Source organism: Lolium rigidum, chromosome 3, assembly GCF_022539505.1.
Source record: "Lolium rigidum isolate FL_2022 chromosome 3, APGP_CSIRO_Lrig_0.1, whole genome shotgun sequence".
Lineage (NCBI taxonomy): Eukaryota > Viridiplantae > Streptophyta > Magnoliopsida > Poales > Poaceae > Lolium > Lolium rigidum.
The window spans coordinates 67623357-67695445 of record NC_061510.1 but is presented as its reverse complement, the minus strand read 5'-3'; the positions used below and the strand labels follow the sequence as shown (position 1 = coordinate 67695445).

The 72089-nt window shown below is 45.2% G+C and overlaps 2 protein-coding genes across 2 annotated transcripts; both read right to left on the bottom strand.

Moving 5' to 3' along the window:
- Window positions 1–28233: 28233 nt before the first annotated feature.
- Window positions 28234–30258, bottom strand: LOC124696591 (B3 domain-containing protein Os03g0212300-like). Its single transcript, XM_047229299.1, has 4 exons — window positions 30152–30258; window positions 29461–29534; window positions 28802–29362; window positions 28234–28678 (listed from the first exon to the last, which is right to left on the bottom strand). Exons 2-4 carry the CDS (start codon window positions 29521–29523, stop codon window positions 28391–28393), a joined length of 912 nt encoding a protein of 303 aa, XP_047085255.1. The 5' UTR covers window positions 29524–29534; window positions 30152–30258; the 3' UTR covers window positions 28234–28390.
- Window positions 30259–53966: 23708 nt separating this feature from the next.
- LOC124694964 (B3 domain-containing protein Os03g0212300-like) lies at window positions 53967–55254 on the bottom strand. Its single transcript, XM_047227883.1, has 4 exons — window positions 55129–55254; window positions 54708–54987; window positions 54358–54602; window positions 53967–54251 (listed from the first exon to the last, which is right to left on the bottom strand). Exons 1-4 carry the CDS (start codon window positions 55252–55254, stop codon window positions 53967–53969), a joined length of 936 nt encoding a protein of 311 aa, XP_047083839.1.
- Window positions 55255–72089: the final 16835 nt, after the last annotated feature.

The following is a 72089-nucleotide window of genomic DNA, read 5'->3' as shown; positions in this document are numbered from 1 at the left end:
CGGAGATCACATAAGTAAAACTCACTTGACTAGCATAATGACATCTAGATTACAAGCATCATCATATGAATCTCAATCATGTAGGGCAGCTCATGAGATTATTGTATTGAAGCACATAGGAGAGAGATGAACCACATAGCTACCGGTACAGCCCCGAGCCTCGATGGAGAACTACTCCCTCCTCATGGGAGCAGCAGCGGTGATGAAGATGGCGGTGGAGATGGCAGCGGTGTCGATGGAGAAGCCTTCCGGGGGCACTTCCCCGCTCCGGCAGGGTGCCGGAACGGAGACTCCTGTCCCCGGATCTTGGCTTCGCGATGGCGGCGGCTCTGGAAGGTTTTCGTGGTTGTCGTCCAACGCCTCGAGGTTTTCAGGTCGGGGGCTTTATATAGGCGAAGAGGCGGCGCAGGAGGGCTTACGGGGGCCCACACCCTAGGGGGCGCGCCCCCCTTGGCCGCGCCGGGTGTGGTGTGGTGGCCCGTGGCCCCCTTCTCGGCGGTTCTCGTGTGTTCTGGATGCTTCCGGGTAAACTAGGAACTTGGGCGTTGATTTCGTCCGATTCCGAGAATATTTCGTTACTAGGATTTACGAAACCAAAAACAGCAGAAAACGAGAACTGGCACTTCGGCATCTTGTTAATAGGTTAGTTCCGGAAAATGCACGAATATGACATAAAGTGTGCATATAACATGTAGATAACATCAATAATGTGGCATGGAACACAAGAAATTATCGATACGTTGGAGACGTATCAGCATCCCCAAGCTTAGTTCTGCTCGTCCCGAGCAGGTAAAACGATAACAAAGATAATTTCGGGAGTGACATGCCATCATAAACTTGATCATACTATTTGTAAAGCATATGTAGTGAATGCAGCGATCAAAACAATATGTATGACATGAGTAAACAAGTGAATCATAAAGCAAAGACTTTTCATGAATAGCACTTCAAGACAAGCATCAATAAGTCTTGCATAAGAGTTAACTCATAAAGCAATAATTCAAAGTAAAGGTATTGAAACAACACAAAAGAAGATTAAGTTTCAGCGGTTGCTTTCAACTTATAACATGTATATCTCATGGATAATTGTCAATGCAAAGCAATATAACAAATGCAATATGCAAATATGTAAGAATCAATGCACAGTTCACACAAGTGTTTGCTTCTTGAGATGGAGAGAAATAGGTGAACTGACTCAACAATGAAAGTAAAAGAATGGTCCTTCAAAGAGGACAAGCATCGATTGCTATATTTGTGCTAGAGCTTTGATTTTGAAAACATAAAGAGAGCATAAAAATAAAGTTTTGAGAGGTGTATGTTGTTGTCAACGAATGGTAGCGGGTACTCTAACCCCCTTGCCAGACAAACCTTCAAAGAGCGGCTCCCATTTTATTTTATTTTTGGATGGCACTCCTACCAACCTTTCTTTCACAAACCATGGCTAACCGAACCTCGGGTGCACCGCCAACAATCTCATACCATGAAGGAGTGCCTTTTTATTTTAGTTTTATTATGATGACACTCCTCCCAACCTTTGCTTACACAAGCCATGGCTAACCGAATCCTTCGGGTGCCGTCCAACAATCACATACCATGGAGGAGTGTCTATTTTTGTTAATTAATTTGGGACTGGGAATCCCATTGCCGACTCTTTTTGCAAAATTATTGGATAAGCGGATGAAGCCACTAGTCCATTGGTGAAAGTTGCCCAACAAGATTGAAAGATAAACACCACATACTTCCTCATGAGCTATAAAACATTGACACAAATCAGAGGTGATAAATTTTGAATTGTTTAAAGGTAGCACTCAAGCAATTTACTTTGGAATGGAAGGAAATACCATGTAGTAGGTAGGTATGGTGGACACAAATGGCATAGTGGTTGGCTCAAGTATTTGGATGCATGAGAAGTATTCCCTCTCGATACAAGGTTTAGGTTAGCAAGGCTTATTTGAAACAAACACAAGGATGAACCGGTGCAGCAAAACTCACATAAAAGACATATTGAAAACATTATAAGACTCTACACCGTCTTCCTTGTTGTTCAAACTCAATACTAGAAATTATCTAGACCTTAGAGAAACCAAATATGCAAACCAAATTTTAGCATGCTCTATGTATTTCTTCACTAATAGGTGCAAAGTATATGATGCAAGAGCTTAAACATGAGCACAACAATTGCCAAGTATCACATTTCCCAAGACATTATAGCAAATTACTACACGTATCATTTTCCAATTCCAACCATATAACAATTTAACGAAGAGGAAACTTCGCCATGAATATTATGAGCTAAGAACACATGTGTTCATATGAACCAGCGGAGCGTGTCTCTCTCCCACACAAGCATGATGTAATCCAATTTATTCAAACACAAACAAAAATAGAAACAAACAAACAGACGCTCCAAGTAAAGTACATAAGATGTGGCCGAATAAAAATATAGTTTCAAGAGAACGAACCTGATAATTTGTCGATGAAGAAGGGGATGCCTTGGGCATCCCCAAGCTTAGACGCTTGAGTCTTCTTGATATATGCAGGGATGAACCACCGGGGCATCCCCAAGCTTAGACTTTTCACTCTTCTTGATCGTAGTATATCATCCTCCTCTCTTGACCCTTGAAAACTTCCTCCACACCAAACTCGAAACAACTCATTAGAGGGTTAGTGGACAATCAAAAACTCACATGTTCAGAGGTGACACAATCATTCTTAACACTTCTGGACATTGCATCAAAGCTACTTGGACAGGTAATGGAACAAAGAAATCCACCCAACACAGCAAAAGAAGCAATGCGAAATAAAAGGCAGAATCTGTCAAAACAGAACGATCCGTAAAGACGAATTTTAAAAGGCGCCAGACTTGCTCAAATGAAAATGCCCAAATTGAATGAAAGTTGCGTACATATCTGAGGATCACTCACGTAAATTGGCATAATTTTCTGAGTTACCTACGAAGAATTAGACCCAGATTCGTGACAGCAAAGAAATCTGGATACTGCGCAGTAATCCAAATCTAGTATTTACTTTACTATCAAAGACTTTACTTGGCACAACAAAACTCAAAACTAAGATAAGGAGAGGTTGCTACAGTAGTAAACAACTTCCAAGACACAAATATAAAACAAAGTACTGTAGCAAAATAACACATGGGTTATCTCCCAAGAAGTTCTTTCTTTTTAGCCATTAAGATGGGCTCAGCAGTTTTAATGATGCACTCGCAAGAAATAGTATGTGAAGCAAAAGAGAGCATCAAGAGGCAAATTCAAAACACATTTTAAGTCTAACATGCTTCCTATGCATAGGAATATTGTAAATAAACAAGTTCATGAAGAGCAAAGTAACAAGCATAGGAAGATAAAACAAGTGTAGCTTCAAAAATTTCAGCACATAGAGAGGCATTTTAGTAACATGAAAATTTCTACAACCATATTTTCCTCTCTCATAATAACTTTCAGTAGCATCATGAGCAAACTCAACAATATAACTGTCACATAAAGCATTCTTATCATGAGTCTCATGCATAAAATTATTACTCTCCACATAGGCATAATCAATTTTATTAGTTGTAGTGGGAGCAAATTCAACAAAGTAGCTATCATTATTATTCTCATCAAGTGTAGGAGGCATAGTATAATCACAATAAAATTTACTCTCCATAGTAGGTTGTACCAAAAGACCACTATCATTATAATCATCAGAAATAGGAGGCAAAGTGTCATCAAAGAAAATTTTCTCCTCAATGCTTGGGGGACTAAAAAGATCATGAAAACCAGCTTCCCCAAGCTTAGAACTTTCTATATTATTGTCAACAATGGTGTTCAAAGCGTTCATACTAATATTACTACCAAGCATGCAAAGAAGATTTCATAGGTTTTTTAATTTTCGCATCAAACAATCCATGTTTTAAATCAGGAAATAGAATAAGAAGCTCACTCTTGTACATTATGCCAAACTAGTGTAGACAAGAAACAACAAGATGCAATTGCAGGATCTAAAGGAAATAGCTTCGAGCACACACACGACGGCGCCAGAAAAATACTTTACCTGGGACCGTAGTATGAGTGCCTTTTACCTTTCCTCCCCGGCAACGGCGCCAGAAAATAGCTTGATGTCTACGTTCCCCCTCCTTTCCTGTAGACAGTGTTGGGCCCCCAAGAGCAGAGGTTTGTAGGACAGCAGCAAGTTTTCCCTTAAGTGGATCACCCAAGGTTTATCGAACTCAGGGAGGAAGAGGTCAAAGATATCCCTCTCATGCAACCACCGCAACCACAAAGCAAGAAGTCTCTTGTGTCCCCAACACACCTAATAGGTGCACTAGTTCGGCGAAGAGATAGTGAAATACAGGTGGTATAAATAAGTATGAGCAGTAGCAACGGTGCCGGAAAATAGCTTGCCGGCGTGTAGTTGATGGTGGTAGTATTGCAGCGAGTAGTAACACGGTAGAAACGAGTAAACAAGCAATAGTAACTCAGCAGTATTTAGGAACAAGGCCTAGGGATTACACTTCCACTAGTGGACACTCTCAACATTGATCACATAACAGAATAGATAAATGCATACTCTACACTTTGTTGGATGATGAACACATTGTGTAGGATTACACGAACCCTCAATGCCGGAGTTAACAAGCTCCACAATAATGCTCATATTTTAGTAACCTTTAGTGTAAGATAGATCAACACGACTAAACCAAGTACTAACATAGCATGCACACTGTCACCTTCATGCATATGTAGGAGGGATAGATCACATCAATATTATCATAGCAATAGTTAACTTCACAATCTACAAGAGATCATGATCATAGCATAAACCAAGTACTAACACGGTGCACCCACTGTCACCTTTACACACGTGCAGGAGGAATAAACTACTTTAATAACAAATCACTAGAGTAGCACATAGATAAATTGTGATACAAAACATGTTGCAATCATAAAGAGATATAAATAAGCACTTCACTACGCCATTCAACAGTGAATAAGTATTCCGTGAAATATGGCCTAAGAGACCCACACGGTGCACACACCTGTCACCTTTACACACGTGGGACAAGGAGTCTCCGGAGATCACATAAGTAAAACTCACTTGACTAGCATAATGACATCTAGATTACAAGCATCATCATATGAATCTCAATCATGTAGGGCAGCTCATGAGATTATTGTATTGAAGCACATAGGAGAGAGATGAACCACATAGCTACCGAGTACGGCCCCGAGCCTCGATGGAGAACTACTCCCTCCTCATGGGAGCAGCAGCGGTGATGAAGATGGCGGTGGAGATGGCAGCGGTGTCGATGGAGAAGCCTTCCGGGGGCACTTCCCCGCTCCGGCAGGGTGCCGGAACAGAGACTCCTGTCCCCCAGATCTTGGCTTCGCGATGGCGGCGACTCTGGAAGGTTTTCGTGGTTTTCGTCCAACGCCCCGAGGTTTTTAGGTCAGGGGCTTTATATAGGCGGAGAGGCGGCGCTGGAGGGCTTCGGGGGGCCCACACCCTAGGGGCGCGCCCCCCTGGCCGCGCCGGGGTGTGGTGTGGTGGCCCCGCCCCCTCTCTGCGGCGGTTCTCGTGTGTTCTGGATGCTTCGGGTAAAATAGGAACCCGGGCGTTGATTTCGTCCGATTCGAGAATATTTCGTTACTAGGATTTACGAAACCAAAAACAGACAGAAAACGAGAACCGGCACTTCGGCATCTTGTTAATAGGTTAGTTCCAGAAAATGCACGAATATGACATAAAGTGTGCATATAACATGTAGATAACATCAATAATGTGGCATGGAACACAAGAAATTATCGATACGTTGGAGACGTATCACCCACTATCTTGTTGGGCCGGCCCACTTGCTATATGGTGGACCCCACATACTAAATGGGCCGACCCTTTAACTGGAAAGTGGGACCCACCTGTGTTTTTGGCCCGGCCCACTTGCTACACGGTGGACCCCACACACTAAATGGGCCGGCCCTTTAACAGGAAAGTGGGACCCACCTGTGTTTCGGCCCGGCCCACTTGCTTCTTGGGCCGGCCCAGTAGCTGTAAGGTGGACCCCACATGTTAAATGGGCCGGCCCATTTAAGTTTTGACCAGTCAACCTTAGAGGTTAGGCCCGGCCCACGTAACTAATGGACCAGCCCAGCTATATAGTTGACCGGTCAAACTATGTCAGCTGGCCCGACCCGCTAAGACGTGGCAGGCCTCGTGTGGGCCTACCATCTACCACGGGGTTTCGGCCGGTTAACGCCGTTAGCCGCCGGTACCCGCGTCTGCCACGTGTCGCTTGCATGACGTCGGCAGTCAACGGGCTCCCGGAAACACTTGCGCAACGGTCCGATTTTCCGTGGCGGAAGGGCGCCCAAGCGCGACGGACCAAAAAACGTCGTTGGACTTTGCCTGACGCAGTTTCCACAACAGAACCCATATCGTCGGGTTAGGCCCATGGGCGACGAAAAATACCCCTTAGCGGACGATTTTGAGACGTTGTCTATCAGAACTTTTCTTGTAGTGTTTGTATCACTATTAATCTATGTGCTACTCTAGTGATGTTATTAAAGTAGTCTATTCCTCCTCCATGATGTAAAGTTGACAGTGTGTGCATCATGTAGTACTTGGCGTAGGTTATGATTGTAATCTCTTGTAGATTATGAAGTTAACAATTACTATGATAGTATTGATGTGATCTATTCCCCCTTTCATAGCTATTGGTGACAGTGTGTATGCTATGTTAGTATCGGGTCTAAATTGCAACGGTCTATTATGCACTCTAGAGGTTACTTTAATATGAACTCCGGATTCACTCTCCACGGTGTGACGGTGACAGGTGTGCGCATCGTGTGTGATTCCTTTATGAAGTTGTGGAGCTTGTTTACTCCGGCTTGAGGTGTGCTTTGTAGCCCTACACAATGAATGGTGTTTGTTATCCAACAAGAGAGTGTTTAAGAGTAGCATTTATTTATTCAGTTATGTGATCATTGTTGAGAGTGTCCACTAGTGAAAGTATGATCCCTAGGCCTTGTTTCTAAGCATTGAAACACCGTTTCCAACAAGTTCTGTTACATGTTCGCTTGCTGCCATTTTTATTTCAGATTGCAATTACTACTTATAATCATCCATATTACTTGTATTTCACTATTTCTTTTCCGAACTAGTGCACCTATACATCTGACAAGTGTATTAGCTAGGTGTGTTGGGGACACAAGAGACTTCTTGTATCTTAATTGCAGGGTTGCTTGAGAGGGATATCTTTGACCTCTACCTCCCTGAGTTCGATAAACCTTGGGTGATTCACTTAAGGGAAACTTGCTGCTGTTCTACAAACCTCTGCTCTTGGAGGCCCAACACTGTCTACAGGAATAGAAGCGTGCATAGACATCACCAGGGTGGAGCCCGCGCCGGCCTATGGGGGGCCATGGCAGCCCTCCTCGGCCTCCCTTTTTGGCTGGCTCCGTCTTTTGGAATAATAAGAGCTTCTGTATATTTTCTGTCAATTGTTGATCTTCAGAAATACTGTATCCTGACGGTGTTTTTTCCAGCAGAATCCTGACTCCGGTGAGTAATTCTCCAATAATCATGAAACATGCAAAATAGGTGAAATAACATAAGTATCATCTCTAAATATGAAATATATCAAGGAATAACAGTAAATTATGATACAAAATAGTGATGCAAAATGGACGTATCAACGATCAGATAGCAGCAGAGACAGGGATCAAGCACCATCACCTTAACGGCGAGGATCAGCATAAGGGCCCTCGCGATGCCTCTTGCAACTGAAGATGCTGGAGCATGAAGTCTGAAGGCGTCGACCTTGAAGCCGTCGTCCTTAGGGTTGAAGACGATCGTTTCATCGACGTGGAGGCCAAGCCTGGCGGCAAACTCACTCCAGGACTTGATGAAGGCGACGCGCTTGGCCGTCCACTAGAGCTGCACCTTCCACTTGCAGCGTTCACCAATGTACAAGCACACCTTCACCAGCGGGCCATTGTTCTTCAGTTTGTACTTGCTGATCAGGTGCTACTCCATGTAGGGCGGCACGGCGAGAGCAAGGAGGTCCGAGCTCTCCACCTACACGAAGAACCCAGGCACCCACTGCCTGGGAGCATGCCCCGGGTCAGCAGGATGGCCTGCGAGAACCCTTGGCGTGGTGATATGCCGGTGCGCTTCCATGAACCCTTCATTGGGGTCACGAAGCTTCACCCGGACGGCCATGTCCCTTGCGTCCAGTATGGGCCCTTCCGGGAAGGTTTCCAGGAAGAGTCAATTCTGCAGATGCAATGACAATGCAAAGTGTTAGTCAAACTTGCGTTCTCAGCAACAGAGACATGGATCAACTCCATGATGGCCTTGACAATCACAAGATCGTCATGCCAATGCCAATGTAAAGCAATGTCAAGTCTCATGGATTTGACATTGTCAAGTCCCTCATGGAGCATGCCAATGTCAAGCAATGTCATGGGGCATGCCAATGACAATTCCATGATGTTTGGCATGCCAATGTCAAGCACTGTCATGGACTTGACATTGTCAAGTCCATCATGGAGCTTGCTAATGTCAAGCAATGTCATGGACTTGATATTGTCATGTCCATGACATGCAGCACTTAACACTTCACATGCACCGCACATTGACATGAATCCTATCTACATCCACATCAATCGGAGCAGCTGGACAACTACCTGATCTACAATGTCCTCGAATCGATCTACACTAGCATCTATCAGATGAGAGAGCGATTGAGAGTACTTACGATGGGGTGGAGTGAAAGCGTCCACGTCGGAGAAGGAGGAGGACGCGCACTAGCGCCGGCATGTCCTCGAGGAGGTCGCACTCCAAATTCGAGTGGAGGAGGAGGCGGAGCCGGAGCAGAGGTCGTCTGGTAGGGCGCCAGTGCCACGGTTAGGAAGCGGGGCACCGATGGAGTTGTCGGCTGCCGATGAGCACGTGGTCGGCGAACGGCAGTGGCGCGATGCGCAGCACGCCATTCGGAATAGCCGGGCGCGGCATGCCCCATGACATCGGCGCGTGCATCGGGGTCGACGCGAACCCCTGCGGGGGCTCCATCTCCCTGCTGGAGCCCGATGCACCTGCCTCCATTGCCTCTTTGCCGAAGAATATGGTGATTACCATGGAGATTACGAGTACACCGTACCACCTAGTTAGTCTCTGTCCTTAGTGTAGCTTTATCAATTATCTGTTAGTCTCTATTCATCATTTCCTCTCTGTATCTTTCAATATTTGTCTCTTTCAAGCTTTTTCTTCATTCTTTAGTCTTGTTTTTTATACAATCACCTCAGTTCTTACTCTTTCTTCATTCTTACTTGCTATCTTTCTCAATTTTATTTTAGTGATATCAGCTAAATTTTTTCAGTCACTCTTTGCTTGGCCTTCTCATTCTTCATTCATCATTTTCCAGTTACATTTCAGTAACTTGTTGTCTCCAGCCAGGTTGTTATCATTTTCCCATTCTAATCGGGAGTGCCAGCTGATTGAAGGGTTATCTAGTTTTGATCATTCTCTCAGTCCCTCTATTTCTATCAGTTTAATTCTCTCAGTCAAGTCTTCACATTGTTTATTCTTTAATTTCTCAGCCTTTAAATATTTCTTAGTATAAAGCTCTCATTCTATTTCTATCAGTCAAATTCTCCCAATACATGTTTCTTAATTTTTATATTTGTCTCGGTCTTCACATTGGCTTCTTCATTTTGGGTTATTCTTTAATTTCTCAGCCTTTCATTTATATTTTCTTAGTCTAATGCTCTCATTCTCATTCTCCCATTCATGTTTCATTGCCTTTTTCTCAGTTTCATTATCATTATTCCTATTTCTGTTTCTTCAGTTTATCTTGATTTGTCTCAATTATCAAGTATCAGTTATCAGTATTCATTCTTCAATTTTTAGTCCTCGTTCTTTATTTTTATTTTATCTCCACCCTCCCTTCTCTTATTTACTAAATCATGCTTTTTATGGTGTTCATTGTTAGTGTTCATTTTAGATCAGTTTATGTTGATTCTCTAAGTCCTTAGTCTATGTTTCTTTTTTTCCTTAGTCTTGTTCATTATCTCAGTTGTCAATATTTCTGTTATTTATTTTCTTAATTTTTCATTCTTCGCCCAAATTGGGAACTCGGCGATAGACATTCATTCCCTTAGTTTGATCAGTATCTCATTTTTGTAGCTTAGTATTATCAGTAGTTTGATATGAGAGTTTCTCGGTCCTCTTTCAATCCTTTTTTTTATAAGTAGCCGCCACAGGGGGTCCTCAGTCTGATCATATATTTTCCCAGAGACATACTTGGTCCTGGTCCTGGACCTGATCATATTGTAACCATGTGATGCTTGCAGACTGAGAATGTATCAATCATTCATGCTTTTGATGGTGAATCATTTCAGAGGCATTACATAGAATATGACCGGGGCAAGAGGTTAGTCACTATCTCACTGTGTCTGCATTCTGCAGTTGCTACGCTAGAGACCGGTTCTAAACTCAAACTTGTTGTACAGATAAGTGTATTGATCTCACTTTTTTATGATGCAGGTATCTTTCAGACGCACAGGAGATTATATCCTAGTTTTACAACACAAGAGGTATGTGTGAATTTGGAGTTTTATTCATTTATGTAGCCCAGATTTGCACTTTCACATTTCAGTTCTACGAGTAAGTCAACCTAGCTTGTTTAAAAAAGGAAGTGCATATGAAGCATCGTGCTAGTGTTGGGACGTTTGAGCATTCTTTGCTAGTGTTGGGACGTTTGAGCATTCTTGTACGTAATTTCTGTGTATCTTGTAAGGACTTCTCTTCTTATCTGTAATGCATGTACTATGCAGTTTCTCATTCTGTCCTCAAAAGGACAGAAAAGTCTAGCTGATCTGCACATGCCAGATTACTGTTATGTTGGCATTTTTCAGCTATTCATTGTAACTTACTTTAAATTATATTTTTTTTGTATTTCTTATTTTCTCAGTCTCTTATCGCTGGGATCGTGAGCTGTATCTGCTAAGAAAGCCACAGGTGGAGCAGCTGCTATAGCAGGTAACTCAATTTAGTCATCTTTTTTTTACTCATCAGTGCTAAGATTCCTGGCTAGAGGCTTTTCCTTCTCTTAAGCATGAGGGTTTTTGTATTGTTTCATAATACCATTGACTATTTCTATGGAGATAAAGACAATTAAGAGGGTGCTACATTTCTTGATCAAGAATGATGCAGGTACTGGAAAGGAGAAGGTGTGCCTGGGTGAAGAACCTGAGCAGAGAGTGGATGATATCCAGAAATTTGCCCATCTGGATCTGCCTTCTTCAGTTTGTTGTAGATTCTCTCATTCGCCTTCATCGTGGATGTCTCTCTCTCTCTCTCTCTCTCTCTCTCTCTCTCTCTTTGTTCCTGTGGAACTCTTTTTTTTCCGATTTCGGATGATCCTCGTCTCGTTTCCTATGTGGTGCCCGTCGGAAGCGGGTGCTTTGCGTGTGGAGGAAGAAGGTGACGATGTGGTAGTTGGTAGAGTTACCAAGAATAGGACGCCCATCCTTTTAATGTTCGTGTGTAAGACCCAAAAACATCCAGATGTAGCAACATTGTACTTTCCCTTGTTAGTCCAGGTCATTAACAGAGGCGTGAATTAAATGAGCCAGGTGTTGTATGGATTGAAAAAACCAGAGAAGAAAACCGAACTCTACTGAAATAAATAAATTGGGTTTTCTCTTGCGCTTTACTGATTTCAATGAGGATGGAAGAGAGGGGGATGAAATGAGTAGCACCTAAGTCAAAATCTAACTTATACCGAATTGCATTTTCAGCTAGCTGATGTTTAGACACTCCCAAAAAAAAGATTGAGTACCCACTTGATTTTACCGCACAAGAGCTATCTCAGATGTAATTTTTCCTGTAAAACACTTCAACATCCCCGCGCTGGGGTGTGCGGTGGTCCGTCCGTGGAACCAGGTGGGTGGACAGGACCTCCCCCTATCCTACCTATCCGGTAATGCTACACCTACGTAATTTTTTTACGGGAAAACCTTACGGGATGACGTGGAGAGGCCACGATCTGCTCGCGCGAAGGGAAAAAATAGTGGGCAGAAAAAATAGTCACGCTCCCGTTAGACTAGCCACAATGAAAGTATCATAAGTAGTATCATGCATGCCATGTTGGCAAAAATCTGATGTGACACATCAATTAATGAGGTAAGAGATGAGTGGTGATACCGTATCATAGCACGTAAAATTAGAAAATTTAATGACAAACACATCATGTACACATATTTGCATTGGGATTCTACAAAATATTAAATATGATGATACTATGATATTATCTTATGATACTATGCATTGTGGAGTTAGTATCGTAAATTAGTATCATGTGCAAGATGATAGTATATGATACTTTCCATTGTGACTCATCTTAGAAATCTCCCAATCCCCATCCCTTCATCCTGAGGCTATGGAACGACGGCGGTCTTAAATCGGCGCCCGAGCGGCAAGGTCTAGTCCTCCGAGGCGGCGAAAGTGGATCGATGCCCTTTCTAGGCGCATCGAGGCGAGCTCCCCAGTAGTTTGTTCAGAGGCGCGGCAGCAGGCTCCTTCGTCGGTAGCGGCGACGCCCCTGCGGTGCAGCGGCGGGCTCCTTCATCTGTAGCATCTGCGCGCGTTGAGCACCCCATCCCCGGAAGCGGCGCTGTCAGACAGCCACCAGTGATGTGAACTGCCGGAAGACGTGAGGGCGTCATGGACTCTGCAAGATCACTGCAGACTCTCCCAGGTCGGAGGCCTCCGGCAAGGCGTGGTGCGTTGAGCACTCTTGCGGCGCGGCGGTGCTCACGGCCGGGCAGACCTGGCCTCGAAATAATTCTGCTTCATAGCCGGGGCTACGGCAATCCACGCATTACCTGAGATGCTTCACGATGCTTCAGACAAGTTCAAGCTATGCACAAGCTTTACATTTGGTAGAAGGCATGGCATGTGTGAGATGCGCAGTCATGTACCTTTACTTGTTCAGTATCAATACATATATAAGAACTATCAGTTTCCTTTATTATGTAAGATTGTAAAGCTTGCTCATTGTGATTTGTTCTGACCATAGGTTGTAAAGTTCAGTTAAGTCTGAGATGTAGCTAAAATACCATTCCAGTTACACAAAAAATAATTGCACTCAAGCTCCAGCACTGAATTTTGTTCAAACTAAGTGATGAAGCAATCAAAACAAAGGTATAAATTGTCTCCTGGTACTTGTGCTGGCCTAAGACGTGATCCATCAGAGCATGTCTTCTTTAGATGCAGTGGCTGCTGTATCATTTCTTTTGCAAAATTCAGTTACAAGCAGGCCACAGAAATCAAGTGACCAACAATAGCATAAATGCTAATAGCTCACATGCTCTATCCACGAGAGATAACAGGATCTGGGAGCAAAGATGATTTTCCAAAATATTGAAAAACAAAATCTTTTTAGCTGGATAAATCCAGTATAGCTGTCAGCTTTAGATTCAGATAAACATGGTTTACTACAAAGTGCAAACATTCACTGCTAATCACAAATTTGGAATACAAAAGGGTGGTTACCAAGCCAGGAGTTACAATCACCTTCAGTTCAACATCTGTAATGAAAGACTTCACTTTTAGGCTGATGGCTGCTGAGTAGAAGGTGCCTAAACCTCTAATAAAGAATTAGATTAAACTTGTAAGCGCAAAAGAGAAAGGCTGTATTCTCTAACTCTAATTAATCCTATTGCTTCACATTCCATCTCCATCAAATTCCATGTCTGTAGAACTTGCCACTCCAGCAGAGTTTTGTTGAACTTCAAACAACAAGCTTGTATATGCTCCTAGAATTGGTGGCATGGCCATTGTGTATACACCTCCTGGTGGTACTGGAGTTGTGATCGTTGGATTTATGTTTACACTACTAATGCCCAGGTCAAGCGATTCTTGTTCCAAAAATAGGCATGGAGTGACTTGAAACAATCGAGATTTCAGTGGACTTATTGTATGATTGTGATCCAAAATGACCTTTGAAACTTGAAACTTCCCATCATGACGACGTGTAATATTAATTTTGGCTTTGCATCCTAACCCAGCTGATGGATTTGGTCTGAACAATTTTTTTGAGTTAGACTGAGTCTTACCATAGCGAGAGCAACAAAGTGTAAGGTACTTTAGCTCTCCATCATCATTAGTATGCGAGCTTCTTTTCGTGACGCTGAATCCTTTAGATTTAGCATATTCTTTGTAGTATTCTCGCACATCATTCTCACTATCAAAGGTCATACCAACCCAACTCGGGATCTTCATGTAAGGCATCTGGTTGAGCCTCATTGGGATCATGTGCAGGTTCTGCGTTGGCTTCCGTCTCTTGCTCAAAGCCATCATTGTTTCTTGAAACAGATATGTCACTTGAATCTTGAACATTACTAGTCTGATTATCCCTTCTACAAAATCATCACATTAGAAATTTTAGGTGAATGGAAATATTCATAAATTCATACTGTAGTAAGTCGTATCAATTTTGGCATGAAGTTTACTGAACCACGATGGTATAATTATGTTCACCCTTTAGAAAGATGTTATGTGCAATCAGAATTCAGAAACAATTAATTTGCCATCACTAGAACACATGAATATGATTTTTCTGCATGAACTTCAATGAACCGTAATGCTAAACTTATGTTCAACCCGTAGAGATATGTCATATGCGATCAGATTTCAGAAACGTTGAATAGGCCATCACCAGAACGCATGAATATACTAGGTTCACATGGTAATCATGATTGCAAGAAAATACTAGCTTTCCAATGGATATGTTTACCTGCTAATTCTAATCAATCTTATGCTGCTGTACAAAGATTGTTCAGAAAATTAAGGAACAGGCCTAGGAAGCAGTGTCCCAGTCGACTTGGCTTCCTTTGCCTATTTTCAATCTCAATCGCTGTCCCTTCCCTTGTCGGTCCTTTCCTTGACGAGTTGCCGTCTCTCTTTCTCTCGTTCCTTCCCCTCTCAAACTTGGATAGATTCACTTGTATCAAAAAAAAAGCTTGGATAGATTCACACTTCGCCAAATCAACTCCATCCTTGTCCTTGTCCTTCCTCGACCTGAATCGCCGTCGCTGGTGACCCTCCCGCCCTCTTTTCTCGACGCAACCCTAGCTGCCATGGTCCCTGCTTGGGTCTTGCTCAAGCGCGAGATTCTCTTCGAGCACGACGCGTCAGCTTTCGGCGGCGCCAGCCAAGCAGCACAAGACTCGATGGGCGGCCCGAGCGACTCGATGCGCCGCCCTAGATCCAGCGAAGAAGGAGAAACAGTAAAGGTACCAAGCCGCCAAGACATCAAAGATGCCATCCTCGTCTACCTGCAGAGTGTCAAACCAGATGCACACTTCGCCAGTCCACCACAACTATCCTCCCTGCGCTTACTGCGGCCGACGAAATCCATCCCGCAGCTATGCGAAGACATCTTCTCTGTTGTCATCGCAAGCGCAGACAAGAATCTGGTCGCCTTGTACGCTGGCCCTTACCGCCCCGGCAACAATTTGAAAGGAGGCTATCTGATCTATGACACCAGCAAGAACTCCCTCTCGGCGGTCCCCCAGCCCCCTTATGACTACTCCCGTGCAGACATTGGGCTTGGATCTGTCATCCTTTCCCTCAAGGAGGGCAAGGAGGACACCTACCTTCTTGCTGAACTCACCAAGAAAAGAGGCTGCACCCCCCCTACAGCTGCACTCTCCATTTGGCGGCCGTCCGCCGCAGAGTGGGTCATGTATCCCATCAGCTTCCCTCCTGAGCTTTGTCTGCCTAACTGTGTCTTCCAGGCCGACATGTGCTTCTCGTATCGAGGCTCAGTCCTCTGCTGGGTGGATTTGTTCAAAGGCATGTTGATTTGTGATTTGATGCTTCACATTGATGGCCATCCAAAGTTCCGCTACATTCCGTTGCCTCAGCAGTCTATGGCCTATGACCGGTTTGAACATCCATTGCGGGCAGAGGAGTTCCGTTCTGTTGCCTGTGTTGATGGCAGCATCAAATTCGTCACCATGGATGGCTATGGTCACCGGCCGGGCAATGAATTATCATTGACCGCCTGGACACTGTCGGCAGACCTCTGTCATTGGAATAAAGTCAATGAGTGCTTTGTGAGGGACATCTGGGAAAGCAACAACTACCTCCAGTCGGGCTTGCCAAAGATCTTGCCCTTGTTCCCAGTGCTGAGCATGAACGAAGATGATGTTGTCTACCTAGTCGTCACTCGTCGGAAAGTGGTTGCTTGTCAAGTGGAGTACATGGGCCAGTATTTGCTTAGGGTTGACATGCAGCATCACAAAGTCTCCTTCTGCCCACAAAATGCAGAACAGATACGTTCCCAACCCTTCGCCAGCCAGTGCAGTGCATACGTAAGCGCTTACCACAAGGTAATACTACTAACTACCGATAACCATGTATGTCTTGTCTGCTTAGTACTGTCATTATACATCTGTAGCGTAAATTCATTCATTGGCATATGTTGCATGTTTGCCACATCCAGTTAACTTGATTGTTTGTGAAAATTAACATATTTGTTTGACTCCAGAAACTGGCACTCATTAGCAGTCATGATTTTGGAATTAATGCCAAATTACTATAACCCGGTGTAGCACTAGTACTCAAATTCGTCCATCTCAGGGACACATATTTTACATGTTTCACTGCATTTTTGTATATATATGAAAAAATGTAATAGTTCTACTTCTCCACTTTTAAGCTTTTGGAGAACATGCCATATTCAGTGAATATATAGCAGGATGCATGTTGAACTTCAGTAGTTAAATTCTGAATCGGTAGCATAGATTCATTGACATATGTCACTTGCGGAAGGATAAATTCAGTCTAAAACTGGGCGCGGCAAAGGTTTGAAGTGAAACACGTGAAAATTACAAGCATTATCCTTGCCACATGTCGCTATTTAAATTCAGTGCCTTTTTGAACTGACCCGAGGCAGCATGCCATTGTATATTTCATTATTGGTGGTGCTCATTAATCAATTTGGAAACTACAGTGACGGATCAAACAGACTAGATAGGCATAACCATATTCCTTGCAGCTGTACACTGTCCCTCCATTTTTTCTTATTCAGAAAACGTTTTAAGCCATTTTCTCCTTGTATTTTTTTTGTATCAGCATTTCGAATCTGCTTGATTATTTTGAAACTATTATGTTTTTCATATATTCTATGAATATTCCTTGCCTCATTTTGACATGTCTTGTGATTATTATGAAACTGTCATGTTCTGACATACATTTTATGAATGTTGTATGAGTAATTCAAACATGCCTGCTTACTTTGAAACTATCATGTTTGACATACATTATGTTTGTTTTGCTAGGGAAAGGTGAAAGCAAGAAAGGTGGAGGCATGCAAGGATAAAGAGTTGATCTGGTGCACCTAATCGTAGACTAGCCGTAACTAGTTGACATCCAAGTGGAAAGTTGGTGATGTGTTGAGATCTTTGCTACATGTTATGTCGAAATTTGGACTAAGCGTCCCCTGTTTCTGCTTATGCAAATGAATGTTAGAAGTTAGACTGAATGAGCTTCAAGATCTCTGAGTTGGTGATTTAGCTGCAAGTTTGATCCTTATATGTTAGTAGTTAGACTGAATGAGCTTCAAGATCTCTGACTATGTCATGTGGAAATTATACTCTAGTCGTGATTTAAATTAAATGGTGACTAGTATGGGTATCAATGGAGTACATTTATCGTTGCTACGTGGCTACTTTTGGATTTGAATGCTGACATATTTGCTTCTTTGTTTTAAAACTTTGCGTTTTTGTTTTGAGGCTTTATCTTTTGAGTTTTTATGATAGTTTTATAGTTGACCAGAAATTTGAGAACTCAACTTCAAATCTACCCTAGCTTTTCATATGTAGGTGGAATGTTACATGTCTGGAAATGTTATTACTCTTGATATTTTAACACATTCGTTAGTAATCTCCTTGTGATGATTCTTGTTGCATCATTGCCAGGTTGATCTTTTCTTAGTTTAGTATTGAGAAGAAACATTCCTCCAGGAAATTACAGCTTCCCAGGCCACATGTGGACCGTCTGTTGCGTGCAATCAATTCCTAGGTAAAATCGAAAAAAATGACCATACAATGAAACAGATTTGAAAATTAAACTTTTGAAGAAACAATTTCACAAAACTAAGCTTTTTAGCCACGCCGGTGTCAAGGACACCGCAGGCAGCATGGACCGGTAGGCCCCAAGGTCACAAGTGTGGCGTCCTTTTTTTTGCGTCCTTGTGCTCGTGTTACATCTGTGATGCGCCACGCCGTACTCTTAGGCGTGGCACATCTTCTTCCTCTAGTCCCTGCTACAGTCTCTAGTCTATTCCCTGCTGGTGCAACCACATTTGCTCTCCCTCTTCCTCATATAGCAATCAAACCACCAACGACCAGCTCCACTCCCTCCCCTACTCCCCCTTCCAACTCCTCCAGCTTCATGTCCCGCTGCTTCCCATGTCGGCGCCTCTCGAGCTCGACTACATAGGCCTCTCAACTGCCGCAGGTGGCCGCGCAGATGACGACCTGAAGGGCACCAAGCCCCGTCTCGGACTTCCTGGCTGCGAGTCGCTTGACCGTTGTCCAACCGCCGCCGCCGCCACCGCCACCGCCCTGGAGTTGCTGCCTGCCAAGGGCGCCAAGCACGGGTTCTCCAACGAGGTCGTGCCGCCTGCACCGGCAGGAAGGGCAATAACATCAACATTAATACTTCCGGAGGGACAACTGCAATAATCCTATTGCCTCGTCGGGTGTTGGATTGATGCCCAATGGAGATGATAAAATTGCATTCTCAATAGACTTCATTGTCTGTACAACGGTAAATTAGAATCAGTGCTAGAACTTTCAGCGATCAATAGTAAGGTACTCAATAATTAAGGTTGGGCACATCTGTTGCCGAAACTCTACTTATCCTATAGAGGGCGTGCAGATCTAGAGTGTCCGAGGTCACCAATACCACTGATGTAGGTGCTGCAAAAAAATCCTTCGCTGATGTCCGCTAAGCACCACCAGACGAAACCGCCTCATAGAACTACAAACACATCATAGGCATGCTGCATATACAGTAGCTAAGGGCCTCATTGGTTGGTCACATCTCTTTGATGCATCGGGCGAGATTTTCTCCCTAAAGCCATGTTTAACTGGGCCAAAGCCATATACCTGAAGAGTTTGATTGGTTGCCAATAAAGTTTTTCAGCCCAATTGTGCGACTTATTTGGTTAGCAAGAAAACTGCAATTTGCGTCTCAAGTACACATTTTGCATGTTTGGTTATGTACGGGACATAGTTCTAGTTACCATTTCTCCTAAATGGTGACATTACCCCTCATCAGCGTTCAATCCTAGCTACTTACAAATGCAGAACAAGTTAGACCCTAGCTAATCACAAATGGTAGTGAAGAGCGCACAAGTAGTTCATGACATACAACATGGAGTAGTTCATGGGACAACACACATCACGGGAATGCTTCTCTTCTTCTTTTTCAGATCCTGGTGTGACCTCTCGTCAGCCCACTCCTGCCTCTTGCTCTTTCAAGCCGTGTTATCTGTCGCAGCAACACCACGTCAAACATCAACCTCATCAGGCGGTGAGGCTACTTTGCGTGCCTAAACGGGGAGCTTCCCCCTTTTCCGCCGTGTTTCCCTCGAGCACGAATCTGACCGATTCGCGCATGCCAGCTTGTGTCCCCGGAAAAACACGACAGAATCAAGGGTTCCTCGCGGGTTAACCTTTGGGCTGCTTTAAAGTTCGTGCGATGCAGTTTTTTCATGCGATCCAGCCAACCAATCGACCGATTTTGGGCCCAATGAACGCGAGAAACGACGTTCCGAGCAATCAAACATGCCTTAACGATCCACCGAGTGCTAGTATCATAAGCACAAGCACAGTGAGAACATAATTATTGTAACCAAATAAATATAAAATAATAGCAATGTAATTCCTATATCAATAAATTAGCCAATTAGTGAGCATTTTTGTTTCAACTCATGGGTGTGGCGCAAAATTATTTTTCAAAAACAGGAGAACCCACCCTCTGCATTGGAACGACTAGCACTTTTTTAAGAAGATATTTTGTTATGACTAACATCGGCTCTCGTGTCATAGGCTTGATTGGATGGACCAGTTTGGAATGCATATATCAAGAATGTGAGGAAGGATGAAGTAGGCAAGCAGGAGGGACCACACATATGTGAGTGAAGTTGGAGGAGAGACTTTCTTTTTTGATAGAGAAAATATATTAATATTAGAAAGATACCAATTACACCTAGTCTAAGGGATGCATACAACCAATACAAAAGGTGAAAAGAAAACCAAGACCCCGTCACAGTGTTGAATCACTCACAACAGTAGCACTCTAACCACAACGGAAGACAACACCTGTACTACAAATGAGATTCTTCAAAAGCAACATCTCCAAGCAAACAATGCACAATTGTTGCCATCGTCCTAGCGAAGATCTTGGGTTTTTCATCCAGGAGAAAGTCCGAGTTTCTTAAACAATGCATTCAACAAGACCGTTTTTAGGTACAACCAATAAAGACCAGATCTTAGGTTCCACCCGAAAATCGTGGTTCGGTACTCGAGGAACACCACCAAGAATGCAATCCACTTGTGCTACGACCCCGTCGCGGGACGTACAAGAGCGATTTCGGGAGGTTTTCCGAAAACGAGCGGCAGAGATCCAATGCCAGATATACTCTACCTTAACTAAATTCCACGAGACCTAGTCATGTGGGAATAGTTTTTAGAACGGCTTATTTTATTTTTCCGAAGTCAGCTGCTGACGGTGTTAGGCCCAACAGACTTGATAGTTTTAGACAAAGAAATTCAGATTTTACTCTGGTCTGATGCAAACAATGGAGCACTCTTCCTTTAAAATGTCATGTCGAGGAACTGCAAAGAAAGGAGTACCAGCCGTGGAATGGTTATCGCACTATCCTAAGAATCCTTCCACAACGATGACATGTTCACGCAAGAAAGTAAGAGAGATGAAGAAGAATTTCATTGCACACAATTGAGCAATCCCTAAAGAGCACTAAGGGCATCTCCAACGGGGCGACCCATCCCGCGCCCGCGCGTCCGGATGGGTCCAGCCGGACAAAAACCCGGTCCAACGCGGGGACGCACCGCAAAAGCGGACGGCCGCGGCGTCCGGAACGACGCAAACCCGGCCCAAATCTGGGCCGGGTTTGCGTGGCCGCGGATGGCACGCGGCGTCCTCGCGTGTCCGCCCTGTCCGCGTGGCTGGCCCACTGTCGGTGCCCCAGTCCTATTAAATGTGGACTGGGGAAGGGGACTGTCCCTATCCAGTCCCCACTTTCCACTCCGGCCGCACGCGCAAGCTCGAAGCTTCCGCGCCGCCATGGCCCCGAAGCGCGAGTTCTCGCCATCCGCCAACGGCCACGAGGCCGGCAGCAGCCGGCCGGCCGCGCCGGCGCCGTTCGCCATGGGGCCGCCGGCGACGCCCGGACGCGACCGGATCTACGTCACCGTAGCGGTGGCGCGGATGTTCCGGGACGCCGGCGTCCCAATGCCGTGGGGGACGTGCACCTTCCCCACGGCCGGCACCCGAGCCCGGATCGGGTTCCGGTGCCGCCCATCCCGGCGTCGAGCCGCGCCCGCTACGCCGAGATCCGGAGGCGCCGCGCTCAGCTGCCGGCGGACCTCCGGCAGGACCCCGCGTACGGAGACGCAAGTCCCAACTGGGACTTGTGGTTCGAGGTGGAGCACGATGCGCGGCGGCGCACGTGCTTCACATCCGCGACGGTGCGGCCTCGCGCGCGGCCGAGCACGCCTGCTAGGCGGGCTGGCCGCCGCCCGGCGGCCTCTACATCAACGAGCCCGCGCCCCGGCCCCGGCCCCGGCCCGCGGCCGCAGCCCCGGGAGGAGGAGAACGACCCGGAGCCGCGGGCGGCGCTCGCGGCGTCCCGCGAGCAGCGGGACCTCGACGAGCCGGCCAAATGGCCGCTCCTCGCCGAGACGCCGCGCACCTCCGCGGCCGGAGGAGGCGGCCGGGAAGGCCCGGGAGGACGCCCGGGCGGACGCGTGGGCCTTCCTCGAGCCGGCGCGCCGTCGGGAGGAGGCTACGCGTCGGGCGGCGCTCCGGGAGGAGGAGCGCCGGGCCGCGCGCCGGCGGAGGAGGAGCGCCCGGCCACGCGAGACGGAGGAGCAGCTCCGACGGGCGCGGAGGGAACGGCTGCGCGAGCCGGCGAGCCCGCCGAACGCGCACTCCGCCCGGGAAAGGGCGCAGGTGGGACCCCCGGCCGGAGTCCCCGGTGCCCTCCGGCGTGTCGAGCCGAACAGCCGCGTCGCCGCCGGGCGGCGTCGTCGTCATCGACGCCGACGATGACGAGTACTACCGGGGGTAGTATCGCTGGCGGCCACCGCGTGCTCGCAAACCCCGGCTAGGGTTTGCTTTTTTTAGTTTAAAGCCATATATGGCTTTCTTTTGTGTAAAATTTGCCCAAAATAGGGCTAAGTTTAATGACCAACTAGTTTAAATTTATGTTTTGTTCTTTTCCTTTTTATTTTCATTTCTGTTTTATTTTATTACCAATGCGCTGCGTCCGCGCGTTGGGCGCAGCGTGCGACCCAAACGGACACGCGGACGCAGGCCGCTGTCCGGGTGTCCGTTCGGCCACGCAAACGGCCCAAACGGACGGCCCAGCGCGTCCGCTTGGGTCGCGCGGTTGGAGATGCCCTAAGCTCCCAGGGTTGCGAGCGTCTGTGTTCCAGGGATCGCTGTCGTGGGTCCCACTCTTGGAACCGTCGTCTGAGGTGTTTGGTCAACTGAACCCGTACGACCCAACCCGCTCGTTTCTCTCCCTCTCCCCACCTTCTTCTTAGGCAGGCGGTGGCGGCGGCAGGTTCCAGGCTAGGTGGCGGCAGCGGGAACCAGGGGAGGCAGCGGCTCTCAGGCGAGCAGGTGCGGCAGAGGCGCCGGGAACCATGGGCGGGGCGTCTGCTTGCAGATGCGGCGGTGCTGGGAATCAGGCACGGCGGCACTGCGAATCAAGCGCGGCGGCGACGGGAATCAAGAAGCCGATCCCTATCCATTTCGACCTTGTCTTCCCCGATTCCGATTTTGCCTTTTTCAGCTCCGATTTTGCAAATTGAGAAGAACATGGTGCCCTTCTCTGATATGCTCATGTGCACTTCGATTTTGAGACAAAAAAATCAACTATGTGCTCAACTCCATGGATTGTTTAGCAATATTTGGTCCTTCGATAGCTTTTATTGTTGTATGGATTTAAATGTATGTTATGGTTTGATGTCATATACTTCCTCTTGATTGAACTGATTGTTTGCACATGAGTGTTGAGGAGCAGCCTGGGCGGCGCCATGTGTCCCGGCACCGACGAGGACATGCTGTGGCTCTGCTGGACGGGAGGACTTCCTCTGCCTCCAGGGATGGGTTCCCTATCTCTGACCTGTCATGGCCGGCAAGGTCTCTCTCTCATACAGCTTTAATTTGAACTCCCTTGCTATGGGCCTGAACCCTACGAGCTCTGAAAACTAGATCGTGATCTCTCTCAATCATATTTCTATTCATTACTGCTTCATCCGTGCACTATCATTCCCCAATTTTGACTCATGGAGGAATTAGCTGCGCTACAGGTCTCACAGAGATACTTACTATTGCGTTTCTGGTTATTTTGCTCTTATTAGTTTTCTTGGAATTTCCATAGCAGTTCAGTACTCCGTTGAGACTGCAAGCGCCGTCAAGCTGAAAAGAATATACCCAATGTTCCCTAGATCAATGGCCTACAACATTTTTGAGTCTATTGTTGCTTACTGTGCATCCTCGCTAGTGCTGGACATGGGATAGCCTTACGCCGCTAGTGTGTTGTACCTACTTCGTTGGGTAATTTCCTCTATGCTCAAGATTCACAAGAATCGTCCCCAACATTCAGCATTTGGGGTGTTCAACCTGCCGACCTAGACTGTGCATCTTGATTCTGTATGGTAGTAAGCTTGGGTTTGAAACTTAAGAGGAATAGTAGCAGCGCTACTTAAAAATGTCTTGCTAATGTAGTACACTGCCTGGTGCCAACTTCGGTGGAATTTGTAAATATGTTAAAAGGTAAACTATCGTTATTTACTGTTCATGATTGCAATGGTGAATCTGTCAAATTATTTTTGGAATGGTTATACACATCAGCATATAGATTATATCCTTTGTTTTGGCATTATCCAATAAATAATTTCCATTTTCCATTTTCCTTTATAACCATTTCTACACATAATATTTGATTTTTCCTTTACCACCTTTTCGAAAAGTATTTGATTTCTCTATGAATTTTATTTGCAGGTGCATTTCATTCTGTTTTTAAACTATACCTGGAATCCTAGGCGTTAGACACTTAGACTGGTCATGACTAGGAGTCACTGATACAATGTGAGAATTATATGCTTGTCGAAATGATATTGAGCTCAAAATATTGATATTAGGCTCAAATACCGATGTGTGCTGGTGTGTGACAGGTTGATGTGTTGCATGATTCAGTTTTCTCTATGCAGTGCATAGCTGCAGATTTCGAGTCAGTTTGTTTTTTAACGTAGATTTAGCCTTGCTGTGATAAGACAGTTCGACGACAAGCGCTCATTGAAATAAGTATCTCAGAAAATTATTGTGTGTATACCTTGCTTGAAGGCTTTTGTGCCAGCTCAAGGCCCTTTCCATAGCTATTCAGATGTAGGTGTTGCTTACTTCCTCTGTCCAGAAATGTTCTATATGGACTATACAACTAATGTACTAACTGAATTTGCTGCACAGTCCTTTGATTCAGTAGTTACAATACATTTTTCTGCTATATTAGAGCTGCGTTCTCACTTGGCCTTATTTTTGAATTGTTAACAATACTTATTTGTACTATGTGGCATATGGTGTTTTCTTAGCTTATGCTTTCGAAGTGAGAGCATGTTGTATTACCTATGCAGTTGATGTTTCTATGCAATCTAGATATGTCCTTGTTGTTGTGTACAATGGTTAGGTTGAGGCTCTTGACTATAGGGGAAAGTTGCAAGAATTCTTCTTTTAGTTCTCGCCTGAATTCCTGATAGATGTTTCACTTTATGTGTATGAGGGCTCTGATCTATTATCTGTGTATGGAGCAATCTAAATGATGGATTCCTAATCTAAAAGGAAAACTTCCTAATTGAGATCCCGGGTTTGCTTTCCCTAACTTAATGCATGTTGGGCCATGTGCTACATACGCATAACACATGTATATTTTTGGTCTACTGCAAAGCATGCTATGTTTGTCCTTTAGTTTGTTGCAGCATTGAAAAGGGGAATGTCCTTCTATGTCAGGTTAGGATTGATAAACTTTTTCTCTTGGTCAGAGATATACTTTTTCCTGCTTAATTTGCGTTGCGTTTGAAGTATCATGGGAACGAGGGTCTGCCATACATAGGGGATGCGTTTTGGCGTTTCACATTTTTTCGGTTTTCAGTTTGATGGTTCTATAGGTTTTGGTGGTTGCAGTCTGCATGTTTAAGATGATTATGTGTATCTTAGTTGTTTAGTTTCTTTGTGGATTACAGATGATGCAGGTGTACTGATTGTGGTAGTTTCTTCAATGGTAGTTTCCTTGCTGACCGGGAGTTTCGTGGTGTGTTTTTCTCTTTCGGTTACTTCAAATGTATGTCTGTTCTATCGGTCCACAATCAGAGATGATTTGAGCAGACAGGTACCTGGTTGCATGGAGGCAGCCATCAATCTTTTGATGGAGTTTTTTCGTCACTATTGAGTAGGATCGGTTTTACATTTTGTTCTGGATTTCAGTTTGGTCCGTTCTACTGCATACCATAGCCTTGCATTTTGTTAATTTTTTTGGTTTGAGTTTTAGTTGTTTTGTTCCCTCTGTTATTTGTGGTTCGTTCTTTCGTCATTGTGGAACATAGTGTCCAGTTCCATAGATTTACGCGAGTGCGTCTCGGTTTTCCCCTGAATAGCAGTGTGTGCTGTGTTCCTGCTGTTTCAGGTTTGAATTTTTTTGTTGGTGCTCCATTCCATGGGCGACAGGCAGACAACACGAGTCTGGCGGTTTCTATTTCGTTTTACGCACATTAGCACATTAGTTTCTAACAGTTTTAAGGTGTTACTTCCTCAGTTGTTTTTCCAATGTAAGTGTGCCTAAGTATGTTTTAGTTTTGTTAATCTGACCCCAAGCTACGGTTCGAGGATTTGTGTTAATTATGCGGATCCACATGTCTTTTCCTTTCGAAACAGGTGGTTGTTATGTAGTAGTTTTTTAGAATGTTTGTAACCTGTGTTGTTATGCCTGATTGTTGTATTCTGAAATGTTCTAGCTGATGCTTGAAGGATTATTGGGCTTGATTACACCGTCGAATGATTCAGGGAGAAGGGCCGTCGTCTTGCTGCACTTAGTGCTGAAAACTTTTTCGTGGCCTATCTTGCAGATCTCATTCCAATCAAGGTTATGTTATATGTTGTTTCCTTTGTCCTTCGTGACAGTTGCATTTTAGGTTGATCATTGTCTCACAGGATGTGTGGCCCAAAATGCAGGATAGGATGTTCAGGTGCAGGATGAAAGTGCACGCCATCGCAGACAATCAGAACTGTTGGTTCCGGTCATGTGATCGGTGTAGCTGTGGAGCTGTTGAGGATGGCGATGTGTTCCGTTGCTCACGAAAGGCATGTAGCAACCAGAGTGCCAGTCCTAGGTATCGTCAGCTGTTCGAGGACTTTTTCCATGTCCGTTGTCTATGGTTTGCGCTCCTCATTATTGGGTGGTTTTAAGGTACAAGCTTTGCGTGAAGGCGGAAGATGGTGACACGGTGGTTGACATGGTTTTTTTTTTTTTTTTTTGGAGACGTTGCCATGGATTTAATTGGCAAGCCCGCTGATGTGCTTATCAATGAGTTCTTGCGAGTAATGAGATTCTTCCTTCTGATATGTCAAGGCTGGCTGGAAGGAGCTATGTTGTGGATGTGGTGGTGTCTCAGATTCTCTTCTCTGAGAATCCATAGATTTCCAGTATAGAGACTGATGTACAATATGTACGCACTGAGATTCTGATCTATGCTTTTCGTTCTTCAATTTTTTGTCTGCTCTTTCGTCTTCGATTTTCATATGTGGCATTTGTGCTTTATTAGTCTGTGCATGATGTGCTTCTTTTGTATAAGGATCACCTTTTGGCCGCTTTACCCTCTGGACTACTGCTGCTGGAGTGTTGTTCTTGTTGACGTGTGCGTTGATGCTCTGGCCATGGGGCTTTTTTTTTTGGGATGTTTGGTTTGTATTTGTGTGCAAATATGGAAACCGACTGCCTTCCCAATTTTCGTTTCGTGCTCCGGATCAAGTGGACAAAGACGTCCCCCGCAAAAAAAAGATGAACAAAGATGTGGAGGATGTCAACACGGAGGGCAGCGGCAAGGCAGTCGAAACAATGAAGAAGAAAAGGGGGCGTCCTACAGTGGCTAAGAAGTTCTATGCCCAGGGGATAGAGGCGTCGCATACTGGGTACCCAACGTTTACCATCCGGATGCTTTCTTTTCCGAGTGCATTATTTTTCAAAAAGCGTTCTGAGTGTTTTGAGAATAGTATATTTTCAGGTCATGGCAGAAGTAGACGAGGGAGGTTGCCGATCGCATTTGGATTGCCAGCGAGTTAATTCACAGTTAATACGTGGCTTCTGCGGCTAGCAGTTTATATTCACGCACCCGAGAGTCCTAGACAAGCTGGTTAGAGTATTAAAAGCCAAGCCCACATGCAAAACGATAAAAGAAAATCGCACGCTAAATAATAGAAACATCGGAAGTCCTAGACAAGCTGGTTGGAATATTAAGGGCATGAGCAATGGTGACATACACAACTAGCCCTCCATATAAAAAAAGTTGTCAGAAGCAACATGATAAATTTTATCTCTCCAATAAAAACTATAACTTTAATAAATAAAGAAAAAGAACCCCATAAATATGATACTATGTATCTCTTTCTCTCTCAAAAAATCATGCTTTTAAAGATTAAGATCCCACTTCTTAAAGAGGAGGCTGCCTCCTCATCTAAATCTACTTTGAACCACCTTAACCTAGCTAAAGTTATGAAGTAGTATCTCTAGAGCAGTGCATTGGGCATGCCCTAAAAGCCAAGCCCACATGCAAAACGATAAAGGAAAATCACACTCTAAATAACAGAAACATCGGAAGTCGGCGCGACAAGACGCGCATGGACCATCTAGTCATGTTGATTCCCCAGCTACTCTGCTATTAGCATCAGCAGTAACCTACCATAATTAAAGCACAGTTTAACTGAAAGCCTAGTCATTAGTGTCAAAGAACTGAAGACAGGAAACTCCATTTTCCTGATCATTCTGGGATGCCGGCGATGGCCACGCCAACACGGCTTATCAGTACACGAAGGTGCCGTCTCGCTTGCGCACCTCCACCTTGAGCACGTGGTCCTCGCCGCGGCCGGCGTCGCCCCCGCGGAGCGCCCGGAAGAAGCAGGTGTCGCCGACGTCGAGGCGGTTGTCGACGCAGAACTGGTGCCACCCGTATCTGAGGGACGTGCGGGGATTGCCGACCGACCGGTTGTTGTGCTTGAGGTTCACGGGCCACGACTTGCCGCGCATCCGCAGAACCACCCTGCTCCTCTTGTGGTACTCGTGCGCGATCTGGAATTCCACCGGTACGTTCTGCGTCACGATCCGGCCACCGGCGGAAGGAATCAGTCAGTAACTAGATAGCACGAGCGGACATGTACATCAATCGAAGCAGAGAGCTAGCCATGGACCATGGTCGAGCATGAACGCACTCACCAGGTACTGCTTCTGCTTCGCGCCCAAGTGGCACTGCCTCAGCATGACGGTGAACTGCGACGTCGGCGCGTCGTCGACGTCCATCTCCGGCGAGCTGCTGTTCTTGCTGCCACTGTCGGTGCTGTTCTTGCTGCCAGTGTAGATGCTGTAGTTGCCGCCACTGTCGATGCTGTTCTTGCTGCCAGTGTAGATGCTGTTGTTGCCGCTACTGTCGATGCTGTTGTTGCTGCCACTTTCGCAGCTACTTGGATCTTCTTCTTTAATCGTCACGCTGTCATAATCGTCGTCGTCGTCGTGCTTGTAGTGCCTGCGGCACATGGTTCCGTCGAACACCTTCACGGCGAGCACCGCGTCGCCGTCGTAGCTGAAAACGAGGAAGTGCCCACGCTGGACGTCGTACTCGCGGGCGAACTGGTCCCAGCCTCGCCCGAGATACATGTGACCCTCGCCGTCGAAAACCACCTCCACGTCCCACAGCAGACGCCCCCCGCCGGCCTCCCGCAGCTTCACTTCCCGGGGCTCGCGGCCGTCGAGCACGCTTGCAAACTTGTCAGGGAGCCTCTGCAGCAATGGTCAAGCAGTGATTGAACCTATCAAACAATAAGAAGCAGAGTGATAAACAGATGGGTGAAACGCAAAGAGGGAGATGTATTGTATACCAGCTTCCGCGAGCCGTCTTCAAGTATGATCTTGAAGAACTCGAAATCTGCCAAGTCGTCCATTCCGCCTATCTCTGCATATTCAGATAGCGAAGATGGCGAGGATTCAAATCGAATTTACATATGTTCCTAGCTGGAGTATGTGTTCTGCAACAAATATCTAGGACATGGAATGCATCAAAGGCCGGTACACCATATCTCTTTCTTTTTTCTTGACAATATATTCTTCATCATTTACTCGGTTTAAAAGAAGGCGCTTCTGCATGTTACTGTTTGATTTGACGAATCCAAGAGTTTGTACTACCTTGGATAGCATTTGGCTAGTCTGGCAGGATGTAAAAGGGTGAGATTTGGGGAAGAACGGATATGGTGGTTGGTGTAGAAGTTTTGAGTGCTGCTAAAAAATAGCCAAGGTTCTTAGGAGTTCTTTCAGCGAAGTAGGAGATTCAACAGTAGAACTAGTCTTGATCGATATAGATCATGCCTAGTAGCAGCCAAGAACAAGGGGAAGATCAGAAGACCGTAAACTCAGCCTTTTTTTTTTTTTGAAGCGATGCTTGCCATGAATTAGATAATACCTTGATGCAAGATCCAATACCAAAACAATATGGAAAACCCACTCCAAATTCACAACGAGAAAGATCAACAGATGGCAAGCCCACATCGTCGCTCTGTTTTGTGCCGAGCATACCTTCCCTGACGGAAGCGGCCAGCGGATCACCGGCGCGACTGAGGAGGACGTGAGCGGAGCCGGCGACTTTGGCCTCCTCACTCTCGACGGAAGCCAGCAAGGAGCGATCGAGGAGCAGGTAGGCAGCAGGGGTTGATAGTGCCCACTGCCCAGGGGCGTTTTGGCTTGGTGTCCGGGCAGGTGAGCAGAGAGGAGGTACAAGAATATCCTTCCGGTGTGAGGATGAAGAAAGGGACTGCGCCATGATCATTCTGCCATGTTCCATTTTTGGCTTCTTGGATTACTTCACTTCGGGGATAGCAGCCTCGCAGTGGTGCATGTGAAGCGTGTTGACTGCAGATATGGAATGGCCGGTGCTAGTCCCTTGCTGCATCTGCATGTCAGAGATACGTTCTCTGGTCTTCTCCATGAGTTGGGAGCCTCTTAATTTCTTTGCCTTTTCTCCAGAGAATACCATTCGGCTAGCTTTGCTGTTTTTCAAACATAGTACGTGACGTTGTTTATCAGCACGGACAAATAAAGCAAGTGTGATCATCGTCCCACTTATGAGAATTATTAGATTTTGTTAAGGCCTCCTAATTTCTTGACTTGTATCAATGCCCGAGTGGTCTGTAACCCGGTGGGATTTGATTAAATATCAAACTGGTCCCATCTTTGTAATTTTTTTTTCGAGAACACGCAGGAGATCTTCGTGTTCTTATTACTAATTATCATTACTTTCATTCTCTGATGAGCACATTTATAGATAATGCTTTGTCGTTGGAAGTGTCTTTGGGAAATTCTTATTTGGAGTCTATTGCATCGGCTAGGGTAATTAAAGATTTTGAGCTTCATCGTACTTTAACTTTGTTAAAAGATACTGATGATCCAGTTGATAATAATAAAAACACATCTATTTGCTGGCGGTTTCTCGTGCTTCCAACCTTAATTTGTGAGGATTTGGAGGATGATGATGACTTAGAGCGAGATGAAGCTCTTTATTTACCGCCCTCTATTTCTAAGGATAGAAGGGTTCGCAAAAAAAGTCTTACGATAAGAAAAATATGCAGAGGAGTAATCGTATTAGAATCAAAACCTCGAAATCTTAATGACAAATTTAAAAGGATTAACATGAAATAGTTAAGGGTTTAAGGATTCAGGAAAACATTTTTTTGTTAAGAAATCCATTAGGGAGTATGACCTCGATTTTATTGCTTATTGGAGACAGGACGGTCCAATTTTGATGTACCGTTTCTCCGGGAGTTGTCTGCGGGCAAGGATTTTTCTTGGTTTTGTCTACCGCCACATGGACGGTCAGGGGGATGCTCGTAGGAATTAATACGACTACGTAAAGGTGAATAGAGTGGATAGTGGAGAATTTTGTGTTAAATTGTCCGTGAAATAAAAATTTGACGGGTTTGAGTGGCTGCTTGTGCCTGTGTATGGGGCGGCACAAGATAAGCACAAACACAAGTTTCTTGCTGAATTGGTTAGGATGTGTGAGTCAGAAACCTTACCAATGCTATTGGCTGGGGATTTTAATAGTTTAAGGAGACCAGAGGAGAAAAGTAATTAATGATAACTTTAATCCTCGCTGGCCTTTTATATTTAATGCAACAATTGAAAATCTAAATTTACGATAGATTGCGTTGTCAGGGCGACAATTTACTTGGGCTAGCAGAAGAACAAACCCTGCTTATGAAAAGTTGGATCGAGTCCTTGCTAGTGTTGAATGGGAACAGAAGTTTTAATTAGTTTCGGTCCGGGCTTTGACTCGCTCTGGATCGGATCACACACCGTCGTTGATTGACACATGTCTTCAGGCACATATTGGTAATAAAACTCGATTCTCGTTTGAGTTATCTTGGCTTGAGCATGAGGGTTTCTATGATTTGATTGCAGCTGAATGGGTTACAGCCCCCATCGGGAAAACTCCTATTCAAACATGGTAAAATAGGATTAGACATTTGCTGGGCAAAAAAATTAAGCAGAAAGTATAAAAAAATAAAAAAGAACGACTTCTTGTTATCATTGATGCTTTAGATATTAAAGATTAGACATTTGTTATCATTGTTTAGTGCAACCGCGGCTCGGCCTGTTTTGCATGGGATCAGCGCTGCCATGCATGGTGCGACACCGATGTCGGCGACGATCACGTCGGTCACTAAGGTGAAGAAAACACCATCTGTATGTATGGATAATACATTTTCTGCTGCGAGTTTTAAACAAACTACTCATGATTCACAGGGAAACTATTTATCTGCTTTTACCTCTGTTGGTATGAATAAGGAGGTGCCAAATAAAGTGTCTTATACCCAAGAGCAAATTGTTGCATTTGGGGGGATCCAGGAAGAGTCGAGGCGTGATGTGCGGTCAAGTGGAAGACTGCGAACTCAGCCTAACGCAGACATGACGCAAATGGAGAGGGCGATAATGGTCGCCAAAAAGCGTGCGGAAATCCCTGTGATAGGTATGTCAGTACCTAGACCAACTTCCATTATGTCTTTTTCCGATGATCAAATTATTGATAATGCTCAGTCCTTAGGAGTTTCGTTGGGTAATTCTCACTCTGAGTGTATTACGGCAGCTAAGCTAATAAAATATAATGAGTTACAGAGATCAATAAATATGTTAAATTCTAATGACCAATTAGGCAAAAAATCTGAAGATGCTTCCTTTTGTTTGGCGGTATCTCGAGCGTCTGATCTATGTGATGATCTAGAGGCAGAGGAGGACCTCCTGAGAGATGGGGATGTTGATATCCCTCGGCCTAGTATTAGGGACAAAAAAACTCGTAAGAAAAAATCATATGATAAGAAAGAGGTTAGGAGGAGTAACCGTATTAGAATCAAACCATCTAAACTACAATGACAAATCTTAAAGGTATGACTTGGAATAGTGAGGGATTTAGAGATCCAGGAAAACATCTTTTTGTGAAAGAATCAATTAGGGAGTATGACCTCGATTTTATCGCTTTACTAGAGACGGGACGGTCTAATTTTGCGGTCCATTTCTTAAGAGATTTAGCAGCGGGTAAGGAGTTTGCATGGTTTTGCTTACCACCTCATGGAAGGTCGGGAGGAATTCTAGTTGGAATTAACACAACCACTTTGGTGGTTAATCGGGTAGACAGAAAGTTGTCTATCACTTCTAAAATTGATGGTTTTCAATGGTTACTTGTGCCGGTATATGGTGCGGCACAAGACAAGAATAAATATGAATTTCTTGCTGAGTTAGTGAGGACTTGTGAATCTGAAACGGTACCGTTGTTATTAGCTGGGGATTTTAACATTTTGAGAAAACCGGAGGAGAAAAGCAATGATAAATTTAATCCACGCCGGCCTTTTATTTTTAATGCGATCATTGAGAATCTTAATCTACGAGAAATTGCTTTGTCTGGGCGGCAATTTACCTGGGCGAGTAGAAGGGATACCCCTACATACGAAAAATTGGATAGAGTTCTTGCGAGTGTCGAGTGGGAACAGAAATTCCCTTTCGTCACTGTTCGAGCTTTGACTCGCTCCAGATAGGACCATACGCCGCTTTTGATTGATGCGGGGATCCAGGCACATGTAGGTAATAAACCTCGGTTCGCGTTTGAGTTGGCGTGGTTAGAACAAGACGGGTTTTATGAGCTCATTGCGACTAAATGGGAAGCCAACCCTATTGGAAAAACACCAATTCAAACTTGGCAGAATAAAATTCGGCATTTGCGTCGCTTTTTACGTGGTTGGGCAAAGAACTTAAGCGGAAAATACAAGAAGGAAAAGGAACGATTGTTGAACATTATCGATATGTTAGATATTAAGGGAGAAAATATGCCGCTGTCAATAATGGAACGTACTAAATTAAAACAAGCCAATGAGAAATTAAATAAACTTCGTCGTGATGAAGAGATTAAGTGGGCACAAAGGGCTAAAGTGAAATACATTCAGGAAGGGGGAGATAATACCAAATATTTCCATCTTATAGCCAATGGTAAACATAGAAAAAAGAAAATTTATCAACTTGAACAAGAGGAGGGTATCATTGTGGGCGATGACAATCTGAGGGTTTACATTTCGGAATATTACAAAAAGTTATTTGGGGATCCAGTACCTAGTTCGGTATCATTAGACGAAGGTAGAACTGAAGATATTCCGCAACTGTCTGCGGAGGAGAATGGAGTTTTAACTGCGGACTTCTCGATGGAAGAGGTTCATGACGCCATTTTCCAGATGGAACATAATAAATCACCTGGTCCGGATGGCTTTCCTGCGGAGTTCTATCAGCATTTCTGGGGGCTTATTAAGAATGATTTGATGGCTTTATTTGAGAGCTTTCAGAAAGGGGAGTTGCCTTTGTATAAGCTCAATTTTGGGGTAATTACTTTACTACCTAAGAAAGAAAACGCAACTCAGATTCAACAATATAGGCCAATTTGCTTACTTAATGTGAGTTTCAAAATATTTACTAAAGTTGCAACAACTCGTACAACTGAGGTAGCCAAAAAGGTGATTAGACCTACGCAGACGTCGTTTATTCCTGGAAGACACATTTTAGAGGGAGTAGTGGTTTTACATGAGACGATACATGAAATGCATAGACGAAAGCTTGATGGTGTGATCTTTAAAATTGACTTTGAAAAAGCGTATGATAAGGTTAAATGGCCTTTTCTGCAACAAGTTCTTTGTATGAAGGGTTTTGATCCTATTTGGTGCGATAGAATAAAGCAATATGTGCAAGGCGGGAGTGTTGGTGTCAGGGTTAATGATGTTATTGGCCATAATTTTCAAACTTGGAAGGGATTACGCCAGGGTGACCCTTTATCCCCAATCCTTTTCAATATTGTCGCTGATATGTTGGCGATTTTGATTGCTAGGGCTAAGGATGAAGGTAAAGTGGGGAGTTTGTTACCTCATCTCATTGATGGTGGAATTTCTATTCTACAATATGCGGATGATACAATCTTATTTCTGGAACATGATATTGCTAAGGCTGTGAATATGAAACTAGTCTTATGCATTTTTGAACAATTATCGGGCTTAAAAATAAACTTCCATAAGAGTGAAATTTTTGCTTTTGGTAAGGCAAAGGATGTAGAGGACCAATACAGACACATTTTTGGATGTGAGTCTAGAACTTTACCTTTAAAGTACTTAGGGATCCCGGTACATTGTAGGTCCTTGAGGAATGCGGAGTAGAATCCTATTGAAACTCGGTTCGCATCAAAATTAGGGTGTTGGCGTAGTAAATTGTTGTCCTATGGTGACAGGTTGGTTTTGATTAATTCAGTTCTTACAAGTCTTCCAATGTTTATGCTATCCTTCTTGGAAATACCAATTGGAGTGAGAAAGAGGTTAGATTTCTATAGATCAAATTTCTTTTGGCAATCTGATGAACACAAGAAAAAATATAGATTATCTAAATGGAATATTCTGTGTAGACCGAAGGATCAAGGTGGATTGGGTATTGAAGTCTTGGAATTAAAAAACAAATGTTTACTAAGCAAATGGCTGTATAAACTTCTCTCCGAGGAGGGTATGTGGCAGCAGCTTTTATGTAACAAGTATCTCAAAAACAAAACGCTAGCACAAGTGGAGGTCAAACCGACTGATTCTCCTTTTTGGAAGGGTCTCATGCATGTTAAAGATGATTTCTTCCAGAGAGGTTACTTCAAAATAGGAGATGGAACATCTGTTAGGTTCTGGGAGGATGTGTGGATGGGAGATATGCCATTATCTCATCAATATCCGGCACTTTATAATATTGTTCAACATAAAAATGTGTTAGTATCGACTGTGCTTGTTACTAATCCTATTAATATTTCTTTTAGAAGAGGTTTGAATGATAATAAGTGGGTACAATGGTTACATCTATGCCAACGATTAATTACAGTAGAATTAACAACTGAGCCTGATAAGTTTATTTGGAAGCTTACGGACTCGGGCATTTTTTCAGTCAAGACTATGTACCTTGATTGCATGAATGGACATGCTATTTATCTTCGCAGATATTTATGGAAGTTGAAGATTCCTTTGAAAATTAAAATTTTTATGTGGTTCCTTAGTAATAAAGTGCTCTTAACTAAGGATAATTTAGCTAAACGGAAGTGGAAAGGATGCCAAAAATGTAGTTTCTGTGATTCTAAGGAAACTGTTAACCATTTGTTTCTTGATTGCCCTTTTGCGAAGATAATTTGGCGTATGATGTACCTTACTTATAACATTCCCCCGCCAGCTAATATTACTAATATGTTTGGTAGATGGCTGAATGGGGTGAGAAAATAGGACAAACAGAAAATTAGAATGGGTGTTTCAGCTCTATGTTGGGCTATTTGGAGAACTAGAAATGATATTATCTTTAACAAACAAAGTGGAACTAATTTTTTGCAGGTTATCCGGCGAGCTGCTCATTCAATTCAAGAATAGGTTTTACTCCTCCCAGTGGACAAGCGGGAGGATATGGTTATTGGATGCAACCGGATGCTAGCGGTTGCTCAGGACTTCTTTTTCCAGGCTACTGGGTGGCGGCATCTTAATAGAATAGCAAATGCATAGCTTTTCTGTTTGCCATATCTTTAGTTGGTTGATCCTTGTATCGACCTTACCTCTTTCGTGATTGTAATAAGTGATGATGAATTGGTTCTGACTTGATACTGTTTTAATAAAGCAAGCCGTGTGCATCTATTGATGCAGAGGCTGGGGCTATGCTCCTTTATCGAAAAAAAAGATATTAAGGCTGAGACTACTCCATTATCGTTGGATGAGCGTAATGATTTCAAGATGGCTAATGAAAAAAAAATAAACTCCGACGAGAGGAAGAGATGAAATGGGCGCAAAGAGCTAAGGTGAAGTATATTCATGAAGGGGGGATAATACTAAATACTTCCACCTAATCGCTAATGGAGAAAAAAGAAAATCTACAAGTTAGAGCAAGAGGAGGGTACTATCGTGGGAGACGAAATCTCAAAGTCTACATCATGGAATACTATAAAAATTTTATTTGGAGACCCAGATCCTAATTCGGTTGCGTTGGATGAAGATAGCATTGAGGATATTCCGCAATTGTCTGCGGATGAAAATAGATTTTTGATTGCGGATTTTTCAATGGATGAGGTCCATAAGGCTATTTTTTAGATGGAACACAACAAATCTATGGGTCATGATGGCTTTCCGGCTGAGTTTTATCAACAATTTTGGGAAATCATCAAAACTGACTTGATGGCATATTTGAGTGTTTTCAAAAGAGGGTATTGCCTTTGTATAAACTGAAAATTAAGATATTTATGTGGTTCCTTAGTAACAAGGTGTTCCTTACTAAGGATAACTTAGGAAAACGGAAGTGGAATGCATGTCAAAAATGTTGTTTTTGTGATTCTGCATAGACGGTTAACCATTTATTCATTGGCTGTCCTTTCGCAAAAATAATTTGACGTATGATATATCTCTCTTATAACATTCCTCCACCAGCTAATATTACTAATATGTTTGGTAAATGGCTTAATGGAGTGCTAAAGACCGATAAACAAAAGATTCGTATTAGGGTTTCTGCACTTTGTTGGTCTATATGGAGAAGTCGGAATGATATTATATTTAATAAATAATCTGGATCTAATTTTTTGCAGGTTATCCGGCGCGCTGCTCATTTGATTCAACAATGGGTTTTTCTTCTCCCACCGGAGCAGCGGGAGGATATGGTTACTGGATGCAACCGGATGCTAGTGATTTCTCATGACTTCTTTTTCCAAGCTACTAGATGGCAGTATCTGAATAGAACAGCAAATGGATAGCTTTTATGTGTGCCATATTTTCTTATTGTTGATACATGTATCGACCTTAGCTTATCCTTGAATGTAATAGCTGAATTTTGGTGAACTCATAATGTGTGTTAATAAAGCAAGCCGTGTGCATATATTGATGTAGAGACTGGGGCTATGCTCCCTTATCTAAAAAAAAAGAGATATGCGTGTCATTATATTAAGTTTGCAAGATGGCCCAAGATGTCCAAAGCACCAAGCATACAACCCTGGAGGCAAACTCGGTGCACCACTAGCAACAACCCTTTGGGTGTTGCTCACGGCCTAAGGCTAGGCTAGCTAGGTAATCTCTCCCCTATGTCTACCTCTACAAGCCAGCCAAGATCGCCATTTGTCGAGGATAGCATTGAGGACCGAAACTATTGGCGCACTTCTTCCCTCGAAGATCTTGGCATTGCGTTCAAGCCATATCTAACGCAAAGCAATCATGACCAAGGAATTGACTTTCTTCCTCTCCGCCGCCGCGAAGTAACTGTCCGCCTGGATCCACCACTCATTGATCCCCAGCCTAGGCACCGGAGTGATGCTTGGCAGGCCCAAAGCGACCACCAGCCCACCCCAAATCGCTTGGGCAAAGCTGCAATGAAGGGAGATGCGGTCGAGTATTTCATCAGTGGCGTCACAAAGATGGCATAGCGTGTGGGAAGGAAGCCCATGGCGCAACCGCCGATCCGCCATCCAGCAGCGACGCTGCAGCGCTAGCCACGCATGCATCTCGAACCTGAGCGGTGCGCATGAATGCCAGATGAGTGGCGCCCCGGGAGCCCAACGATGTTGTGGAACTTTACACGGTGGGCCAATTTGGAAGAGAACCGATCGTCCTCATGCCACTTCCATGCGAACGAGTCTAGGACTCCGGCGCGGGAAGCATCCACGTCCTGGATCGCCGCCCACATCCTCAGGTACTGCACCACCGCATCGACCGATAATTCACCTGAGATGTCACCGGCCCAGCTGTTGCCCGCGAGCCCATCATGGACGGTGCGCCTTCTGCGCAAGCCTGGCGAACAAGCTTCAAGATGTCTGGTGCAATGGCCTCCACCGTGAGTCCACGGGCCCACGCGTCCTCCCAGAAGAGAACAGAGGCCCCATCCCCTATGGTAATACGCACCGATGCGTGAAAGAGAGCAGTTGAGTTCTGACCAACGTGTAGGTCTAGGCCGCTCCAAGACTTCACGCCATCCGCTTTTTGCAGCTAGAGCCACTGGGTGCATAGAGCGGTGTTCATCAGATGCAAGTTGTGCAAGCCGAGCCCCCCAAGATCTTTAGCTGGTAGACGAGGCGCCACGCGGCGGTGCAGCAACCGCCCTACGCATCCTCCTTCCTAGCTGCTCCACTGCTTTAATGAACCAAGGGTCAAGGTCCAAAGCCAACAGCTGGTAGACAACCGAGGCCGTCATGACCACCTGCACATAGACGAGGCGCCCTTCCCTCAACATGAGCCTTGCCTTCCAAAAAGGCAGCTTGGCAGCTAGCTTGTCCAACACCACGTGAAGATCAGACTTGCGCGGCTTGGAAAGGGAGAGTGGCAGGCCAAGGTAGGTACAAGGTACGGGTGTTGTCGAGCATGGTAGCACCGTCGCCGCTGCCTGAAGAACTTCGTCAGAGCATTGGATTGGCGTCGCGGAGCTCTTGGCGAAGTTTGTTTTGAGCCCTTAAACCGCCCTAAAACAGTCTGACACGCCTCAGACCGCAGAGATCTCTCGCACATCAAGCTCGGCAAAGATGACCACGTCATCCGCGTAGAGCAAAACCCGGTGCCTCAATCCGACAGAGGCAAGATCGGAGAGCACCCCCGCATCCTCCTCCACCCAAAACATAGCCGAGCGAATGTCCATGGCTATGACAAACAATAAGGGGGAGATGGGATCCCCTTGCCTCAACCCCCTCCCATGCCGGAAAGAGTTCCCAACGCAAACGTTGATGAGCACGCTGGTGCTGGCAGATTGCAGCAACAACGCAATCCATGCAATCCACCTCGGCCCGAACCCTCGCTGACGCAACACACTCAAAAGGAAAGGCCACGATATGCTGTCGAAAGCCTTGGCTACGTCCACCTTGAGAAGCAACGAAGGGATTCTCTTCCAATGCAACAGCTTGGCAGACTCCTTGACCGACATGTAGTTGTATTGTATGCAACGTCCTTGAATAAAAGCCGTCTGGTTGCCATCCACTAGATCATTCATCCAGGGTGCTAAACGCATGGCCATGATCTTGGTCAGCAGACACGTGAAACTGTGAACGAGGCTCACATGCCTAAAATCCTTCAGCTCGGCCGCGCCATCCTTCTTCAGCAACAAGGTAATTAGAGCCTCGTTGAGAGCCTCAAAACCCTGATCCCGACCAATCCACACAGATCTCAGCGCCGCCATGACGTCCACCTTAATTATGGGGCAACAATGACGGTAGAACTCAGCAGAGAAGCCGTCGGGGCCAGGCGATTTATTTGCTGGCATCGCACAGATGGCATACCAAACTTCTTCCGAGAACTGGCCTTCCAGGCCGGTGAGGTCCAGAGGTTGCCATCTTCGTAATTTCAAAATGTAAAAAAACTGAAAATAATTATAGCTGTGCACCCGCACATTCTATGTCCGCACACAAATTTTCGCAAAAGAATAACATTTTTGGTGACTTGTATGAAAAAGACAATTTTCGGTGCTCCAAAATGGCTTCTCGCGAGACATTTATTTGCCATTTGTACACAGCCCATAAAAAGTCTTCTCCCCACAAAACTTTGTGTACGGATACAGTATATCCGGATGTACACACATGATTTTTTTCAGAATTTTTTTGACATATTAAATTATATTTAAAATACATTTTTCATAATAGATGTATTTGGACTTATGAGCCAAAACACAATTTCCATAATATATAGCCTCCAAAAAGTCGAACAACTTTGGACAATCAGCTTCTAGATTTTCCACATGAACTTTGAAAAGTTTATGAACATTAGACAAAATATAATAGCCCTTCATTAAAATGGGATTTTTTTGGACAATTAGAAGTGTCAACTTTTAGACAATCCATTTTCCACTACATAAATATTCGAACAAACATCACATAAACTTCCAAAAAAATTAGAATACTATGTGGGAGCCTTCATCGACCCAGTTAAGGAATTTTGAAATGGTAGTTCTTTATCCCATTTTGTCCTGCTTAAACCCCAAATTCTAGCACAATCAACCCTATAGTTTTATTTGTTCTAAAAAGTATGAAAAGTCTTATAAATACAAGCAGACTGACAAATACTAATATAAATGGTGTTTTCTATGTATACAAAAATGCAGCCTCTCAGTTGGTTGGTTTTTATCTAAACTGGGAACCAGAAACTTATGGGTTCAAAATTTCAAATCCACGAAAGAAAAGTTTGTGTTTAAAGAGGTGACTGCATATAAGCAAATCCAAAAATGTGTTGTATGTGCGAGTTCATGGTGCTAGTGGTGGGACCGTGGTGCGCTGAAGCTAGCACAATAGTTTCATAATTCTTTACGCGTACATCGGTTTCTTTCTCTCCTATTTCTTCTCCCGTTGCCAACTCATTTTTTAAATATAAAAGACATGAGAAGATATGCTCGCCTTCTTCCTTCCCGTCCTTAGTTTAGGAAAGTACAAAGTTTTTTTCCTTTTATTTTAGGAATTTTTGGAACATTTCAACAAAGGTCTTTCTTTCGGTCAAACAAGACCTAAGACTTAATCTAAAAGAAATTACTAGATTGAATCTATTTGCATTAAAAAAACCGATCAAAAAAGGGCGAGTGAAGTAAGTGATCGAAAAACTTTGTTGGTTTCTTTCTCTCCTATTTCTTCTCCCGTTGCCAACTCATTTTAAAATATAAAATACATGAGTTGTCTGACTTTAAATTAATAAAGCATGGAGAGTTTCAACAATGTCATACAACCGCTACGGGATACATCTTAGCCAAAGAATCAAACTACCACTACAAGTTCAAGCACCAAAGACAAAATAAGTAGCATAAATGGGAGTCCCACAACATAAGGCCGAACGAGCACAACGACGTGCAGAGGACCACATGAACAACAAGTGCCTTAGGTGTTTGTCCTCAAGGAAGCGTACAACTCGCACAACTCATTCGACATCTAGATTATGCCCTCTTTGATCCCTAGTCTTGGAGTTGATACTCCACAGCCCCCCCCCCCCCCCACACACACACCCCCCATAGATCCATAAAGTGGGAAAATGTCCCCCTTGCGACAGTTTGCAGTACATATATTTGATGGAGAGACGTCCATTGTTTTTTAAGACAACTCATTGTTTGAGTGGTCCTTATGGTGTTCGAGCTTTTCTATGAAGAGTTATTCTTTAATGAGCTATCCCATTCACGGTATGAAACGGCATCCAGTACATTTAGGGTTTTTCTTTTTTTCATGGTTACTGAATCACGTGAATAGGATATTGTATGATAGATTTGTCATATAGGATCGAAAAAATACATGATTAGCAAATGGTGTTTGCCATACTACTGAGAAGAAATAATGGAAGTGTATCAAGTGGTTTGAGTGGAAAAGAAGTTCTCCAAAATCGAGTGCAAAGTACTTTGGAGGATTACTGAATCACTTGAATATGATACCATTTGATAGATTTGTCCCGTAGGATCGAAAAAATACATAATTAAAATGAGGTTGCACCGTTCGTCTGGGAGAGCCGGGCACCCTCTCATGTGAAGTTCTTCGGTTGGCACCTCTCACTACGTAGTATCTAGACCAAGGACTCCCTCCTCCATCAGAACATCTTGCGTGTCGACTATTATGGCTGCCCCCTTTGTCCTGCCACGAGGGAGACGTTGCACCACCTGATCACCGGGTTCCCCTTTTCCCAGAGATTCTGGGCCTCGATCGGGCCCCCTTCGACGCTAACTATTCCACCGACACAATCCTTGCCGATGTCTGTTGGCCGGGGATCCCTGCTGGCTCCGCATCCACCTTCATCTTGCTCTGTTGCTAGTAGCTGTGGAAAACCGCAACGGTGTTGTTTTCAATCAACCCTGGTGGCTCCGCATCCACCTTCATCAATGTTGTCATGATCAAATATGCCGCCCTCCGGTGGCACCGTCTCCCGGCTGCTTGCCAGCGCGACGTGAGAGACTGGTTCTCGATGCTCACAGTCAGGGAAACTTAGGTGGGGATCAATCCCCCCCCTCCCGGTGAAAACTAAAAATAAAACAATTTCAGCCGGAGAGAAAACTGTACACTACGAAGGTTATGGTCAGGTAAGAATAACAACTATCTATACAAATGGAGCCTTCCAAGAATGAAAGTTGTCTCTGATTATCATAGTACTGGAGACGGCCACGGATAAAAGCCATCTCCGGTAGACACACTATTGGAAAAGGTTGTTTTTAGGCCATCAGAGGGCCGGTGTACAAGAACCGGTTGCTGAAACCGACTCTAATGATACACTAATTAGAGATCTTGGGTCGAAGCCTGATGGGTAAAACGGCTCTAGCCTATGTATGAAAACCAGCCCTAGGGTGGGTTTTGAACTAGTGCAACTAATGATCAACTCGAGGTTTGACACTTTTGTGTCTCATAAAGGTGACATATTTTTCGGTTGTAGACGATGTTCCTGTTAACGGTGAGGCGCCTGTAGTGACCAGTTTCTTGTACCCGGTCTATCGAAGGTGTTGATATTCATAAGAGTGAATGTATGTAGATGTGTGAGCATCCGTTTGTACTCCTTCCGTTCCATAAAACCTGTCTGAGATTTATCTAAATTCGGTTGTCACAAAAAAAGTCAAGCACGAACAATAAGGCCAACGTCACACCCTTGTTCCCCCACGGGTCCGACTACGTTACCATCTATAAAGTCCTCCTAAGTTACCACATATGGATACGTATCCCAATTCCCAAAAAGGTTTATGTATCTCCCCCTCAGAACTTTTGATCTAGATAAACTTGAGCTCCGTCCTTCTTCCTCGATCCAGAGTTCCACACCAGTCGACCTGTCTTAATTTTCTGGACGCAACCCAACCCTAGCTAGCTGCCATGGCCCCTCCCTGGGTCTTGCTCAATCGGGTGATTTTCTTCGAACACGACGTGGCGGCGTCCGGCAACGCGAGCGAAGGAGGAGGAGAGCCAACGATCGGAATAGCAAGGCGAGTACCAAGCTCCGAAGACATTAGAGACGCCAACCTCGCCTACCTGCGAGTCCTAAAGCCAGACGCGCACTTGGGCAGTCCACCGGAACTATCCTCCCTCCGCATCCTGCGGCCGACGGAATCCATCCCGCAGCTATGCGAAGACATCATGTATGGCTTCATCGCGAGCGCCGACAAGAATCTGGTCGCGCTCTACGCCGGTCCTTACCGCGCGGGCACCAAGAACTTGAAAGGAGGCTATCTGATCTACGACAGCAGCAGCAACTCCCTCTCGACGATCCCCCAGCCACCCCATGACTATACCCGTTACGGCGTCGGTAACGGAGCGGCCGCCGTCCTGTGCCTTGATGGTGCCGGGTATGTCCTCGGCGAGCTCACCAAGGTAAGAGGCTCCGACCCCCCTGAGGCCGCGCTCTGCACCTGGTGTTAAAGTAAATGATCATTAGACGTGTACTAGGTTAGTTAGTATCTAATCTGTACTTGGTTACAATTGTGTTTGTTGTAACAACCTTGCCGTGATGGGCAAGCCCTCTGTGTACCCTGTACTATATAAGCTGATCAGGCCGAAGCCTTGAGGCTATCGAGCCAGCCCTATGTCGTTGTGTATCCTCTTTTTCATGGTATCAGAGCCATAGTAGATCCAATCTCCATCCATCGTTTGTTCGGCATGACCACTTCCTCATCCCAATCCTCCCAAACCTCAAGCTCTGCCTCGTCGGCAGCGTCGGGTTCCATGATGGCCGGATCGATGTTTTCGTCCAGTGCTCCAGTAGTCAATGTCCCAAACCTGTCCCAGAGTGTCACCATGAAGCTTAGTCGTGAGAACCACATCCTATGGAAAACCCAAGTTGTTCCAATTCTTCGTGGAGCTAATCTGATGGGCTTTGTAGATGGCACGTTCAAGTGCCCGTCGGAGTATGTTGCGTCGTCCGAGGAAGGCGGCGCTACTCAGGTCGTCAATCCAGAGCATGATCTGTGGATTCGCACTGACCAGGCCCTGTTGGGTCAACTGCTCTCCACCCTCTCCATTGAGATCCTCGCTCAGGTGACCCTCCTTGGTTCGTCCTTTGAGGTGTGGGGAACTCTCGAGCACATGTTCTCGTCTGCAACTTCCACCAAGGTGATGCAAATTCGTGTTCAACTTGCTATCCTGCAGAAGGGCGAGCAGTCTATGGTGTCTTATTTTCAGAAAGTTAAGGGCCTGACTGACGCAATGGCGGCGATCGGTAAACCCCTCAAGGACGAGGAGATCATCGCGTATATCCTGGCTGGGCTTGACGAGAGCTATGATGGCCTGGTAGATGCACTTTCTGCCCGCACCCAAGTCCCCAGCCTAGGCGAGGTGTACTCGTTGTTCACTGGCCGTGATGTTCGTGTTGAGACGCGTTCTAGCGTCACGCAACTCAACCTGGGAGCATCTGCAAACTACTCCAACCGCGGTGGTGGCCGTGGTGGTGGCGGCCAACATCAAGGTCGCGGTGGTGGTGGTCGCGGCAACTTCAACCGTGGTGGTGGCCGCGGACAAGGTCAAGGTGGTGGCCGTGGCGGCGGTGGCCGCGGCAATGGAGGATCCGGCGGAGGCTACCACAACAATAACTCCGGCGGATCAGGCAACAACTCGGGTGGTGGGCGCCCAGTGTGTCAGATCTGTGGGTGCCCTGGTCACACGGCGCTCAGGTGCTATGATCGTTTTGACCACTCCATCCAGCCCGAGGACTCCCGCACCGCTAACTACACCAACAGCCACAACTCCTACCAGATTGACACGAATTGGTACAGTGACACAGGAGCTACTGATCACATCACCGGTGATCTAGATCGTCTGGCGGTGCGCGAAAAATACAATGGAAAAGAACGCATCCAAACTGCAAACGGATCTGGTATGCCCATTCACCACATTGGTAATTCTCAGCTGGTTTCATCCTCTAGTCGTGTTCTTAAACTTAACAATATCTTACACTCCACCCATGCCACTAAAAATCTTTTGTCAGTCCATCGTTTTACCCGAGACAATGATGTATTCTTTGAATTTCACCCATATTTCTTTGTTATTAAGGATCGTCGCACGAAGAGGGAACTTCTTCGAGGAATGAGTAGTGGTGGACTCTACCCTCTATCTGCATCACCCAGGACATTCTCTCCGACAGCCTTCTCCACAATAAAGCCCTCATCGGTGCAATGGCATCAGCGTCTCGGGCATCCATCCTCTACAGTTGTTAGTCGTGTCATTAGAGGTTTTGATCTTCCAGTTGTAAACAATAAAGACAATGCAGTTTCCATTTGTGATGCATGTCAATTAGGAAAAGCACATCAATTACCGTTTCCTCAATCACAATTTGTTGCTTCAGCACCTTTAGAACTTGTTCATTCGGATGTGTGGGGACCCGCAATTGTCTCTGTAGGGGGGTATCGGTACTATGTCAGTTTTATCGATTCTTTTAGCAAATTTACATGGGTGTTTCTTCTCAAACGAAAATCTGATGTTGCAATTGTTTTTCGTCATTTTCATGCCCAAGTAGAACGCTTGCTTAACAGAAAAATTATACACCTTCAGATTGATTGGGGAGGAGAATTTCAGGGCCTCACTTCCTATCTTAAGGAGTGTGGTATTCACCATCGGGTATCTTGCCCGCATACCCATCAACAGAACGGTGTTGCCGAAAGGAAGCACCGTCATGTGGTAGACACGGGGTTGTCACTTCTTGCTCACTCTTCTGTACCACTTAAGTTCTGGGATCATGCGTTTACTACAGCATCCTATTTAATTAACCGCTTGCCCTCTGCCAATACTCAAAACAAATCCCCCCTAGAGCTCCTTTTTAAGACTCAACCTGATTATCAGTTTCTCCGTGTCTTTGGCTCAGCATGCTGGCCAAACTTGCGTCCATATAATCAACACAAATTGTCTTTTCGATCTACACAGTGTGTTTTCATTGGGTACACTGACATGCACAAGGGATATAAGTGTCTTCACATACCATCTGGTCGTGTCTATATCTCGCGCGATGTCACATTTGACGAGGGATTTTTTCCGTTCTCTAATGTTTCTGCTCCAACAGTACAAGACTTCACTGAAAAATCATTGTTTCCATCTCTATTTCCATTATCCAGCCCATTCGTCCACCCAACCATGCCTGCACCTGTTATGCATACATCTCCTGAGATCGACGTACGTCCTGACACCAGCCCACCACCGTCTCCTGCACAATCTTCTCCTGATCCAGCTGAGAACGACAATGTGGTCCATGGGCCTCCATATCCTAATGCAGATAATGGTGTGTTTTCTTCTGATCATGATGTGCAGGATGATACTCATGAGGATGACTTGGCTGCTCCGTCTAGCACACAAGGTCCGGTGACGCGTGCTCGCCGACAGATTCATGTGCCTCGCAAGTTTACTGACGGCACAGTTCGTTATGATCCACGGAAAAGGGGTTTTTCTGCGGTTCTTTTGGCCGATGAGCCAGCTTCTCATATGGATGCTCTTTCAGACCCCGCATGGTGTCGTGCTATGCAAGATGAGTTTCAAGCACTGCTGGACAATGGAACTTGGACACTTGTTCCTCGCACAGATGGTATGAATATTGTTGATTGTCGCTGGGTCTTCAAAGTTAAGCGCCTTGCTGATGGTTCAGTTGAAAGGTTTAAGGCCCGTCTTGTTGCGAAGGGATATCGCCAGCGTCAAGGGATAGATTACGAGGATACCTTCTCACCTGTGGTAAAACCTGTCACAGTTCGGCTTGTGCTTGCTATTGCTCTTTCTCGTGGTTGGTCTTTGCGACAAGCTGATGTTAAGAACGCTTTTCTGCACGGCCTTCTTCAGGAAACTGTCTATATGACTCAACCTCCTGGTTTTGAGGACCAGCATCGTCGAACACATGTGTGCCAGCTCAAGAAGGCGATTTATGGTCTAAAACAGGCCCCCCGCGCCTGGTTTTCTCGGCTCAGCTCTAAGCTCCTCGAGTTTAGTTTTCTTTCATCTGCAGCCGACAGTTCATTGTTTGTGTTTCGACAGTCTGATCTGGTTCTGTATGTTCTTGTCTATGTAGATGATTTAATCATCACTGGTTCTTCCAACCGTGCTATTGATTCTTTGCTTCGTGAGCTCAACCATGCTTTTGCAATCAAGGATCTTGGTCCACTTAGTTTCTTCCTGGGTATTGAAGTGGCCTCAGATCCAGGGGGGCTGGTGTTGTCACAGCGTAAATATATTAAGGAGCTTCTTCAGCGTACTAATATGACACAGTGCAGGCCGGTCAGTACTCCTATGTCAAGTTCAGAAAAATTGTCCAAGACCACAGGAACTATTTTGTCACCCGAGGGAATTACTTTGTATAGAAGCACAGTTGGGGCATTGCAATATTTAACCATAACCAGACCTGACATTGCTTATTCAGTGAACAAGGTATGCCAATATTTGCAGGAACCAACTGATATACACTGGGGAGCTGTTAAACGGATCCTTCGATTCTTGAAATTCGGTAGTACAGATGGTTTGCGTATCCACAAGTCCAGATCCTTGCTTCTTAGTGGCTTCTCCGATGCGGATTGGGCAGGAAGCGTTGACGATCGTCGGTCCACCGGAGGGTTTGCTGTGTTTCTTGGTGCCAACCTAGTGTCATGGAGTGCAAGGAAGCAACCGACGGTCTCGAGATCAAGCACTGAGTCAGAATACAAGGCATTAGCAAATGCTACAGCTGAACTAGTGTGGATACAGTCATTGTTGCGGGAATTGGGTGTCCAGCAGCCTAGAGCACCTTCATTGTGGTGTGATAATCTTGGAGCAACGTACCTTGCAGCTAATCCTGTCTTTCACGCGAGAACAAAACACATCGAAGTTGATTTCCATTTTGTCAGGGAACGAGTGGCGATGAAGGCATTGGACATCCGGTTTATCAATTCAAAAGATCAGCTTGCAGACATATTTACCAAGGCATTGCCTGTGGAAGCTTTCAGACGATTGAGATTCAATCTCAACTTAGTTCAGAGTAGTTGTGATTGAGGGGGAGTGTTAAAGTAAATGATCATTAGACGTGTACTAGGTTAGTTAGTATCTAATCTGTACTTGGTTACAATTGTGTTTGTTGTAACAACCTTGCCGTGATGGGCAAGCCCTCTGTGTACCCTGTACTATATAAGCTGATCAGGCCGAAGCCTTGAGGCTATCGAGCCAGCCCTATCTCGTTGTGTATCCTCTTTTTCACCTGGCAGTCTTCCACGGCGGAGTGGGTCGTGAAGAACACGAGCTTCCCGCCCGAGCTATCCCCGCCGGACCACCTCTTCGAGGCCGACATGTGCTTCTCGTTTGGAGGCTCCGTTCTCTGCTGGGTGGATCTGTTCAAGGGCATGGTGGTCTGTGATCTTGGCTCGGTACTTCTTCCCCATGGCGCCGCCCAACCAGGGCTCCGCTTCGTTCCGCTGCCAGGAGAGTGCCCAACCTATGACCGCATCGAGAGGCCCAAGCTGCCGCTGAAGGCGGAGGCGTTCCGTTCCATGGCTTGTGTCGGTGGCAGCATCAGATTCGTCACCATGGACGGCTACGGCGAGCGGTCAGCTGGGGAGGAGGTTTGGCTGGCCGTGTGGACGCTGTCGCCGGACCTCTGCAGCTGGAAGAAAGGCAAGGTGTACCGTGTGAGGGACATCTGGGAGAGCGAGGCCCACCGCTCGCTGGGCTTATTGCGGACCTTGCCGTCGTTCCCGGTCCTAAGCAGGAACGAAGAAGACGTCGTGTATCTGATCCTCACTGATCTGAACGTGGCAGCGGATTTTAGAGCCGAGTACAAAAGCCAGTACTTGATTCGTGTGGACATGGAGCGTAACGAGGTCGAGTACCGTCCAACTAATACAGAGCAGATACGGGACCAACTCTTGGCGACTGAGTTCAGTGCATACCTACAAAGCAACTAGGACTGCAGCTAACAATATGTAAGTTGTGCGCTATGGTAAAAGAGCACGTAAGTTGTCTCTTTTTCCGGCCGCTAGGGAGATCCATATATAATATTAGAGAAGAAAAATCATGAGAATTATTCTCAGCAAGCTGCAACTCAACTCTACAATGTCAGTCAATATTATTCGAACAATCGTGAAGTATATATATACTCTTATATTTTATGTATTTGGTATAACAATTGTTCATATTTATTCTGATATATTAGGTCAAAATTTGCAAAAGTAGTCTTTGATTGAAACTGAAAGGGTAAATCAAAATTAGGGGAGTAGTAATAGCAATTTCTTTGGTGAACAAATGGGCTCGGTGGCACTGGTATGTTTTGATTTTGTATCTTTGTGGAGAAGTAAAACTGACTACACAAACTTGCGTTGCTTGCTCTCTACTGCAAATGCACTCTCCTCTGTAAAAAGCTGAAACAGGAGTACTTGCATTGCATGCCCGATAAGTTATACTCAGTAAAAAACCCATAACTCGATAACTATGCCGTTTCTGCGAGTTAACAATAATAGACCTACTGTGTTTGTTCCCGGTTCTAGCTTCCTAGTTGGTGAGTGGTTTTCGTGTTTTTAGGGCATAAAGGCCTTGTTGACATAATCTTTACCTACTGTTGGGTTTGTAAGCCTTGCGTGTTGTCTTTGGATATTTTATGTATAGTTTTTGTTAGGCATTTGTTGAATAATTTAATAAAGAAGGCCGTATGCATCACTTCTATGCAGAGGCTAGGGTCTCATTCTCCCTATCGGAAAAAAAAAATCAAGAGTCATGGTCTATGAGTATGAAGCAAAACATGCATAACAAAAAAAAAAAGACACCATTTTCCGGACGTCACACTTGTGCGGCTTATTATGTGGGTGTTTGCGGTGTGAGTCTATGAATGACCTAACTTAATTATCCAATTTCATAACGAAATTTGGGGTATGGTTGCTAATTTCCTCAAATAAATTGCCTCGTTGATCGGTGTTTGTGTAACATATGTGATTGTTGTGGATAGGGAAATACAAATTGTAAGTCTATAATCAAAGATGAGACGAAGGTGAGTGAATTTGTACATGTTTATGAATTATACTATTTTTTTTTACCTGTTTACAATTTTATCGCATCTCACTGACTCTCCTTTTATTCATACAACTTTCATGAAATAGTCGTATTTATAATACTCAGCAATAGCGACCACATAGTTGTGTTCATAATATTAAATAAATATCACTATGTTAGTTTGCTATGGCTGAAATTATGGAACAAAGGGAGTATATACAATTTAATTTTGTATCATTACAATACAATACTGGTGGAGAAGAAGTCCAATTTTAAAAATATATATTATTTGATTTTTTGAATTTCTTGGATTTTAATTTAATCTGAATCTAAGCAAAGCATGATAACATGTTCCAGTTATTAGTATGGTTGTGGGTATTATAAATTTATAATATACGCGCCTAACAAATATCATAGTGTATGGAGAGTAGAATTGGCCCTCTTAGTTGTAACCAGTACAAAATTCTAGAGTGTTTGCCACATATGTGATTGTTGTGGATAGGGAAATACAAATTGTAGTGTCTATAATCAAAGGTGAGACGGAGCTAAGATAATTTGTATATGTTTACGAATTATACTAAATAGTTTTACCTGTTTGCAACTTTATCACATCTCACTGATTCTCCTTTTATTCATACTTTCATCGACAGTCTTATTTATAATACTAGCAATAGAGACCACATAGTTGTGTTGATATTATTAAATAAATATCACTATGTTAGTTTGCTATGGCTAACATTATGGAACGGAGGGAGTATCTAGAATTAAATTTTGTATCATTCTAATACAATATTGGTAGAGAAGAAGTCCAATTTAAAATATATTATTTGAAAATTTTGAATTTCTTGGAGTTTAATTTAATCTAAATCTAAGCAAAGTACGAGAAGATGTTCTAGTTATTAGCATGATCATGGGTATTATAAATTTATAAAATACGTGCCTAACAAATATCATAGTGTATGGAGAGTATAATTGGCTCTCTTAGTTGTAACCAGTAGAAAATTCTAGAGGATTTGCCAAAAAGTTGTTTGTCCTGAAATCTTCTCCTCTCTCTATTACACTTATTTCAGTTATATATGCTGGTGGTTGAATCTGCTTTCTCCATCCTTGCTGGTTTTTAAATGATCGATTGGCATGATGCTCATTCTATGTCACCAGTACATAATCCAGCCCTTAAAATCCTGTTGTGACAGTACAAGTCAGTCCGTTAAAACGTGTTTGGCAGAAATTATTTTGTATCACTGACAAATGCAAAACCTGTTGCTCTTTAGGAGGCGCATATGAACATGAGGTTGGAGAGAAAAAGGAGACTCCGGGACTTGTCAAGTTTTATACCGACGATCTTCATATTAGTTTTTTGTTCTCGTAGTTACATGGAGGCTCGGGACTAACATCCTGTCCATGTTACAAAGCTATTGTATAATGCTAGAAGTAGATTAATTTCTTTGTAGAGCCCCACAAGCAGTGTATCCCTAGATACAATTTCTTTCCAAATATTATTATTATTATCAATCGGCACATCTGGCTGAATTAACCAATTCTACATGGAATCCACTAAGAAAATACCGTTCTAAACTCATCCATCCCTAGCACCAACTAGACAAAATCCAGTCGTTGTATCAAAGCATTCCAAGATAGTCTGGAAGCAAAAAAAATCTCATCTGAACGATACATTTGGTGGTAAACTTTCCAACACCTTTGCTGTTGTTTTGCTTTTGTGATGCACAATATTGTACAGTGTTGAATATGTTCTCAGAGTGTAGCACTACCAAGCCACTTATCCTCACAAATCCTAATTTCCGAGCCAGAAGTATTTATTCGTCCCCATTAGGCCAGCCCATCGTACAACAGTCAAACATTACAGAGGTAATGATCCTAATTTTCTTAATTTTAAGTCATTTCTCTAGCTTTTATTCAGATTTTTTTATATAGATAACATCTACATATAGAAAAACCATACACCCGTTTCAAGATAATCACTTTTGTGTTGCATCTTATTGCTTGTATGTGTGTCTCTATAACTATTGAGTACTCCAGCCGATCTCTTTTACTCCCTCCAATCCGAAATATGTGTCGGCCGCCTAGTACAGATTCGTTTTGCAATTAAGACCTTATAAAGTCAGACCAATTCGTACATGGATGCGAGAGAACCATGTGGATGCGTGCAGTGCGGGAGCTACCTAGCTAGCCATCACACAAGCCCATGTGCGGTAAGACAGCTTTTCCTGAACACATGCATGCGAGAGCTGGAGTGCGGGTTGAGTTGAAGTAAAAGATGAGGGCTTTTGTACAAAATTAGCGGTCCAACATTTTTTTAGGATCAGAGGGAGTAATTGATTTAAATCTAGTACTGTATAAATTTATACTAAATTCGAGTCAATTAAAAGGAATTGGAGGGAGTATTTTAAAGATTTGGTTATTATGGGCGGGGAAATACAAATTGTACCTTCAAAGCTTAGAGAGCTTACACGGGATTTCTTCTATAATCCAAAGCAAAACAGACACCGTAGCACTGAAATACTGAATCCTTTTTGACAGATTGAGAGGGAGTGCTCGGCCCCCGCTATCATGCCGAGGGAGTGTAGATGTAATCTCATCATCGTGTGTTTATAAAAGCAGCAATCTCAATATCTCATGTCAAGAGCTGAAGAGCAATTTCAGCATTTTCACATGCATGGGGAATCATAGCCAGTCCAGTTTATTCTCTTGTTACTATGCTATTAGGCATCATCGGGACTAGATTACCAGGAATTCAAGTTTTACAATTATTAAGCAGAAAACGAATCGACTGAAAGTAAAGATAAACTCCATCGCCCTCATCATTTGTGAACGTTAGAACACGATGATGCAACGGGGCAAGTCGTGGAGGATGTCGGACGATGAGCATGGGCAAGGTGACGCCACGGAGCCAGGCTGATGCATCGGAGGCGCCTATCAATCGATGAAGCTGCCGTCTCGCTTGCGCACCTCCACCTTGAGCGCGTGGTCGTCGCCTCCCCCGTCCCCGCGCAGCGCCCGGAAGAAGCAGACGTCGCCGACGCCGAGGCGGTTGTCGACGCAGAACTGGTGCCATCCGTACCTGAGCGACGCGCGCGTCCTGTGCCCACCCTTGCGGATGTTGTGCTTCAGGGTGACCGTCCACTTCTCCCCGCGCATCCGCAGCACCACCTCGCTCCTGCTGTCGTACCCGTGCGCGTGCTGGAACGTCGGCGGCACGTTCTGCACAATCCCGGCCGCCAAGGGAAGGAATTATTAGCACGAACTCGATCAGGACGCATTTCCGACGAGGAACTGCACAAGATCGAGTTAGATCTCGGCGTCTCACCAGATACTGCTTCTGCCTCGCGCCCAGGTGGCTCGGCTTCAGCGTGACGGTGAACTGCGACGTCAGCGCGTCGTCTATGGTCATCTCCGCCGTGCCGCTGCTATTTCTGGCAGTATCGCTGATGTTCATCTCCGCCGTGCCCCTGCCCGTGCCCGTGCTGCTGCTCTTTCTGGCACTGTCGCCGATGTCGTTGCTGGAACTGTCCATGCTGTTGTTGCTGCCACTCTCGCTGCTGGTTCCACTGCCTGTTTCTGCCCAGATGCGAAAGTCATCCATCTTAATTCTGTTCTTACAAGCTACAACAAGTCGCCATGACACAAAGACATATAAGAGAAAGAAGAAGTGCGTACTTTCTTCGTCGTCGTGGTGGTAGTGTCTGCGGCACATGCTTCCGTCGAACACCTTGACGTTGAGCACGGCGTCGCCATCGTAGGTGAAGACAAGGAAGTTCCCAAGCCCGAGGTCATGAGCGCGGGCGAACCGCTCCCAGCCACGGTCAAGATACATGTGACCTTCGCCGTCGAACAACACCTCAACGTCCCACAGGCTACACCCGCCGCTTGCCTCCCGGAGCGTCACTTCACGGGGCTCTTGGCCGTCCAGCAACTTAGCGAACTTGTCGGGCAGCCTCTGCAGCAAGGATCGTGCAGTGTTTAAAGTTTATTAATTAAGCCACGGAAAGAACACCAGACATCAGGGCGTACAAAACCGAAAAAATTGGATAAAACACAGCAAGGGAGATTATGCTACTAGTAGACTGTATGTACGTACCAGTTTTCCCCAGGGGTTTTGGAGTATGATCACGAAGAACTCGAAATCCAACAAGTCTGGAAAGGCGGCCGTCTCCCCGTCCATTTTAGCAAAACCCTCTTGTTCTATTTCCTCTTCCTCCTTCATGGCTGTCCACTCACATGTGCAAGTGCAACGATGGTATTAATAAGCTTCTTCTCTAGATTCCCTCCCACAGGCTACAGGCTCCACCCATCTCCTTACCGTTCACTGAAAATAGAGATGGTAACACAGCGACTGCTTTAATTGTTGCAGATTCCTTCTTCATGTATACTACTAGCTAGGAGCCATTTCGGGTTGTTGGCTAATTGAGGAATAGCACGGCCCTTACGTGTCGAGCTCCAGTGGTGGGCTGTGAAGTGTTAGCTAAAAAACAGCCCTCCGATTTCTTATTTCAGCATTAGTGGCGGATGGCAGTGTAACTATGACAGTTCAGCCTCCTTAATAGATCTGTTTTCTCTCTTAGGTCACGTTACCGGCGTTGTAAGGAGTGAGGAACCCGATGTATGCGTGAAGTTCTAATAAAACTAGTACGTTTAGTAGATTATATTAGGGTTTTGGTAGCTGTTTTTTTTATTTCCCCTTAATGGAGATGGTATTGTCTGCAATAAATGATCATCAGTCTTTCGTTCGACGACATGATCTTCTTCCTGACATTTATAGTGCTGTTGAAAGATTTGAACTTTCTAAGCATGGGCATTCAGATCTTGCTTCTCCAGATCGATTTGCCGCGAGGAAGATTATCCTCGTAGTTTTTGTCCCGGCTGCTACGTCCCCGACAACGGTTATTCGTACTCTCGGCTCTTCAACGACATCGACAAAGTTGATCGGTTGTTATTCCATGAAATATTGATATTGGTGCTCTTGCTGACATGGGTATGCCATATCAGGTCCTAAGCATTGCCATCCCTGGTACAAAGTCCAGGAAGGAATAGAAGAAAGCCCACGAAGAAATCCAGAATAATCCGGAGATATCACGTTAAGAAAGTTTAAGCACATATCGGGTGAACCGGCTCGTAATGCAACTCGACCTCGAGGTGGCCTCTGAGACCTAGATAGCCCGTTATATAAGAGCTAGGAGGAGCCACCGAGAGGGGACATATTCAATCATATGAGACACCTGTAGGATAACGTAGCATAGAAAACAAAAAATTTCCTACCGCGAACACGAAATCCAAGCCAAGATGCAATCTAGAAGACGGTAGCAACGAGGGGATTATCGAGTCTCACCCTTGAAGAGATTCCAAAGCCTACAAGATGAGGTTCTTGTTGCTGCGGTAGACGTTCACTTGCCGCTTGCAAAAGCGCGTAGAAGATCTTGATCACGGCGCCACGAACGGGCAGCACCTCCGTACTCGGTCACACGTTCGGTTGTTGATGAAGACGACGTCCACCTCCCCGTTCCAGCGGGGCAGCGGAAGTAGTAGCTCCTCTTGAATCCGACAGACACGACGGCGTGGTGTCGGTGGCGGTGGAGAATCCCGGCGGAGCTTCGCTAAGCGTGCGGGGAAGAAGGAGGAGTGGGGCGGCTAGGGTTTGGGGAGAGGGGGGCGCCGACCATCTAGGGGTGCGGCCACCTTGTGGTGTTTGGGTGGCCGGCCCCCTCCCCTTGGCCCCTCATTATATAGGTGGAAGCCCCAAGTGTTGGACTACAAGTCTCCGAATAAGACCCGAACCCAAAACCTTCCATGTGATAGGGAAACCTACCCAAGGTGGGAATCCCACTTGGGGTGGGATTCCCCCTTCCATGTGGGGGGTGGCCGGCCCCCTTTGGGGAGTCCACTTGGGACTCCTCCCCTTAGGGTTGGCCGGCCATGGGAGGTGGAGTCCCTCCGGGACTCCGCCTTCCTTAGTGGTTTCTTCCGGACTTTTCTAGAACCTTCTAGAACCTTCCGGATCATTTTAAATCACATAAAATGACTTCCTATATATGAATCTTATTCTCCGGACCATTCCGGAACTCCTCGTGATGTCCGGATCTCATCCGGGACTCCGAACAAATATTCGAACTCCATTCCATATTCAAGTTCTACCATTTCAACATCCAACTTTAAGTGTGTCACCCTACGGTTCGCGAACTATGCGGACATGGTTGAGTACTCACTCCGACCAATAACCAATAGCGGGATCCGGAGATCCATAATGGCTCCCACATATTCAACGATGACTTAGTGATCGAATGAACCATTCACATACGATACCAATTCTCTTTGTCACGCGATATTTTACTTGTCCGAGGTTTGATCATCGGTATCACTCTATACCTTGTTCAACCTTATCTCCTGACAAGTACTCTTTACTCGTACTGTGGTATGTGTTCTCTTATGAACTTATTCATATGCTTGCAAGATATTAGATGACATTCCACCGAGAGGGCCCAGAGTATATCTATCCGTCATCGGGATGGACAAATCCCACTGTTGATCCATATGCCTCAACTCATACTTTCCGGATACTTAATCCCACCTTTATAACCACCCATTTACGCAGTGGCGTTTGATGTAATCAAAGTACCTTTCCGGTATAAGTGATTTATATGATCTCATGGTCATAAGGACTAGGTAACTATGTATCGAAAGCTTATAGCAAATAACTTAATGACGTGATCTTATGCTACGCTTAATTGGGTGTGTCCAATTCATCATTCATATAATGATATAACCTTGTCATTAATAACATCCAATGTTTATGATTATGAAACTAATCATCTATTAATCAACAAGCTAGTTAAGAGGCTTACTAGGGACTCATTTGTTTGTTTACATAACACACATGTATCAATGTTTCGGTTAATACAATTATAGCATGGTATATAAACATTCATCATAAACATAAAGATATATAATAACCACTTTTATTATTGCCTCTTGGGCATATCTCCAACGATCTCCCACTTGCACTAGAGTCAATAATCTAGATTACATTGTAAGGTACCTAACACCCATGGCATTCTCGGTGTTGGTCATGCTTTGCCCTAGGGAGAGCTTTAGTCAACGGATCTGCTACATTCAGATCAGTGTGTACTTTGCAAATCTTTACTTCTCCATCTTCGATGTACTCGTGAATCGAATGATAACGTAGCTTGATATGCTTCAGCCTCTTGTGTGACCTTGGTTCTTGTGCATTGGCGATGGCACCCATGTTGTCACAAGTAGATGACTAGTGGGTCCAATGCACTAGGAACCACACCGAGCTCTACAATGAACCTCTTCATCCATACCGCTTCGATGAAGCCTCGAAGCCGCTATGTACTCCGATTCCGTTGAGGATTTCGCCACCGTGCACCGCTTCGAGCTTGCCCAGACTTACTCGCAAGCACCATTCAATATAAACACGTACCCGTGACCGTGACTTAGAGTCATCGGGATCGGTGTTCCAACTTGCATCGGTGTAACTTGTTACAACGAGCTCTTGGTCACCTCCATAACAAAGAAACATATCCTTAGTTCTTTTCAAGTACTTCAGGATATTCTTGACCGCTGTCCAAGTGTTCCATTCCCGGATCACTTTGATATCTCGCTAGTCAAACTAACAAGCATGTGCTATATCCGGTCTTGTACATAGCATGGCATACATGATAGAGCCTATCGCCGAGGCATAGGGATCCGACTCATCCTTTCTCTTTCTTCGCCATAGCCGGACCTTGAGTCTTACTCAAGACCTTGCCCGGTAACATAGGTAAGAATCCTTTCTTACTTTCGTCCATTCTAAACTTCTTTAGAATCTTGTCCAGGTATGTACTCCGTGATAGCCCTATTAGACGTCTTGATCTATCTCTATAAATCTTGATGCCTAATATATACGATGCTTCACCAAGGTCTTTCATTGAAAAACTATTATTCAAATAACCCTTTACATCGCTTAATAGTTCTATATCATTCCCAATCAATAATATGTCATCTACATATAATATCAGGAATGCTACAGAGCTCCCACTCACTTTCTTGTAAATACAGGCCTATCCATGACACTGTATAAACCCGAAGTCTTTGATCACCTTATCAAAGCATCGGTTCCAACTTCTTGATGCTTGCTTCAGTCCATAAATTGAACGCTGAAGTTTGCATACTTTGTTAGCATTTTTAGGATCAACAAAACCTTTGGGTTGTACCATATACAACTCTTCCTCAATGTCTCCATTAAGGAACGCCGTTTTGACATCCATCTGCCAAATCGCATAATCGAAAAATGCAGCTATTGGTAACAAAATCCTTACAGATTTTAGCTTCGCTACAGGTGAGAAAGTCTCATCGTAGTCAACACCTTGAATTTTTCGGAAACCCTTTGCGACAAGTCGAGCTTTATAGACAGTAATATTACCATCAACATCTATTTTTCTCTTGAAGATCCATTTATTCTCGACAGCCTTGCGGCTATCAGGTAAGTCTACCAAAGTCCATACTTTGTTATCATACATGGATCCCATTTCGGATTTCATGGCTTCTTGCCATTTGTTGGAATTCGGGCTCATCATCGCTTCTTCATACGTCGCAGGGTCTTCATCATTGTTGTCCACAATCATGACATTTAGACAAGGATCATACCAATCTGGAGTGGCACGTTCCCTTGTCGATCCGCGAGGTTCGGCAGCTATCTCATTTGAAGTTTCATGATCATTATCATTAGCTTCCTCTCGTTGCCGTGTAGGCGGCACGAGAACATCTTCCGTATCGCGCTACTCGATCAACGAGCAGAGATTCTTCAATCTCATCGAGTTCTACTTTTCTTCCAATCACTTCTTTAGTGAGAAATTCTTTCTCAAGAAAGGTTCCGTTCTTAGCAACAAAAATCTTGCCTTCGGATCCGTGATAGAAAGTGTACCCTATAGTTTCCTTAGGGTATCCTATGAAGACGCATTTCTCCGCTTTGGGTTCTAGCTTGTCCGGTTGTAACTTTTTTACATAGGCTTCGCAACCCCAAACTTTAAGGAACGACAGCTTAGGTTTCTTATTAAACCATAATTCATATGGCGTCGTTTCAACGGATTTTGATGGTGCTCTATTTAAAGTGAATGCGGCTGTCTCTAATGCATAACTCCAAAATGATAACGGCAAATCAGTAAGAGACATCATAGAACGAACCATATCTAAGAGAGTTCGATTACGACGTTCGGACACACCGTTTTGTTGTGGTGTTCCCGGTGGTGTCAATTGTGAAAGTATTCTGCATTTCTTTAAATGCATGCCAAACTCATAACTCAGATATTCACCTCCACGATCAGATCGTAGAAATTTAATCTTCTTGTTACGTTGATTTTCTACTTCACTTTGGAATTCCTTAAACTTCTCGAAAGTTTCAGATTTATGTTTCATGAAATAGATATACCCATATCTACTCGGATCATCTCGTGAAGGTTAGAACATAACGATATCCACCGCGCGATGCTACACTCATTGGTCCGCACACATCGGTATGTATGATTTCCAATAAGTCTGTAGCTCGCTCCATAATACCAGAGAATGGAGTCTTAGTCATTTTTCCCATTAGACATGCTTCGCATCTATCAAGTGACTCAAAGTCAAGTGATTCAAGTAATCCATCGGTATGGAGTTTCTTCATGCGTTTCACTCCAATATGACCAAGACGACGAGTGCCACATATAAGTAGAATTATCATTCAATTTAATTCGCTTAGCATCAATGTTATGTATATGTGTATCACTACTATCGAGATCTAACGAAATAAGCCATTCTTTTCGGGTGCTCGACCATAAAAGATATTATTCATAAAAATAGAACAACCATTATTCTCAGACTTGAATGAATAACCGTCTTGCATTAAACAAGATCCGGATATAATGTTCATGCTCAACGCGGGTACAAAATAACAATTATTTAGGCTTAAAACTAATCCCGAAGGTAGATGTAGAGGAAGTGTGCCGACAGCGATCACATCGACTTTGGATCCATTTCCAACGCGCATGGTCACTTCATCCTTTAGTAGTCTTCGTTTATTCTTTAGTTCCTGTTTCGAGTTACAAATATGAGCAACCGAACCAAGTATCAAATACCCGGGTACTAGTGCGAGAACCAAGTAAGATAAACATCTATAACATGTATATCAGATATACCTTCTTTCTTCTTCTTGACAAGGCCGCTCTTCAGATCCGCCAAATACTTGGAGCAATTACGCTTCCAGTGTCCCTTCTCCTTGCAGTAATAGCACTCAGCATCAGGCTTAGGGCCAGTCTTAGGTTTCACAGGAGGCGTGGAAGCTTTCTTGCCACCCTTCTTGAATTTTCCCTTAGACTTGCCCTGTTTCTTGAAACTGGTGGTCTTGTTGACCATCAACACTTGGTGCTCTTTCTTGATCTCAATCTCAGCAGATTTTAGCATGGAGAAGAGTTCAGTAACTCTTTGTTCATGTTCTGCATATTGTAGTTCATCACAAAGTTCTTGTAACTAGGTGGCAGTGATTGACGGACACGATTAATCCCCAGTCGGTTAGGAATCACTATTCCCAAATCACTGAGTTTCTTCGCATGCCCGGTCATGGCGAGCATGTGCTCACTAACGGAGCTGCCTTCTTCCATCATGCAGCTGAAGAAGTGTTTCGATGCTTCATAGCATTCCACGGCCGCATGAGTCTCAAAGATAGTTTTCAACTCATTGACTAACTCATGTGGATCGTGGTGCTCAAAATGTTTTTGAAGATCGGCTTCCGTGACCGCACAGGATGGCACACCGAACTTGAGAGTACCGAGTTTTTCGAGTCGCGTAAACATTCTTTACTTCATCGGTTTCGGTTCGCAGGAGGGTCACCTAGCGGTGCATCAAGCACATATTGAAGATTTCCGCCATTGAGGAAGATCCTCACATGACGGAACCAGTCGGTGAAGTTGCTACCGTTGCTCTTAAGCTTTTCTTTCTGTAGGAACTGATTAAAATTGATTGGGGATGCCATATCTACAGCATATTTGCAATAGTTTAGACTAAGTTTATGACAAATTGAGTTCAAATTTTAATTTAACAAAATTAAAAAACTAGGTGAACTCCCACTCAAAACAATATCCCTCGAATTTTCTTAGTGATCACACGAACCAAATCCACCACACCAAGTCCGATCATCACGAGACAAGATGTAACTTCAATGGCGAACACTCAAAGTGTTCATCATATCAATCATATGATTCATGCTCTACCTTTCGGTATCACGTGTTCCGAGACCATGTCCGTACATGCTAGGCTCGTCAAGGCCACCTTAGTATCCGCATGTGCAAACTGGCTTGCACCCGTTGTATGCACTTGTTGATTCTATCACACCCGATCATCACGAGATGCTTCGAAACGACAAGTCTTGACAACGGTGCTACTAAGGATGAACACTTTATTATCTTGATATTTTAGTGAGAGGGATCATCTTATAATGCTACCGTCGCGATCTAAGCAAAATAAGATGCATAAAAGGATTAACATCACATGCAGTTCATATGTGATATGATATGGCCCTTTTGTCTTTGCGCCTTTGATCTTCATCTCCAAAGCACGGACATGATCTACATCATCAACGGGCAGGATCTCCATTATCGTCGGCGAAGCACCAAGGTCAATGGCGCCGTCTTCATGATTGTCCTCCATGTAGCAACTATTACAACTACTTTGAAATACTACTCAACATGAAATTTAAAGACAACCATAAGGCTCCCGCCGGTTGCCACAATACAATAATGATCATCTCATACATAGTCATCATCACATTATGGCCATATCACATCACCAAACCCTGCAAAAACAAGTTAGACGTTCTCTAATTTGGTTTGCATATTTTACGTGGTTTAGGGTTTTCGAGTAAGATCCAATCTACCTACGAACATGAACCACAACGGTGATACTAGTGTTGTCAATAGAAGAGTAAATTGAATCTTCACTATAGTAGGAGAGACAGACACCCGCAAAGCCACTTATGCAATACAAGTTGCATGTCGAGCGTGGAGCAAATCTCATGAACGCGGTCATGTAAAGTTAGCCCGAGCCGCTTCATCCCACTATGCCACAAAGATGCAAAGTACTCAAACTAAAGACAACAAAAGCATCAACGCCCACAAAACCATTGTGTTCTACTCGTGCAACCATCTATGCATAGACACAGCTCTGATACCACTGTAGGATAACGTAGCATAGAAAACAAAAAATTTCCTACCGCGAACACGAAATCCAAGCCAAGATGCAATCTAGAAGACGGTAGCAACGAGGGGACTATCAAGTCTCACCCTTGAAGAGATTCCAAAGCCTACAAGATGAGGCTCTTGTTGCTGCGGTAGACGTTCACTTGCCGCTTGCAAAAGCGCGTAGAAGATCTTGATCACGGCGCCACGAACGGGCAGCACCTCTGATATGGGCACGGAGGCCTATGTGGAGCCCAATTTCAGGACTCCACCAACCTAGGTGGTACGCCATCGAGGATTCAGGAGTGACACGCTAGGACGACCTACGCCATGTAATAATTAAGTCTAAGGTTGTGTCATTCATTCTATGTTAGGAAATAATGTAGCCAGGTCATGCTGTGGGCCATCTAGGGTTTTAATAGAGTTGGTTTGACTTGGGCCTCGTCCAAGTCGAACTAGGTTAGGCCCAATAAGGGGGGCCGGCCGGCCAGCTCTCCCTCTCATATAAGGAGATGGCACGGCTAGGGTTAGGGATAGAACAAGTTTAGTCTAAAAGTTTAGGGTTTCCCTATAGCGTGTGATCACGTGTATCATCCCTCCGGGGGTACGGCGCTGCCGTTATCTATTATATCCGCTGCGAAGGTTCTTGTGTTCATCAAGGATTGTCTAGCTCTTGGTTTGAGGCGTATCGTTCATCGATCCGTTGCTTGCTCGGATTCGTTCCCTCTTCTCCAGGCTGCGTTCATCGCGTTGTTGGGAGGATTCTCTACCCCAGGTTCTCGCTGTGAAAGATCGGGCATCAATCTAGGTGGATCGGCTGGGATACACCGTATCACCCCGCGCGCCCTCTACGGCGCCGGCACCTTCGACGCGCTCCGTTCCTTATTCTACTCCGCCTAGCAAACCGGTCTCCAATGTATCTAATGCAAAGAAGTCCGAATCTGCGGCAAGTACGAGTGGTTCTGGTATGTCTACAACGCGCCTAGCAAACCGGTCTCCAATGTAAGCCTCTTTAACTAGCTTGTTGATTAATAGATGATTAGTTTCATAATCATAAACATTGGATGTTATTAATGACAAGGTTATATCATTATATGAATGATGTAATGGACACACCCAATTAAGCGTAGCATAAGATCACGTCATTAAGTTATTTGCTATAAGCTTTCGATACATAGTTACCTAGTCCTTATGACCATGAGATCATATAAATCACTTATACCGGAAAGGTACTTTGATTACATCAAACGCCACTGCGTAAATGGGTGGTTATAAAGGTGGGATTAAGTATCCGGAAAGTATGAGTTGAGGCATATGGATCAACAGTGGGATTTATCCATCCCGATGACGGATAGATATACTCTGGGCCCTCTCGGTGGAATGTCGTCTAATGTCTTGCAAGCATATGAATAAGTTCATAAGAGACCACATACCACAAGTACGAGTAAAGAGTACTTGTCGGAGACGAGGTTGAACAAGGTATAGAGTGATACCGATGATCAAACCTCGGACAAGTAAAATATCGCGTGACAAAGGGAATTGGTATCGTATGTGAATGGTTCATTCGATCACTAAGTCATCGTTGAATATGTGGGAGCCATTATGGATCTCCAGATCCCGCTATTGGTTATTGGTCGGAGTGAGTACTCAACCATGTCCGCATAGTTCGCGAACCGTAGGGTAACACACTTAAAGTTGGATGTTGAAATGGTAGAACTTGAATATGGAATGGAGTTCGAATATTTGTTCGGAGTCCCGGATGAGATCCCGGACATCACGAGGAGTTCCGGAATGGTCCAGAGAATAAGATTCATATATAGGAAGTCATTTGATGTGATTTAAAATGATCCGGAAGGTTCTATGGAAGGTTCTAGAAAAGTCCGGAAGAAACCACTATGGAAGGCGGAGTCCCGGAGGGACTCCACCTCCCATGGCCGGCCAACCCTAAGGGGGAGGAGTCCCAAGTGGACTCCCCAAAGGGGGCCGGCCACCCCCCCACATGGAAGGGGGGAATCCCACCCCAAGTGGGATTCCCACCTTGGGTAGGTTTCCCTATCTCATGGAAGGTTTTGGGTTCGGGTCTTATTCGGAGACTTGTAGTCCAACACTTGGGGCTTCCACCTATATAATGAGGGGCCAAGGGGAGGGGGCCGGCCACCCAAACACCACAAGGTGGCCGCACCCCTAGATGGCCGGCGCCCCCCTCTCCCCAAACCCTAGCCGCCCCACTCCTCCTTCTTCCCCGCACGCTTAGCGAAGCTCCGCCGGGATTCTCCACCGCCACCGACACCACGCCGTCGTGCTGTCGGATTCAAGAGGAGCTACTACTTCTGCTGCCCGCTGTTACGGGGAGGTGGACGTCGTCTTCATCAACAACCGAACGTGTGACCGAGTACGGAGGTTGATATGGGCACGGAGGCCTATGTGGAGCCCAATTTCAGGACTCCACCAACCTAGGTGGTACGCCATCGAGGATTCAGGAGTGACACGCTAGGACGACCTACGCCATGTAATAATTAAGTCTAAGGTTGTGTCATTCATTCTATGTTAGGAAATAATGTAGCCAGGTCATGTTGTGGGCCATCTAGGGTTTTAATAGAGTCTGTTTGACTTGGGCCTGTCCAAGTCGAACTAGGTTAGGCCCAATAAGGGGGGCCGGCCGGCCAGCTCTCCCTCTCATATAAGGAGATGGCACGGCTAGGGTTAGGGATAGAACAAGTTTAGTCTAAAAGTTTAGGGTTTCCCTATAGCGTGTGATCACGTGTATCATCCCTCCGGGTACGTGCGCTGCCGTTATCTATTATATCCGCCGCGAAGGTTCTTGTGTTCATCAAGGATTGTCTAGCTCTTGGTTTGAGGCGTATCGTTCATCGATCCGTTGCTTGCTGGATTCGTTCCCTCTTCTCCAGGCTGCGTTCATCGCGTTGTTGGGAGGATTCTCTACCCCAGGTTCTCGCTGTGAAAGATCGGGCATCAATCTAGGTGGATCGGATGGGATACACCGTATCATGTGGTATCAGCTTTCTGGGTTGCTCACGGCGAGGTGTTGTTGATCGATCTCTTTGATCGGTTTGCATCGGAGAAGATTAGCTCTAAGATCGGAGGAGTTTGGCTCTCGGTCGAAGGAGGTTGGTTGGAGGAAGTTTGGCATTGTTTGGTGGAGTTTGGAGGTCATCCATGGCTGTTTCGGAGGTCAAAATCGCGAAAAATCGCGACCGTAATCGGGAAGAAGACGAAAATTCGCGACCAGGAAAAATCCGGTCGGAAATCCGGTCAACCGGGCCGGTGACCGGGCAGCTCGGCATAAACTCCGGTCCAACCGGGCCGTTGACCGGGCAGCCCGGCATAAACTCCGGTCCAACCGGCCGTTGACCGGGCAGCCTCGGCGTAAACTCCGGTCCAACCGGGCCGTTGACCGGGCAGCCTGGCGTAAAATCCGGTCAACCGGGCTGCAAACCGGGAAGTTCGCAAATTCGCAGATTTCCGGTTTTGCTCCGGTACGAGGCAGCCGATCCGGTTGGCGACCGGTCAACCGGGCCAGAGACCGGGCAGGCCGGTCTGGAGGCCGGTCCAACCGGGCCCTGGGCCGGGACGGCGTCTGTTCCTGCGGTTGTTTCTCCGGCAGTTTCTCCTGTTACTGCGGTTGCTTCTTCAGCAATACTAGCTACTGCTGCTCCTGTTTCTCCGGCGATGCTCCTTGATGCTACTACTGTTGTTGCTTCCTTTGGAGACGATGTGCGTGGCATACGGTGTTCACGTGGCACGAAATCCGGTGATGTTTTCAATGATTACCTTGATATCCGCCGTTGGGAGGACGTACCGCATTCTGTGTCAGGACTACAGTGGTATTTACGTTATTCCGCAACGGCTGAGCAAGCACGAGGATTGGGAGAAGTACATGGAGTTGGGTTTCCAACGATGTCGTCGCTACAAAGGGAAGTTCACTCGGGTATGATGCCTGTCTTCTAGCTCACGGAGCGTGTGGATGCCGAGTTGGACATATATTGGTATGATGCCGTTGATAGAGGCGAGTATGCTTATACTTGGGCGAACTTCAAAAAGTTTCTTCGTGGTGGTTTTGGGTTACCATTGCAGCAGCGTAAGCAGTCGTCCAGAGTTGTGCATGCAATAGAGGAAGTGGACAAGTGCATAGTTCCTATTCGAGAGATTGTTCCACTACCAACAAGTCACTAAGGTTGAGGTGAAATCTTCGGAGGAGAGGAAACCCGACTCGATACCAAGAGCACTACTCGTGATCGTTGAAGAAGATGTACCATTGAGCGGGCTGAATATGCAACTCAAGAAGGTACAAGGTGATGCTTGCAAGACAAGCTTGACAAGGTTCAGCGGTGGAGTTTGTTTCGTACTCGGTGCTTTATCAAGGGCAAGGCTTGCAAGTTGATGGTTGATGGTGGTAGTCTGTACTAATGGCATTAGCAAGGCGATGGTGGCAGCATTGGGGTTGTCTACATGGCGTCTTCCCGAACCTAAACATCTTGAGTGGTTGAATAGCCGTGGTATGTCGAAGATTACTCACAAGGTGCGTGTGCCATTTACGAGTTGGTGATTATGTTGATGAGATAGATTGTGATGTGTTGCCATTGGAGGTGTGTGGATTGCTACTTGGGCGTCCTTGGCAGTATGATCGCAATGTGACACATGCTGGGCGAGCAAATACATATTCTTTTATGCATGGTGGCAAACAGCGGACTTTGAAGCCATTGGGTGATGATCATATCAAGTCCGATGTGGAGTTAGTAGTGCGTAAGGAGAAGTTGCACAAGCCTAATGTGCAGCATAAGGTGCATGATGTTCCGAGCATTGATGTTGGTGATGTTTCAGCCAAGCCTGTAGATGACAAGCAAGTTCTTGTTGGTGACAAGCCGGATGAAGCTACACTTGTTGTTGATGTGGATGTTACAGCATGTGCTACAGTTCCAGTTTGTGTTGATGTCAGTACACAGACTGATGATGAGTGCGCTGATGGTGTTTCAGTGCATATGGCGCAGATGCGCGTGGGAGGAGTGGGAGGCGAGCAGGTTAGCGAAGCCATTGCTGATGGTGTTTCAGCCCGGTACCAGGGCCGGCCGACCGGCTCCAGGACCGGCCGGGCCGGTCAACCGTCCGGTCAACCGGCGTCTAGACCGGCTGTGGCCGAGCGCGTCAGTGGAGATGGTGGGCAGCGGCACTACCGTGCTAGGAGTACTGCAGTCCAGTTTTCCGCAACACCGCGGATGCATCGAGGCAAGGATGGACGTGTGAGACACCTATGTGGCCCAGGAATTACACATCTTGTGCAGGGTCATGTGCAGCGACACAAGGGTCCATCAAAACATCGCAAGAAGAAGGAATTGGCGCCGAAGTCCAAGCTCATGTGGAGAAGAAAGGAGGCGCCAAGTGCTGTATCAAGTCGAGAAGGCCGCGAGGGAGGATGTGGTGTGGAAGGCAAGCAAGACTTGAGGACGGCGAGGACGTGTCATGTTCATATCACGTCACCTTTTCCGGAAGACCCTCACGCGTTGGGGACAACGCTTCTTGAAGGGGGAGGATGATATGGGCACGGAGGCCTATGTGGAGCCCAATTTCAGGACTCCACCAACCTAGGTGGTACGCCATCGAGGATTCAGGAGTGACACGCTAGGACGACCTACGCCATGTAATAATTAAGTCTAAGGTTGTGTCATTCATTCTATGTTAGGAAATAATGTAGCCAGGTCATGCTGTGGGCCATCTAGGGTTTTAATAGAGTCTGTTTGACTTGGGCCTGTCCAAGTCGAACTAGGTTAGGCCCAATAAGGGGGGCCGGCCGGCCAGCTCTCCCTCTCATATAAGGAGATGGCACGGCTAGGGTTAGGGATAGAACAAGTTTAGTCTAAAAGTTTAGGGTTTCCTATAGCGTGTGATCACGTGTATCATCCCTCCGGGGTACGGCTGCTCGTTATCTATTATATCCGCTGCGAAGGTTCTTGTGTTCATCAAGGATTGTCTAGCTCTTGGTTTGAGCGTATCGTTCATCGATCCGTTCTCTTGCTGGATTCGTTCCCTCTTCTCCAGGCTGCGTTCATCGCGTTGTTGGGAGGATTCTCTACCCCAGGTTCTCGCTGTGAAAGATCGGGCATCAATCTAGGTGGATCTGATACCACATGATACGGTGTATCCCAGCCGATCCACCTAGATTGATGCCCGATCTTTCACGGCGAGAACTCCGGGGTAGAGAATCCTCCCAACAACGCGATGAACGCAGCTCGGAGAAGAGGGAACGAATCCAAAGCAAGCAACGGATCGATGAACGATACGCCTCAAACCAAGAGCTAGACAATCCTTGATGAACACAAGAACCTTCGCAGCGGATATAATAGATAACGGCAGCGCCGTAACCCCGGAGGGATGATACACGTGATCACACGCTATAGGGAAACCCTAAACTTTTAGACTAAACTTGAACTATCCCTAACCCTAGCCGTGCCATCTCCTTATATGAGAGGGAGAGCTGGCCGGCCGGCCCCCCTTATTGGGCCTAACCTAGTTCGACTTGGACAGGCCCAAGTCAAACAGACTCTATTAAAACCCTAGATGGCCCACGAGCATGACCTGGCTACATTATTTCCTAACATAGAATGAATGACACAACCTTAGACTTAATTATTACATGGCGTAGGTCGTCCTAGCGTGTCACTCCTGAATCCTCGATGGCGTACCACCTAGGTTGGTGGAGTCCTGAAATTGGGCTCCACATAGGCCTCCGTGCCCATATCACGGGGTGTAAAACGCCCAGCTCCCGTAGCACGTCCTTTAACCTTTGCTTCTTCAGCCAACTGTGATTCAGCTTCTCTTGCATGATGTAACAATTGATTCATATTGGTGTAGGTGTAATGACGAACAATGCCTTTAACATCATACTTCAATCCATTGAGAAAACGTTGCATTGTCATCTCTAGAGACTCACGGACACGACCACGCTGCATAAGCATCTCCATCTCCATGTAGTACTCATCAACAGTCTTCACACCTTGCCTCAATAGTGTTAGCTTATCAAATATATTCCGCATGTAATTTGTAGGCACAAAACGAGAAGTCATAACCTCCTTCATAGCACGCCATGTACGAATAGGTTGTGCACCATCTTCGTCGCGGTTACGAACCAAAGAATCCCACCAACGCAATGCATAACCATCAAATTCAGAAGAAGCAAGCTTGATCTTCTTATCTTCAGAGTAGTTGGGATGTAAGTTCCATAACTTCTCAATCTTGAGCTCCCAAGTGAGATATTCTTCAACATCAGCTCCTCCTTCAAACTTGGGTATGGAAAACTTGGGCTTACCCAATCCATCTTCTTCATCTTGCCCACGACCATTGCGGCCAAGTGGAACCCAACCACGCGGACGATGACCACGAGGCGCACCACGAGCATTGTGTGCGTCATCTTCAAGCTCGGGATCTTCATCATCGTCTTGTTGTTGTTGTGCGGTCAAATTCTCAATAGCGAGGCGCATATCGGCAAGATTGCGTCGTATATCGGTCATTTGATCAGCCAATCCGGTGACGGTGACATTAGTAGCATCCAACGTCTGTTTGATCTCGTCAAGCTGTACCCTTAAGCTCATCATCCGTAGTGCGGAATTCACGTCGCATCTCGTTACGAAGAGCTTCATACTCCCTCCATGTGATGATATCCGCCGAATTCTTGTTTTCCTGGTTAACGGTCTTATTATCACTAGCGAGACATGATTAGTAGGTTAGTGCACTAAATCAAGAATATATGGTGGTACTCTCACAACTCACTCAAAACCGATAAGAAAAGGAAATCTTACCGTTCCAAAGTAAATTAGTGTTGCTTACCACTTGTAGTAACAACTAGTGCACGGATGTAGCGAAGCGAATATCAAGGGTATAAGAACAATCACACGACAAAGCAGGATATATGTGGGGCTGTAGGTAGGCTACCTATTTGCACCAATAACAAGCTCTAGCGCTGACCGTAGACAACCAAAGATACTCACACAAGGCGATATAATGGGGCAATGCAACTATATGGAGGAAAAGGTTGCAATGCACTAGAAAGACGCTAGCAAAGCTCAACGAGACAGGCACAAGATTGCTCAACTACAGGTGCAGTAAAGAAAACTTAGGCCTTTCACTTGATTCAACTAGCACGACACTTTTCTTTTTGTATTTTTCTTTTTGTATAACACACGCAGCTATGTAGCTCTTTTTGCTTCTTTTCAATTTTCTCTTTTTTTTATGACTCAACTCCTTGATAACACGGCCAACAAGATATGCAAAGCACCAAAACCCTAATGAGCAGCCTGTCGAGCGGTAAAACTAGTCTCTTCTGGGGAAGTTCCTAGTCACGTATATCGAAAGGCTGTAGCTATGGTTTGGACAAAACACACTGTATGCTATGTGGACTCGGAGTAAACAAAAACTGACTCTAGATGACAAACTAGATGAAAAGAAAACACAAACCCTAACAATTCTACTAGAAGAAAGATAAAGATACGCAAAAACAACTACGAAAAGCAACTAAAACTCGAAATTAGTGCAATCTAAGGCTATGGCAAACCCTAACCCTAACTTTTTATGGCTTTTTCTGGATAGGAAAACACTCACAACTCAACTATGGGGTGGATTGTGGATGGCTTACCGAGGAAAACTGGAAATCTGATACCAAGATGATAAGGGGTGGCCCGATCTTCTCAGTAAGCAACGGTGGTGATGATGATCACGGGGTGATGGCAGCGGAGAAACACGACGATGTAGTGGATGATAACTTGTATGACGCAACGAGATCTCTCGATTGGTCCCCGTCGCCAATGCAACGGCTCTCAACCTCGCAAGA

Bases quoted from the DNA above. Each gene is read 5' to 3' on its own strand.
- LOC124694964 (XM_047227883.1), bottom strand. From the start codon at position 55,254: ATGAAGGAGGAAGAGGAAATAGAACAAGAGGGTTTTGCTAAAATGGAC. The intron at 54,988-55,128 runs GTACGTACATAC...TCCTTGCTGCAG, and splicing joins AAAACCCCTGGGGAAAACTG to AGGCTGCCCGACAAGTTCGC. The intron at 54,252-54,357 runs GTGAGACGCCGA...GGGATTGTGCAG, and splicing joins CGAGGCAGAAGCAGTATCTG to AACGTGCCGCCGACGTTCCA.
- LOC124696591 (XM_047229299.1), bottom strand. From the start codon at position 29,523: ATGGACGACTTGGCAGATTTCGAGTTCTTCAAGATCATACTTGAAGAC. The intron at 29,363-29,460 runs GTATACAATACA...CCATTGCTGCAG, and splicing joins AAGACGGCTCGCGGAAGCTG to AGGCTCCCTGACAAGTTTGC. The intron at 28,679-28,801 runs GTGAGTGCGTTC...ATCGTGACGCAG, and splicing joins CGAAGCAGAAGCAGTACCTG to AACGTACCGGTGGAATTCCA.